This window comes from Euphorbia lathyris, chromosome 8, assembly GCF_963576675.1.
Source record: "Euphorbia lathyris chromosome 8, ddEupLath1.1, whole genome shotgun sequence".
Taxonomy (NCBI): domain Eukaryota; kingdom Viridiplantae; phylum Streptophyta; class Magnoliopsida; order Malpighiales; family Euphorbiaceae; genus Euphorbia; species Euphorbia lathyris.
Genome location: NC_088917.1, coordinates 13,726,955 through 13,799,043, shown reverse-complemented (window position 1 = coordinate 13,799,043; position 72,089 = coordinate 13,726,955). Strand labels below are relative to the sequence as shown.

Here is a 72,089-nt window from a genome sequence, read left to right as displayed (position 1 = left end):
TTTACTGTTGTATTGTTTTTTTTTTACAATTCTTGGTTTAAGCCAATTTGCTGCTTTTTTATTGTTATAGGGCATGGTGTATTATACAGCAAATTAGTGGTTACCAGTTTGCTGCAAACTGGTATGAGCCTGTTTAATGCAAACTGGTTTATACCAGTATAATGCAAACTGGTTTATACCAAAGGATTTTACGCTTGTGAAGAAAGGGAAAAAAATTCTTCAGATTCCAAGAGGTTCACACCCTGGTTTGTGTTTGTGTTTCACGCACAGTCACTATGCCATTTTCCCTTTCACATGACACAAGATATATGACATACATTTATTTTCGTGTTGTCTGAATATTTTTCGTGACAGTATTTCAATTTTATGTCATCTGAAGGCGAAATAAAAAATACGCTCGATTCTCAGATGACGTTACGATTACAGTATGCTGTCATCCCAAAAGAACACAATTTTTATGGAAAAGTCACTTAACCATCAGACGACACTTCGAATAAATGACTGTCATTGTTACACGAAAATAAAAAAGCGACAACCAAATATTAGAAAAGCGGGGGAGCAAAAACTCTAACTTTTATTTTGCGCGCTTAAAAAAGAACGGGTTATATAAGGCCAATTGAGCCTAAACCCAGTCTTTCGAGCTCCTCTTCTCCTTCGATCTCCACCTTTGCAAAAGCCCTAAACACAATTCATCTTCTCCTGCTTGGTTTATCTCTCTCAATCGGGTGAATCGTCTTCTAACTCGTTAATTCTTCATCTCGGCAAGGTTCTTTTTAGGGTTTATTTAAGATATTACGCTATGTTCATGACGATTGTTCTTGAAATTATTATACTATATGCATGTTAGTTTTGACTTAATCTACTACAGATTCTTTCTATAATCCAAAGTTTGTTTGCTTAAAATTAGGTATTTACATTCTGAAATAAGGGTTTTATGTGGTTTTAGTATATCAGTTTATTTTTTATGTTTATCTGGTTTTTTGGCAATGCTGTTCTAATTCGATGATGCTTTCATGTACTTTTGATAATGGGTTTAATTTGGATGATTCTTTCATGTACTTTTGATGTTGGGTTTATAGTCTTGTAGATACATTTAAATATACATATTGGGTTTCTTTGTTGTTTGTTGTTTGTCAATGTATGTGTTTATTGTTATTAGTTAGAATAAAACTGATTATAGATTATGTTTATTCAAGATGGATAAATCATGGATGGTGGCTGATAGGTGACACGCCTCGCGGCGTCGTCTCCGCGAGGCCGACTAAGGGATACGTGTACCCCGTCGTTATCAAGTAATAATATGGACAAGTCCAGGTATCGAATCCACAGGATTTACTGCTGCAAGTACCGATCTACTCGGTCGGGTGATGTTATCTAGGCTTTAGGGGGTTTTGAGTTTGTTTTGTTTAAATTAATCTACTCCTAGTTGAATTACTCTACTCCTAGCTAAGTTATTCTAATTCTAACTAAGTTATTCTACTCCTAATTAAGTTAAACTACTCCTAGGTGATCTTTCACTAATGCAATTACCCGAGGAAACATGGTGTGAAACGATAATAATGATAATAGATTATTAGACCAATTGATTAAGAACCTAATCTAAGTCACTTGTATTCGAGGCGATTAACCCTACTTATCCTTCTGAAGTCCCTAGCGCGTGATTCCCTTGTAAGGCCGAAACTAGGTCTAAGGCTCAGCAATTTGGGCTTAATCAACTAAGAGGTCGTCAATCTTCTAGGTCTGACTAGGTCAGATTCAGCTCACGATATGTGCCAACTAGATTTTTGGACTTTTGAATGAGTTAAACCAATCAAATAAAGCGTAAGACAAAGATTAAACAAATAAACCATTGAACAAAATAAGAGCTAAAATATTATTAAAGGTGAAGAACATTGTTACGCGGATACAATTAGCCTAGGATTCATAGACTGTATCAAGGGATAAAAACAAAGTATATGAAACAGATGAAAAAATCCCTTTTAGGGAACCTTTCTACCCTACAGCCGGCTTCCTAGGACTTAAGGACGGACCTTGAATAATCCTCGGTGGATGGAGCTTCGGAAGTTCTTCAATAGAGGTTGAAGGAGATGGAGGAGGTGGAGAGGATTCTTCAAGGGTGAAAGCTAAAGTAATTTACAATAATGAAAGATGATTTACAATTGAAACTAATAGTCGCGGTCTGGGCCCTTATTCTGACCTAATTCATTTCCTTTTGCAGGTGGGAAGAGTGGGGAAAGATCGTGGCGTCGTGGGGCCGGGAAGAGTGGGGACAGATCGTGGGTCTGGGCCCTTAGGGGCTTGCTCGCCGGGCTGGCAGTGCCAGCTTACCGATCTAGCCCAAAATGGCCAGTTTCAACGAGCGGGAGTGCCCAAAATGCCTCGTGCGACTGTCAGATGTCCTGAAACACAATTTTTGCCCGAACTCGTTTCTGTTTTAACCTGCACACGCACGTAAACTCCAAATAACATTAGTTCCGAGGCTAATTTGACCCGCCAATCGCTTGTTTTAAGTAAATACTCCATTTGGTGCGACTTTTGGCGGACCAATTGGCCATGAAAGATAATTGAAATTTAACGTACATGCTAATTTGGCCACATTTGCCTAAAATAATCAGAAAACGAGCCTAAACAACGAAAAATAAATAGAACATATACAATTTCTAATTAACTCACACAATAGCATATAAATGCGAGAATTGCTCGCTTATTCGCAAAACTACGTGATAGGGGTATTTTACCCCTATCTTTTAGCGTGATTTACGGGACAATTTTGGATGGAATAAGTAAGTTTAATTGTAAAAATAAAAGTATTTTGAATAAATAAAGGAATAAAAATAAATCTCGTACTTTTAGTTAATTTCCCTTGTTTTGATTAGTTTAGGACATAAAATCATCAAGCTAACTCGGCTCTTAAAAGTGTTGTATTTCAGGTACAAGGAATTGGCAAAAATCTACCTCATACGCGGGGCGTAAAATCCCTTACGCGGGGCGTGAAACATGGTGCCAGAAATAATTGCCTTATCCGTAAGCACCATGTGGAACTGACTCAGCATACGTGGGGCGTATGACATTTTACGCGGGGCGTATGACATTTGTCGGCAATAATTGGCCTAATCCTGAAAGTCAGACTGCATTGTCCCCCTTGGTCAACCACCTATACGCGGGGCGTACCACTCTGTACGCGGGGCGTATAAGACAATTCCTTAATGCAAAAAGATCAGGGACACATTTATGCGGGGCGTAACCCATTTACGCACGGCGTAAAATACTCCAATTCCAACAATAAACTTCAGAAACGCAAATACGCGGGGCGTACCTCAGCTACGCAGGGCGTATTTGGGACAAATAGACAATGAATTGGTCCACACGCAGGAGATTTCTGGCGGAATGGGCATCCACGCGGGGCGTACACCTATCCACGCGGGGCGCATGATGGGTTTTTCTGCACTAAATGATGTTGCCCCATGCTTGTACTTTGTGAAATTACCATATTACCCTTGCTTGATGTGTATAAATAGGTAGCTCTCCAACTCTAAAGGACACCAATTACATGCTAGAGAGCTAAACTATACTCTTTTCCATTCTTGTAATTTAGATTCAAGTTTGTTGTAGTTAGACTCTCCCCCTCGAGAGCTTGTTCGGTTGCTCCGACGTTGCACCGAAGTCCCGCTCCATCATTCATCACCAAGCTCGAGAGTTCCACCTCCACGACCTAGGAGACGGCCTTGAGTCCGGTTAGCTAGTTCCAAGGGCGGATTCTCCCTTTTCACTTGCTAATTAGCTTGTACTCTTCCTATGTACTAGGCGTGGTTGTATTTCATCTATACACTTTCCATATTTATAATTTATGATTCATAATCTCTATTTCCCTTTACGTGTTGATGTTTATTGCTTGTTTTGACGTTGATAATTGACTATTGTGTAGGAGCACGCGATTTCCGCCGCCATCCGGGCTATCTTTAGGGAATTATATAGGTGTTGCCTTACCGGAAGTGACACTCCGGAAACCGTAGGAATTGACAAACCACGGAACTTACGGGCCCTAATTTCTAATTCCCCCGTATTAGACACGCCTTGACTAGGAATCACGTAGTCTAAGCACTTCACGGGTCGGTCTTACTATACTTAGTCATCTTTGCAAGAATAAACCAATTTCCGTATACATTTAGAGTCGTTATTTATCGTAGTTATAACTTATCGTACACATCCCACTTCATAGAGTTTTAGCTACACAAACCTGTGTCGCCTATTATAGGAATAGCGTGTAATTGTGTCTTACTTTACCCCAAAGTAATCACCGCTCAAATAACTTACGAAACCGAGTAGTGTAATACTTGTAATTATAAATCCCGTGGATTCGATACCCGGTCTTAACCGGATTATTACTTGATACGACGGAGTACACTTGCCCCTAAGTAGTCGTGACGTCTAGTGAATTTAGAGCACTTATAAAGATAACATCCATAGTCCCGTAGCTCACACATATCACACCAACATCCGTATTCATAAATTACACCACCTAGACTCGCGGGGCATCAAGTTTTTGGCGCCGTTGCCGGGGATTTATAATCTCTTACAATATTAGACAAAAACGTTTCATAGTTAGTTTGAGCATTCTTTTTGTATAAAGTGTTTATATATACATTAGCTAACATTATTCTTTTGATTAATCATTCTTTAATTATTTACTTTATGCACACCCGCTCTAAGAGTGATTCTCTCATACCTATTGATCTTGAAATTGAACGAACTCTTTATAGGTTACGAAGAGAGAAGATGGCAAACCCCAACGTTGAAGTTAACCAGCCTAACGGAAACCCCAGGCCACATGTAAACAATGTCCGGGGGGCTAACGACACAAGTTCGATGATGGAGATCCTTGCACCATATCGACCCTAAAACCGTAATGGCATTGTCGCCCCCACAATTCCGGCCAACACTTATGAGATTAAGACCGGAATGATCCAACTCATTCAACAATGCGGTCAATTTGGAGGGGAACTCCACGAGAACCCCAATGAACATTTAGACAAATTTCTTATGTGTGCTGACACTTCTCGGCAAAATGGTGTTCCTGTTGAGGCCGTAAGACTAAAACTATTTCCCTTTTCATTGACAGGGCAAGCGTTGGAGTGGCTGCACTCTTTGGAGGCAGGATCCATCACATCGTGGGAAGAACTTGAAAAGGAGTTCCTCTCTTACTACTTCCCACCGTCCAAAACAGTCAAGCTGCGGACTGACATCACCTCTTTTAGGCAGCTGGAATGCGAGGCCCTTCACGCGGCTTGGGCTCGGTTTCGGAAGTTGCTCCGAAACTGCCCACACCACGACATCCCAAAGCATGATTTGGTAAGTACTTTCTATCATGGTCTAACACCGACTAATCGTGCAACTGTTGACTCCGCTGCAGGTGGGGATCTGTTTCGAAAGTCGGCTAGTGAGGCCTACGAGCTCATTCATGAGCTCGCTAGGAAGAGCGTGCAATGGCAGGAGGAACAGCTTGTCGGCCCGTCGCGGCACCAGACATTCGCCATAGAGAAAGAGGCTCCAAAAAGCTCTATGGTAGAGATAAATAAAAAGCTTGACTCGTTAATCGCCCAACTTAGCCTCAACAAAAGTGTACAGGTCCTGATGTGCACTCATTGTGGCGGGGATCATGATGCATTTAACTGTCAAATCGGTAGCCCGTTCGCCGGCGATACCGAAAATGTAAGTTTCGTAGGAGGTAACCCAAAGTATAATTCTCACTCAAACTCCTACTCACACCACAACAATAATAACAATGGCGGATGGAGGCCGCGATATCAACACCCGAACTTATCTTATGGCAACAATAATAATGTGTTGAGGCCCCCATCCGGCTTTGAGCAAGAATTTCGGGAACATGGGCTTGGACAACCACAAACCACGCCCGGGAACCAAAACGCCCCATCCTCTAACAATACGCATGACCAATCGGTCACGTCTTTGTTAAAGGATATATTAACCCGTCTTTCCGATAGTGAGGTATTTTGCAGGGACCTTAGCCGCCAGGTGGCCCACCTAAACCGTCAACAACAAGAAAGGCCACTAGGAACCCTCCCGGCAAATACCGAACAAAATCCGCGGGGAAAGAACCGGGAGTCCGGGCACGTGGTGACACTCCTCAACAATAGGAGTTCGGACCCGTCTAGCTCCAGCTCAGAAGTCTTGCACTAAGCCGCCAAAATGAGAGAGTCGAGCTGCGTCGACTTAAAACGTAGCATCGGTTTGAATACTCCGAACCATTTGTATATATGCAACATAAACGTTATTTCTCCTCTTTTACATTATGTTGGTTTTATTTTTACTTTCTTTGTTATTGCCTTCTTTCGTTTTCTTTTATAAAAATCAAAAGAAAAATAAATCCCACGATAATCCAAAATTTTACAAATACGCGGGGCGTGCAAACATTTACGCCCCGCGTAATTGTATCTCTGCTGTTGTTCTTAATAATAAATCATACTACGCGCGGCGTATCTACATCTACGCCCCGCGTACATTTTCTTTTCCGAAATAAATGCCTCATAAGGGGCACGCGGGGCGTACCACATGGTACGCCACGCGTGTCCTCGGGGAGTTGTGAATCACAACTCCCCATGGCAACTCCCTCTTCCCTCAAACTTCCCATCACTCACCTTCCCCATACACCCTTTTCCACTTCCACACTCCACCTCCCTCCCCATCCAATCAACTTCCATCCTTCTAAATTCAAATTCTTAACTTCTCCCCCACAATAAATTCTCATTAACTACACCCTTCATTTTAAACAAAAAAATTAAAAAAGAGTCATAATTAAAAATCATAAAGATCAATTAAAACCACTAAACATCCATAAATTCTCCCCTAAAAAAAAATATATATTTTTTATCTTCCGTCTTATACGCGGGGCGTCCTCACATTTACGCCCCGCGTCCCCACCATTTTCGTCCTCAAAAGGAACAGAAGGGTCATTACGCGTGGCGTAACTACATTTACGCCACGCGTCGTCAATAATTCTAAAAAAAAAAAATAAATAATGTCAGGGAGAGGGATACGCGTGGCGTGGTCCCTTCACGCCCCGCGTACCCCTCTGGGAATCCGAATTCTTCTTGGATTCCCTCCCCCTCTCTCCTATAAATAACCTATCCCTCTCCCTCTTCTTTCCTCACTCTTCTACCCACCCATTCCCAACTCCTTCCTCAAGTCTTCCCATTTCTCCTCTTCACCATGACCCGAAGCAAACGTGCCGCCACTAACACCCCCCCTCGACCAACAAATGCAAGCTCGCCGAGCTCGCTCCTCTCGTTCTTCCCGATCCACACCAGCATAACAACCACCGTCACCCAATCGGGAAGACGCTCCTCCTCTCACCCGCCTTTATCGGGCACCTTTCCACCTTCTCATCGAGGAGGAAGCCCTCCGGTACGAGACCCTTTGTGCCGCCACTGTCATGGAGCTTCCCTACATTCCCCGCAGCGTGCTCGATCAACATGATTTGGGCACGCCTTTTGAAGCCCATCTTCGTGCCCTTGGGTGGTATGACATGTATAGCACCGAATACCATGTCTATCCATCCTTAGTCATTGAGTTCTTCACCACCCTCACTTCCAAAAACGTACCCGGGGCTGCCCTCTTCAACTTTCGCCTCCAAAACTGTCCTTTCACCATCGACACCCAATGGCTCCGCAATCACTTCACCCACCAAGAGGAGCCAAGTGTCGCCCATTGGCCCGACGGTGTCTCCACCGCCGACTTTTGGACCTCAATTACCGGGTCCACCGAATACCACATCTCCAACCTTCACCCGGCTAGTATTCGTGACCCCATTCTCCAATTACTCCACCGCTTCATCTCCTTCTACTTTACGGGGAAGTCGGAGTCCACTAAGGTCAACAAACATGAGTTGTTGGCCCTCTACTGTTGCGCCAATGGGCTCACTTATGACCTTGCCTACCATATCGCCCTTCACCTCCGGGCCACACCTATCCGGAAACGGGCTAAGCTCGGGTTTAGTCACCTCATCACCATCTTCGCCCTCTCCACCCTCGGCTCCGCCAACATTAAGCACCTTCCCCGTCTTGTGCCTCGGCCCATAGACAAAAACGCCTTTAGATCCTTGACTACTCCTGCTTCCGGTCCGGGTGAAACCTCGGGGGCTGCTAACTCCGATGTGGGAGGGGATTTGGACCCCGATTTGGGCCTCAATTTCAGTCCCCCACTACTTCATGATTTCAATGCCATTTACGCACGGTTGTATATCCTCGAGGACAACCAACGTCGTAATCGAGCCCATTTTGACACCCGCCTTGATACCCTTGAGGCACAACAGCGGGACGACCGAGCCCATCTCGACACTCGGTTCGACGCCCTCACCGCCTCCTTCGCTTCTTACTTCAAACTCCATGGCAATCCGCCCCCACCTCAACCGTAGCTCCATTTTCTTTTTGTGTTTTCTTTCTTTTCCTTTGTTTTAAGCTTTTGTTGTTTCTTGTATCCTCTATTTTTAATCTATTAGTACTTTTCGCTTCTGTTTGGTGTTGATTGTTCCTTCTTTTTACTGCTTGCAATAAACATCACGCGGGGCGTACCCCATGACACGCCCCGCGTCTCTTCGTTTTTATTATTAATAAAGGATCCAGAAACTCAAACACGCGGGGCGTCTCTTCCTGCGCCCCGCGTATTTGAGTCTCTGCCCCACAATAACCCCAAATAATTTGGTTATATGGGGCGCCCCTGTGGGCACGCCCCGCGTAACCTATAACCCCTGTGGGTCTTCTTTTTCTTACTTTTTCCCTTTATTTTTGTTTTTGTTTTTGTTTTCATTTCTTTTTGCGACGCCCTTGGAATAGGCGTCATTTCAATCACGCGGAGGGACGTGCAACCCCGCACTAAACGTTTGTTTTGCACTACCAAAAACAAAAATAAAAATAAAATAAACAACAAAATAATTAAACTAATTTATTGTTCCCTTAAATTCTCCCGACACGCTACCCCTCCTTCGGAAATTAATTAAAGTTCCGTTATTTGTCACCCAAAAATAAAAGTGTCGGAACATAAAGGAATGATTCAACTAAGAAATTTTAGTCTTGATTTTGAAATCATGGAATTTGTACAAAGATTAGGATAGTACTAAACTAAGACATTGAATCTTAACCCAATTGACATCTCCATAATGAGCCTTAAAAAGGCAATAAAAACGGCATGTTCGAGACTCTAGCGAAGACTCGATAGTACACAATTTAAAACCCGAATCTTTGTGAGGTATTTTTGAGCCTAAAAGAGTTCGTACGAGAACTCTAATTCTTTCACAATTTTTCGAGAGCTTTGACTTCACTCGACTCATAGAATTTGCATCTAATACCGGGTTAAGTACACTTATTTTTGGTAAAAAGGCAATAGATGATAAATCGAACCCACTTAGGCTAATTTTTCCTAATTCATTTTTTTTCATTTTTCATTAACCATTAGGAAAACCCCTTGAGCCTATTAACCAAGTTTTTTGTTAATACCCTTTTAACATTTGACCCTTTTTCCTCTTGTTCAAATACCGACAAAATCAATTTGCGCCTAAATCACTCGAAAAGTCACGGCCTTAACAAACAAGCATCAAAAGCCTCCAAAATATTGTTTTTGTGCCTCTATCAAAACACAAAGATGCAATAAAAGACAAAAAGGCATTCTCAAGCTCCACTCGAGCAATTTTGAAGTATATTTTGTAAAAATTGCTAAGGCTGAAATAAACAAACACGGTGCAACCACAAAACGGTATTTTCGAACTTGAGTGTCTTTGAACTAACCACTAAAAAGCCACCCACACTACAACCCCCCTCCGGGTTTATTTTTAATATTGCCTAACCACTATGTAGGAGGAAAACCCAGGATGACAATGCAAATTCAACATGGTCTCGAGTAAGTGCAAAGAAGAGCGATAAAATACGAACCCACCAAAAACATTGAGCGTAAGAGTGAAATCCCTTGGTGAGGTACTATCGGGTTCTCAAAAGATAATCAACCCCCGTTAATATTGCCTATTAAGTCTTGATCATGGAGGTTTCGAACGAGTTTTTGTACTCAATTGTCGGCGTGGGCACTTATCGAAACCTTTGTACAAAACCGTAACTTTGAAATCCCGCACTTAGCAAAACCAACCTTCGGTTTGTTTCTTAATTTTCTCAATCCCTTGTCTTTCGATTTCTTTTACTTGAGGACAAGTAAAACTTTAAAGTCCGAGGAGGTTTGATAGGGGTATTTTACCCCTATCTTTTAGCGTGATTTACGGGACAATTTTGGATGGAATAAGTAAGTTTAATTGTAAAAATAAAAGTATTTTGAATAAATAAAGGAATAAAAATAAATCTCGTACTTTTAGTTAATTTCCCTTGTTTTGATTAGTTTAGGAAATAAAATCATCAAGCTAACTCGGCTCTTAAAAGTGTTGTATTTCAGGTACAAGGAATTGGCAAAAATCTACCTCATATGCGGGGCGTAAAAACCCTTACGCGGGGCGTGAAACATGGTGCCAGAAATAATTGCCTTATCCGTAAGCACCATGTGGAACTGACTCAGCATACGCGGGGCGTATGACATTTTACGCGGGGCGTATGACATTTGTCGGCAATAATTGGCCTAATCCTGATAGTCAAACTGCATTGTCCCCCTTGGTCAACCACCTATACGCGGGGCGTACCACTCTGTACGTGGGGCGTATAAGACAATTCCTTAATGCAAAAAGATCAGGGACACATTTACGCGGGGCGTAACCCATTTACACACGGCGTAAAATACTCCAATTCCAACAATAAACTTCAGAAACGCAAATACGCGGGGCGTACCTCAGCTACGCAGGGCGTATTTGGGACAAATAGACAAGGAATTGGTCCACACGCAGGAGATTTCTGGCGGAATGGGCATCCACGCGGGGCGCATGATGGGTTTTTCTGCACTAAATGATGTTGCCCCATGCTTGTACTTTGTGAAATTACCATATTACCCTTGCTTGATGTGTATAAATAGGTAGCTCTCCAACTCCAAAGGACACCAATTACATGCTAGAGAGCTAAACTATACTCTTTTCCATTCTTGTAATTTAGATTCAAGTTTGTTGTAGTTAGACTCTCCCCCTCGAGAGCTTGTTCGGTTGCTCCGACGTTCCACCGAAGTCCCGCTCCATCATTCATCACCAAGCTCGAGAGTTCCACCTCCACGACCTAGGAGACGGCCTTGAGTCCGGTTAGCTAGTTCCAAGGGCGGATTCTCCCTTTTCACTTGCTAATTAGCTTGTACTCTTCCTATGTACTAGGCGTGGTTGTATTTCATCTATACACTTTCCATATTTATAATTTATGATTCATAATCTCTATTTCCCTTTACGTGTTGATGTTTATTGCTTGTTTTGACGTTGATAATTGACTATTGTGTAGGAGCACGCGATTACCGCCGCCATCCGGGCTATCTTTAGGGAATTATATAGGTGTTGCCTTACCGGAAGTGACACTCCGGAAACCGTAGGAATTGACAAACCACGGAACTTACGGGCCCTAATTTCTAATTCCCCCGTATTAGACACGCCTTGACTAGGAATCACGTAGTCTAAGCACTTCACGGGTCGGTCTTACTATACTTAGTCATCTTTGCAAGAATAAACCAATTTCCGTATACATTTAGAGTCGTTATTTATCGTAGTTATAACCTATCGTACACATCCCACTTCATAGAGTTTTAGCTACACAAACCTGTGTCGCCTATTATAGGAATAGCGTGTAATTGTGTCTTACTTTACCCCAAAGTAATCACCGCTCAAATAACTTACGAAACCGAGTAGTGTAATACTTGTAATTATAAATCCCGTGGATTCGATACCCGGTCTTAACCGGATTATTACTTAATACAACGGGGTACACTTGCCCCTAAGTAGTCGTGACGTCTAGTGAATTTAGAGCACTTATAAAGATAACATCCATAGTCCCGTAGCTCACACATATCACACCAACATCCGTATTCATAAATTACACCACCTAGACTCGCGGTGCATCACTATGCTAAAACCGTCCTAAAACCGTACCAAACCTCGCACTTAAAACTTTACTTGTCTCCAAGTAAACTAAAACTAAACCCGCAATCACAAGCAAGCTAGGAAATCTCCTGGTTTTACTAGGTGCTTGACACAATTTCGAGCATCTGTAATCACATGCATTCGGAAGTACAAAGTAGAGACACGATATCCAAAAGCCGCATTTCAATTATCACAGGTCATATGCTTAAGAAAAGGATACATGTTCAATTAAACGAGCTTAAGGGGATAGCTAAGTAAAAAACCTCACCATAGGTAGTTCACTCAATTCACATAATTTTAGTGGCTAAAGTGTTTACTCTCGGCTTATGTTCTTGCTTAGGATTACGTTGATTTTGCACGTTCATCTGAGTTCCTCTGCTATGTTACATGACTCCGATGATATCAAAAATAGCCTCGAATCGGGGTTGTAATGTGGTTAGAGGGTTAAAGGTACAACAAAGGTTAGGAGTTCTAGCACTAGAAAAACAAGGTTTAAAATGGCTTTAGCAAAATATGAAGTGATTTGAGCTTTTTATTTCCTTATGTATATTTTTTCTGAGACGTTCTAATTTTAAGAACTGGGGAATGGAGTTCTCCCTTTTTTGTTCGTCTCTTTTTCTTTCTTTTTTTTCTTTTCTGTTTTTCTTTTTCTTTTGGATAGTGATGCTCATTCACTTCTTAGCCTTTTGGCTTGTTACTATAATGCCATAAACAAAGAGAAATCGCTAGAAGAAAACAAAGACTCGATGTGAGCTTTGCAAAAACTCGGGTTAGGTAACAAACTAAGTGAGAGTTTGCAAAAATCGGGTTAGAACGAAAGAAAAATTACAAGTTACAAAGTACAGGCTCAAAGGGGCTTCCTAGAGTAGATGAATCAGAAAAAATAAGGTAAAGAAAAAGGTTAGTCCTAATGAGGCTGATTCATCGTTTATCATCTCAAATCATTGCATGCAGGTTCAACTCAGTATTAGGTGCAAAATCTATAATATTCCACAAGTCAAAGCATTCACACAAAAATGTCAAGAAAAAGAGCTTTTTGATGTTCACTCTTGGGCTCAAATTTAACTCACAATTCTTGGGTTTCAATTTTGTGTTTATTAGTTCTCCCCAAGCTCAAATTCAATATCACATGCCTTCAATTCTTAAGTTATCTACCTAAGTACTGATTTTAGCATTTCTTCAAAAGTAGGGTCTAAATGCAATCTTTAGCTCATGCTCTTACAGATACAAGGATTGTGTCCTACACCTAAACTAGTTGTCATGCAATTTTAGATTTGGTTCTCAGCCCCCAGAAACAAATAACGAAGTTTAGGTTCGAAGGAAGTTTACGGTTTTAGGTCCTAAACATGCAAAAACATAAATAAAGCATAAACAAAACCCAAAAACGCTAAACTAAACTAGACACGACGCAACAAAAATTAAAAAATTTATACAATTTTTGTAAGTTTGTCTACCCCTCCTCCTCACACTTAAATCATGCAATAAGTTCCAACATTGCATCTAAAACCATAAAACACATGTGCGAAAAGTTAGGGTGGAGAAGACAACTTACTGATCGGCCAGAGGGTATGGCCATTCCATGCCATAGCACTCACAATAGTCCGCTGCCACATGCTCTAATCCAGATAGTCTCCGGTCCATCGTTTGCTCAAAGGCAGTAAAGCGTTGATCCATATGTTGTACAGTAGCATAGGTTTGCATGTTGCGATTGCACATCTCAGCCATCATGGTGTTCATGGCTTGGAGTTGAGCCTGAACCCCCGACTCTTGGTACTCCGCTTGGTACCCTTCTACTGCAGCTGCAGCTCCTTCCTCTTCAGCTCCCACTTGCTCTTCCTCTCTCTGCTGTGGTGGTCTCCATGCTCGTTTCCGCGTCTGACCGCTTGAGCTTGTTCCTTTAGCTGGATCTCTAGTCAAAACTGCCTGAAAAGTAGATCTTCCTAGAAAATCGGAGTTAAGCAGTGTTGGATGGTAACCCTCTTCGTTAAAGACTAAGTCTTTGAACTGGTCTTTGAGGAAGTTGGTCACCAAATAACCAAGCCCAAGGGAGCCACATTTTTTACTTGTTTGGCTACGGAAACCCTAAAAAATGGCCTTAACATTGTCAGCCGGTTTATCATTTGCAACACACCACAGTATAAGCACTTCAGTGCTAGAGACCTTGTTACTCTCGTGCTTGCCTAATAGGTTTTGTGCCACGAATTTGTGGGCAAGATTCAAGAGTGGATCTCGTAGAGATCTCGAGCTAGCAGTGCTGGAACTATATCCTGACTTCCCGGTTAATTCGTAGCAGGCTTCTTCTATAGTCATGGGTTTTTCAAAACCCGAGACTGCATCATTTGGGCTATAAACTCCCATATAAGCCGCTATCTACGCCTCACGGAGGCGATAATATTTCCCGTTTAGTCGGAAGGAGTAATGGTCATTACCCTTAGGTGGTTCTCTATTTAGGGTACTTAGGAACTCTAGTGTATAGCTGTCGTAAGCGATAGTCTTTTTCGTGGCTAGGTGGAGCCAGCCTTGGGACCTTAGGATTTGCTTGAAATCATTGTCCAGCCCTAGAGATGCTAAGTAGTTTTGGTCAATGATAATTCGGGGGGTATGGTTTTGTTTGGCAAAACGTTTATACTTCTCCCCCTCTTCCTCACTAGCTAAACCAAAAGGAGAACCATACTTATCTTGCAAGGCGTCAATGAATTTGACGTCGGATTCAGCTTCGTTTCCTATAACAACCTTGGCTTTTCCCTTTCTGCCCATAGTTCCTGAGAATAAGAAGGGAGACCAAAACAGACTAGTCAGAACATGCTCACATACATAGCTATACAAAACCACCCAAACAATCAGTTCATAAACATGATTAAATCTAAGATTAGAGACTTAGGGACCAAAATGTAGGGTTTTGGTCCCTAAAATAAAGTGATTAACCCGTAACTCTTAATACGTGCAAAATTAGCGAGGCCCGGTGACCAATATATGTTAAGTGTGTAAAAAGGGGTCCTATTGATAAGTTTTCAGCTATAAACTGTATAGTTGAATTTCTGAGCTAAAATGGAGAATTTACCCAATTTGAGCAATTTCTCCAAAAATCACAAATTAGGAACTCAAATCACACCCAAAGCAAGTATTAATCATGAAGTCATAAATTTACAAGAAAACTAAGAGAAACAAGCCAAACAAGTGAAAATTGAAAAAAGAGGTAAAGAATCCTAAAACCTAGGTTTACCTAATAATAAAAAAGCAAGGCTCTAAACTAAAATCTAACCTTAGAATCATGCATGAAATCAAAAATATGTAAGAACTCGTACCTTGTTTGTTGATTTCGGGTTAGAATCGAAGATTTGGGGGTTCGGGATTTGAAAGAGAAAAAAGAGAGAAAAGAAAAAGAGGGAAAGGAAGAAGAAGAAGGGGGATGAATGTTCATCCCCTTATATATATATATATATATATATATATATATATATATATATATATAGTTCGGGATTTTAAAAATCCCGAACTCCGCCTGACTCGGCCGAGCAGCTCGGCGAGCTGGGCATCCCTGGGCGGAAATTCAAAATTTTTTTTTACACAGAGAAAAACGAAAAGCATATACGGGGGATTCAAAATTGACAACCGAAAAGAAAAATGTAATAGAAACCAATCAAAAAAATTTATAAAAAGAATAAAATAAAAACTGAAAGTATAAATGATTATTGAATTTTGAATTAAAACCGAGAAAATCCGATTTTTTCCCCCTTACTCAATCCTTTCTCAGGATCTTTGGATTCTTCTCCGTTGTGCTTGGGAAAGAACCCTGTGGCCTTTCCTGTCTATCCCTGTTGATCTGAGCTACCTGATTGCTCAGATCCTTGCAAAAGGCTTCGTTGTTAGCAAGCCTAGCCGAAATCTCTTGCAAGTGAGTCACCACCTCATCAGGTTCTCTAGAAGATGGCACGTGCCCTTGGTTCTGTTGCTGATATGGGGACATGCCAAGCCCCTGCTCTTTATGCTCCTGGACAAAGCTGTTGGGAGGCCTTAGCACATTCTGGTTCGAGCTCCTGTAAGATAAGTTCGGGTGCTGAGGCCTCCTGTAATTGTTGTTGTTGTTGTTGTTGTAGGAGTTGTAATTGTTGTTGGGGTTGTAGTTATTGTAGTTCTGGTTGTACCTCTGTTGTCCCCCAACATAATTGACCATCTGCATCCCATCTCCAGCGAAAGGGCTTCCTGCTTGACAGTCCTTTCCATGGTGGTCGCCGCCACAATGCACACAGGTGGGAGGTTGGCTGAATTTAGCAAACATGACGTCCATTTTTCTACTCAGCTCCGCAACAACTGGGCTCTGTTCCTGGTCTTCCACAGCAAATACCCACTGCCTTGAGGGGCCAGCGAGTTTCTCCTCTTGCCATTGCACACTCTTCCTTGCCAGCTCATTGATCATATCATACGCTTCTGTTGTAGTCTTCCTAAACAAATCTCCACCCACAACGAAGTCCACAATAGCTCGGTTAGTGGGCGTCAAGCCGTGATAGAAGACGCTCACCAACTGGTGTTTAGTTATGTCATGATGCGGGCATATGCGCAGCATTTTTCTAAATCGGGTCTAGGATGTGTGGAGCGCTTCGTGCTCGGGTTGGTGGAATAAAGTGATTTCACCCCTCAGCATCATTATCTTCGGGGGAGGAAAGTAGTAGGACAAGAACTCCTTCTCCAATCCTGCCCATATGGTGATTGACCCGGGCTCTAGCATTCTCAGCCATTCCAGAGCTTGCCCAGTCAGTGAAAATGGGAATAGCTTCAGTCTGCAGTATCTTGGGGAACACCATTTGTTCTCACAGTGTCTGCGCACATCAGAAAGCAATCCAGATGATCATTCGGGCTTTCATGTGCTTCTCCTCCAAACAATCCTGTTTGTTGAATCAAGTGAATTATGCCAGACTTGATTTCATAGGAATTAGCTGAAATGTTTGGGGCAACGATCCCAGACAGGTGCTGGTGTCGGTGTGGTGCTAAGATTTCGCTCATCGAGCGGGTGTTAGCTCCCGTTTCAGTATTCTCATTGTTCATGTTCCTGTTGTTGTTAGTATTGTCATTCCCAGGTTCAGTCATCTTGATTGGTTCGATGATCTCGTCTGTCTTGATAATCCCGGTTTGCTTACTCCTGTGAAGAGTACGTTCAAGTTCAAGGTTAAAAGGGACACACGGTATTTCCGCTGATCGAGTATGTATATGCTGAAAAGAAAAGATAAAATAAAATAAAAATGTTTTCCTTAAAGAAGGAAAGTATAACTATCTAGTATCATACAATTTACATAGTCCTACATGAATACTTTAAATTCGTTTTTGGCGAAACAAGTAGTACAGATTTTTACAAGACAACATGCTATATTCGTATGACATATACATAGAAATCGAAAAGGTATAACCTAATTTATTCAACATATAAACAAGTATGAACGATTATAAACAAGTATAGATAAACAAGTATAGATGATATTAACAATGATATTCACAAAGGAACGCCTAAACTAGCAATTCGACCTTTGGTTCGATATTGCTGGAAAAGTAAATCCCTGGCAACGGCGCCAAAAACTTGACGCGCCTCGCAGCATCATCTCCGTGAGGCCGACTAAGGGATAAACGTAGCCCGTCGTTATCAAGTAATAATCTGGACAAGTCTAGGTATCGAATCCATAGGATTTACTGCTGCAAGTACCGATCTACTCGGTCGGGTGATGTTATCTAGGCTTTAGGGGGTTTTGAGTTTGTTTTGTTTAAATTAATCTACTCCTAGTTGAATTACTCTACTCCTAGCTAAGTTATTCTAATTCTAACTAAGTTATTCTACTCCTAATTAAGTTATTCTACTCCTAATTAAGTTAAACTACTCCTAGGTGATCTTTCACTAATGCAATTACCTGATGAAACATGGTGTGAAACGATAATAATGATAATAGATTATTAGGTCAATTGATTAAGAACCTAATCTAAGTCGCTTGTATTCGAGGTGATTAACCCTACTTATCCTTCTGAAGTCCCTAGCACGTAATTCCCTTGTAAGGCCGAAACTAGGTCTAAGGCTCAGTAATTTGGGCTTAATTAACTAAGAGGTCGTCAATCTCATAGGCTCTGACTAGGTCAGATTCAGCTCACAATATGTGCCAACTAGATTTTTGGACTTTTGAATGAGTTAAACCAATCAAATAAAGCGTAAGACAAAGATTAAATAAATAAACCATTGAACAAAATAAGAGCTAAAATATTATTAAAGGTGAAGAACATTAAATTTAAATGCTTTGATTTATTTATACTAATGTGTTTGTTCAATGTTGAGTTATTCAATTTAAAAGACATTAAGTTGAAAGGCCCAAAGGCCCACATGAGAAAGTCAAGCCCAAGTCAACGGATGAAAGCCACACGGCCCAAGCAGATCAAAATGCAGCTCAAGCTGAATGAAACGCAGGTCCAGCAACGAGAAGGATCGAGAAGCCTTTGACTAAAAGCTTCAAGACGAAGCTGCTGAGTTGTGCGACAAGAAAGTCAGGTCAGCGGCTGACCTGAACAAACTTGAAGACAAAGTATTTCTACTTTGGGTAAAGTTCAGAAGATGCAGGAAGCTGTGTGGAAGACTTTGCCATAAATGTGGAAACATTCTGTCCAGCCTGACAAAAAGCTGCTGAGCATTGTCGAAGACAGAAGATACAAGAATTTGATTGGCCAAGGACGCTGAGCACGTACTGAGTGAAAGCGATAGGAAGCCGTTTCCCTCCAACGGTTATTTCGAAATTCGAAATCACTGGTGCATTAAGTGTCACTATAAATAGGCCACTCAAACGCTTCATTCGAGGTAGATCTTCAATCAAGTCGAAACGCTGACCAAATTGATATTCGAAGTTCTGTGAGAAAAGCAAAGCAAATCTTACACCAATTCCAATTCTGTGTAAAAGTCCAGAGTGATCTTATTCATCTAAAGTGTCTTAGCAATTATTGTTTAGGACAAACAAACACTTATCATTTCTAGAAGTATAGAAAGGAGAAGCTGAGTACTCGGTCATAGTACTCAGCGGTAGAAATAGGATTGAGCAGAGGAATAGAGAAAGGTACTCTTGTATACTCAGTTGCTATTGTAAAAGGTTTGTGCTCTACCTTTAAAGAGCTCAGTAGAGGATTCTGAAAAGCTCGGAAGGAATTCCGGGGACTGGACGTAGACGGAGAGGCCGAACCAGGATACGTCTGCTGAGTAATATCTTTATAACCCTTAACTCCTTTATATCTTGCTTGCTTAAATACTGCCTAGTAAAACACTAAAACGAACACACGCTGAGTTGAGTGAACTGGGAAGCTGAGTTCAGGAATAGACTTAAGTGCTATTTTCTGACTCAAGGATAGAAACAGACTTAGTCGCTAGTTGACTAAGCTTGTGTCTAAAACTACTCAGCACCACTGTGCTTAAAGACTAAGTTAAAGTCTTTTAAGAAAAGAAGTCAGTCTTAACGGACATAAATTTTAAATAGTTCCTACCCCCCCATTTGGAACTAATATTGTCACGTTACACGGGACCAACATCGGTGATGGGTTGGGGACGGTAATAGCTATCCCTGCCCCATGGGGATCCCCAACCCATTACCGTTAAAGTTACCCAACCATTAAAATGTAATATTGATATAAAAATTATATATATATATTAAATACTAATATAATTTGAAAAAAAAAACTGATCCTAAAATATAATTATATCCCACAATCTATAAAATCCAATTTGAATAGAATTACAACTTTAGTTTGTTTTAATTGAATCTAAACAATTAAAACTTTCTAACTTGCTGTATAATTCAAACTTATAGATTGGAAAGTCCATTTCACAATTTTCACTCAATTCATTGGATTGGATTGGATTTGTTTGCTCATCTCTATTCTTAGTGTAATAAGGCAAGTTTTTTTTAAGTAATAAGATAAGTTGATTTCTTCTTCTCATCTATGTTTTTTTTATTTGCTGTTTGTGTTTAATCATCATGAGGTTACACAAATTTTTGTTTATTTTTTTAAAAAAATTATATTTAATAAATTATATATATTTTGACATTAGTTTAGAAAAAAAATTACAAAATGGGACGGATATATCCGTAGGGAACCGCATTAATCATGGGTATGGAGATAGAGATAAATTTATCTCCATTTTTCTCAACGGGCGGGAATGGAGAAGTTCCATTATGAATGAGGATGGGATAGAATTGCTCGCCCCATTAACAAGCCTATAATTGATAATATCATCTGATCTGGTTGTACGCACCGTTACACTAATATAAAGTTGGAGAAAATCCAATGATTAAAATCCAAAACAATAACACAAAAACAATTAAATAATGATTACAAGAATCAAAACAATGGCACATAAAAAATTAAAGACTTAACTTCAATAAGTAAAGGGTAAATTATATATATAGTCATTTTTACGGTATTATCAATCAATTTTAAAACGTAACGTAAAAATTATTAAATTTTATATTTTCTTAAATTATGGTCACCAAACTTTAATTAATACTTTAAAATGATATTTGATGATTTCAAAATTGAAATGTTCAAAAAATTAAAGTTATTTAAAATCATGTTTACTACGAAATCACATTTTTATTTTTCAATAAATAATTAGTTATTTTGTTGAATAAATAATCTATAAGTAAAAAATCAGTTCAATTAAGACCAATGAAAGTATGGACATGTGGTCCAAAAGTAGGGATAGCAATGGGTAGGGTATCCACGGGTAATATCAATCCCAAACCCTTACCCTTTTATATTTTAACTACTTGTATCCGTCTCATTACCCTAACGGTACACTTTTTGCATCCCATACCCATCCCATTTAATTATCGGGTAGCAGCTGGTACCCTTATCCATTACGAATCAATAAATAAAACAAAAAATATTACAAATTTAACAAAGTATAAATTTAATAAATCATTTATCTAAAAATTGAACCTTAATTAATAAGAATAAAGTAGCTTAGTGGTATCACTCAATAGTTGAAAAACAAAAGGTTGGGGTTCAAATCTCACATCTTACATCTAAAAAACAATCATATTTATTAATATACAAAAAAGTTGCGACGGGTACCGGGTACTATAGGGGGTATTCTCATACCCGTCCCATTACCCTAAAGGGTAATGGATTTGATCTCATATCCGTCTCATACTCTTTTATATAGGGTACGAATAATCTCATTAAAATCGGGTAGTGTTGGGTATCCGTACATACAGTACCCATTGTCATCCCTATCTAAAAACAAAAGAGAAACCATGAAAATAGGGATGTGTGCTCGAAAAGTAACTTGAAAAGTTATACTCTCGGGAGCTTGTTCAACAACCATGGAAGAAGTGATCGAAGAGTTGGAACGTAAGGCATGGTTCGAAAAGAAAGGTAAGCTTAAGGCTTTAGTATGTTTCGAATCAAATTTAGCTGAAGTTCCTTATAATACTTGGTGGATTGATTCTGGTTGTACCACTCATATTTCAAATACGATGCAGGGATTCCTTTCAACCCAGACCATAAGCCTAAATGAAAAGTTCATCTTTATGGGAAATCGGGTCAAAGTTCCAGTTGAAGCCATTGGCACTTACCGTTTGATTTTAGACACTGGACATCATTTAGATCTTTTTCAGACCTTTTATGTTCCTTCTATTTCTCGTAATTTGATTTCTTTGTCCAAACTTGATAATTCTGGGTATACATTTAAATTTGGGAATAGTTGTTTTAGTTTGTTCAATCAAAATCTCTTTATTGGTTCTGGTATTCTTTATGATGGCTTATACAAATTAAATCTTGATTCTAATTTTGTCGAAACTTTGTTAACCTTGCATCAAAACGTTGGAACTAAACGTGGTTTAAGTAATGAATCGTCTGCTAACTTGTGGCATAAACGTTTAGGTCATATATCCAAAGCAAGAATGGAGGCATTAATAAAGAATCAAATCCTACCTGATTTGGATTTTACTGATCTTGGAATACGTGTGGATTGTATTAAGGGAAAACACACAAAACACACAATTAAGAAAGCAGCCACAAGAAGTTCACAGCTCCTTGAAATTATACACACTGATATTTGTGGGCCTTTTGATGTTCCATCTTTTGGTGGGGAACGATATTTCATCACTTTTATTGATGATTTTTCACGTTATGGATATGTCTATTTATTGCATGAAAAATCTCAATCAGTAGATATCCTTGAGGTGTTTATCAATGAGGTTGAAAGGCAACTAGATAAAAAGGTGAAAATTGTCAGATCTGATAGAGGTGGTGAATATTATGGAAGGTATGATGAAAATGGACAACACCCTGGTCCATTTGCTAAATTCCTAGAAATTCGTGGTATTTGTGCTCAATACACAATGCCAGGAACACCGCAACAAAACGGTGTTGCAGAAAGGCGTAATCGTACATTAATGGATATGGTTAGAAGTATGTTAAGCAATTCATCTTTACCCAAATCATTGTGGATGCATGTTTTAAAAACCATTGTGTATTTATTAAATAGGGTTCCTAGTAAGGCAGTTCCAAAGACTCCTTTTGAACTGTGGACAGGAAGGAAACCCAGTTTAAGGCACCTGCATGTTTGGGGTTGCCCAGCGGAAGTAAGAATTTATAATCCACAAGAAAAGAAACTGGATTCAAGAACAATCAGTGGTTTTTTCATTGGTTATCCAGAAAAATCTAAAGGGTATATATTCTATTGTCCTAACCATAGTACAAGAATTGTTGAAACTGGAAATGCTAGGTTCATTGAGAATGATGAAGTCAGTGGGATTTTGGAACCACGAAATGTGGAAATTCAAGAAGTTAGAGTGCAAGTTCCCTTGCCTGTAGCTTCCTCTCAAGTTATTGTTCCTATACATGTTGATCATGTTAATGAATTACAAGAACAACAAATTAATGATCCAACTCCACTAAATGAAGTTTCCATGAATGAACCTATCATAAGTGAAGCACAAGAAACTACATTAAGGAGATCTGTAAGGGAAAAGAGATTTGCTATTTCTGATGATTATGTGGTTTATATGCAAGAGATAGAATTTGATGAAGGAATCGACAATGATCCAGTTTCATTTTCACAAGCTATAAAAAGTAATAATTCTACTAAGTGGTTAGATGCCATGAATGAAGAGATGAAATCAATGGACCACAACAAAGTTTGGGACCTTGTTGAATTGCCAGAAGGTTGTAAACGAGTTGGGTGTAGGTGGGTCTTTAAGACTAAACGTAACTCGAAAGGCAATATCGAATGTTACAAGGCTAGACTTGTTGCCAAGGGTTTTACTCAAAAAGAGGGTATTGATTTTAAAGAAACTTTTTCACCTGTTTCTAGAAAAGACTCTTTTAGAATTATTATGGCATTGGTAGCGCATTATGATTTAGAGCTCCACCAAATGGATGTGAAAACCGCTTTTTTAAATGGGAATTTAGATGAGGATGTTTATATGGTTCAACCAGAAGGATTTGTGGTTGAAGGAAAGAAAAATATGGTGTGTAAACTGAAAAAGTCAATATATGGGCTAAAACAAGCTTCCCGACAATGGTATCTTAAGTTCAATGATACCATCACATCTTTTGGATTTAAGGAAAACATTGTTGATCGATGTGTATATCTAAAGATCAGTGGGAGTAAGCTTATAATTCTAGTTCTGTATGTTGATGATATCTTGCTTGCAACTAATGATCTTGGTTTATTACGTCAAACCAAAGAATTTCTCTCTAAATGCTTTGAAATGAAAGATATGGGTGAGGCATCCTATGTGATTGGAATAGAAATATTTCGTGACAGATCACAAGGATTATTGGGATTGTCTCAAAAAGCATATATTAAAAGGATTCTAGAGAGATTCAAGATGGAAAAATGCTCTGCAAGTGTTGTTCCAATTCAGAAAGGAGATAAATTTAGTCTCGATCAATGTCCAAAGAATGAATTGGAACGTAGTCAAATGGAAAATATTCCTTATGCATCTATTGTTGGGAGTTTGATGTATGCACAGACTTGTACCAGGCCAGACATCAGTTTTGCTGTTGGAATGTTGGGCAGGTATCAAAGTAACCCAGAATTAGATCATTGGAAAGCTGCAAAGAAAGTGTTGCGATATCTTCAAGGAACAAAAGATCATATGCTCACTTATAAAAGATCTGATCATCTTAAAGTGATTGGATATTCAGATTCAGATTATGGAGGATGTGTGGATACTAGAAAATGCACATTTGGTTATTTGTTCCAATTAGCTGGAGGAGCAATTTCATGGAAGAGTGCAAAAGAATCAATAATTGCTACATCCACTATGGAAGCTGAGTTCGTGGCATGTTTTCAGGCCACAATTCAAGGATTATGGTTGCGAAACTTTATTTCAGGACTTGAAATTGTCGACAGTATTACCAAGCCGCTGAAAATTTACTGTGATAATTCTGCAGCAGTCTTCTTTTCTAAAAACGACAAGTATTCGCAAGGTGCTAAACATATGGAAATTAAATGCCTTGTTGTTAAAGAAGAAGCTCAGAAACAAAGAGTGTCAATAGAACACATTAGCACAAATGTTATGGTTGCGGATCCGTTGACAAAAGGATTATCCCCTAAGGTGTTTAGTGAACATGTTGAAAGAATGGGGATTATCAAATATCATTAATGATGATGTTATAATTATATTTTATGATATAATGTATTTGACACTCTGAGCTCATTTACATATTGTTTCTGATATAAATTTTTATATCATGTTTCTTATAAATAGTATATATACATGAATGCATAATGGGCATTAAACAGGATATAGTCTCTAACAAAGACATTATTGTTGGACCATCATGAAAAACTTATTATAATTCATTTTGAGTATAAGATTTATATTGTGATACATGGAAGGGACTATGTCGATGAACTGACATACAACCGCTATGATCCTTATTAGTCTTATTGCTTAACAATGACTTTATGTTTGACCAGTATGGTAATGGGTTTATTTTTTTTTTAAGGTGCGCCTTATGTTTGTTATTAAACTGTATATATATAATTTCACACGGAGCAAGTGGAAGAATGTTGGATTTTCCATAATTTATATCAAGTTAGAATATGGTCCTAGTATATTATATACTTATGTAGTTTGATAAAATAAAACAATAAATGCTATTGGTCAGTTCACGTAAGGGTACGATCAATCATCATGTTTGATTAACCAAAGGGTACGTTGAACCCTATTGGTTCATTAATAAAAAGGTACCTTATGGATGAAGAGATACCTTGATGGAAGGTATATTTATAGAACATAATCAGAATTGGTCATCTTTCTAATTTATCTAAAAGTCGTTTTCTCTCCATCTAGAAAATCTGTAAAGTCTAAAGGGTTAAGTGAGAGAAACACAATTCTCGTGATTCCAGAAGAACTCGATTATAATTATCATGGATCAAGGTACGCTCTTCTGACTGTTATTAAGTGTTTGTGAAAATCATCTTATTCAAACATCTGGGCAATTATATTTGTCTAATATTGTGATGAAATCTAAGATTTCTAACAGGAAAAACTTAAAGGAGAAGAGATATTCATAGCTTTGATTGAACTTATTTTTTATATATTTTATTATGTCTCTTAAATATATTAACTTTAAGATTACACTGTGCTTACTTTGTTTTTGACAAAGTAAACCTTACTTTGTTTTTTCCACCATTGGATGGTAATGAACTTTGATAAAGTAAGCTTATCCAATGGTAGAAAAACAAAGTAAAGCTTTACTTTGTCAAAAACAAAGTAAGCATAAAAGACATCATTAACTAATTATTATCAGAAAATTATATATTAAAAGACATTGTATAAAAAATTAACCGCATCTCAAAAAATCAGAACAATTTTTAAATAAATATTAAATTATATATATATATATATATATAGTTTTTTTTTCAGTTTTTATGTATTTATAAGAGTTATAAGTTGTTTCTTGGCCAAAAGAGAGGATTTAATACATAAATATATTATATATTATATATTTTTACTTATATACTTACATGTCATATATTTAGCTAAGTCTGTTTGTTTCGGTTGTTCCTGTTTGTTGTTTGTTGTTGTTGTTAGCGGTTTGCTGTTGTTGATAGACAATAGATATTAATTGTTTTTTCTTAAAAAACAATTGTTTCGAAATTTTACCAAACACATTTTATCATTGTTTAGTATTGAAAGGTAAAAAACAGTTTCGAAAAATAGAAACAAACGGATACTAAATCTTTAAACTATTCCAAACTGGTCCTGCAAACAAACGGATACTAAATCTTTAAACTATTCCAAACTGGTCCTGCTGTTCGATCTAGGTTTGCTGTCTCTGGCGTGTGAACGGTAAACGCTATCGCCAGCGTATGGAGAAGCGCTAAAGGATAACTATTGAGCCAAGATAGTGGGCTTCGATTGCAAATATTAAAGGGTAAATTACACAATAGTCAAGATTAACAAATTATTTATAAGTGCCTTAAACTCTTAAACAAATTTATTTAAATGTCAAATTTGGTGGTTTTTTAAACTGTTTTTTCCTGCAATTGATTAACTGGAAATTTGACAAAAGTAAAAATAAAGTTATGATATTGTGATATTTTAAAATTTAAAATTATATAATAATAAAATATATAAAAACAATTTTCATAATTATAAATAAAAATAAAAAAAATTTTTTGATGTAATTTCCTCAAATATTAAACCAAATGGATACATTGTTTCAATTTTTATAAATCAAGACAACGATTTAGTATTTCATTCAAACAGATATATTTTATATTTGGTATAAAATTCAAATTGGTCCTTAAATTATGTCCTGAAAATCAATTGGATTTCTATGCTGTAGAATTAATCAATTTAGTCCTCAACCTTTGTCAAAATCAATGGATAATTAGCAATTTGGATAATGTCCCAAAAAAGTCACGAAAATTTAATTTGTCTCAATAAATTCATTTAAGTTTTTTTTTTCCAATAAAGTCACTTTGGACGTTTTCCAATCATTTTTTCACTGGAGTTGATTACTTCACATCTCATCATCACATCATCACCAAACGGTCATACTAAAAAATGTAACTAGATATTTTAATTGACAATCGATATACCACATGAGTTAATTTGTCGTTGAAATTTTAATTGACAATCTTTATTTACTTGAATTAGTTTGTGGTTAGTTTCTTTTAGGCATAAACCATACGCAGCCCCCCTGAACTTGTCACTTTTAGTCATTTTGCCCCCTCAACTTACGGGACGATCTATTTGCCCCTTTAACTATACAAAAGTAGTATTGACAACCCCCTGTTTTCATTATAACGGAAACAATTATGACATTTCTCATTGCAAGCACCAAGGTCATAATAAAAATGGTTGTGCACTACTAAAATAAGCTGCAAATGAGGTTAGTATAGACAGTACATAATTTCTCTTGTAAAAATAGCAAATATGGTTATACATTACTAAAACAAGCTGCAAATAAGGTTACATATATGCATGATGGTTCCAATACTTCCATGAACACTTGTACTAATGTTGGAATTTCATTTTGTTTCCGTTATAATGAAAATAGGGGGTTGCTAATACCACTTTTAAATAGTTGATGGGGAAAATAGGTCGTCCCGTAAGTTGAGGGGGCAAAATGACCAAAATTAACAAATTCAGGGGGCTGTATATGGTTTAGGCCTTTCTTTTATTGTATCATATGATGTTGAAAAATTTGATTAGATGTCACGTAATCAACTCCGATAAAAAAAAATGATTGGAATAGGTATTTTAATGACTAATAGAAAGAAAAAGAAAGAAAAAAACAGATTTTTGGGTCTTGTGAATGTTGTGCCCTGCTCTTCTTTCTTCATTTCTGATTTTGCTTGTTTGATACAAAATTCATATCTGCTTTTGCTTTAAGTATTGGTATTTCATTTGTTTTTACAACGGCTAGAATTTCAAGGGCGATAAAAATCAGTATAAATATCCAAAAGGCCTAATACTTCTCCGGTTCCCTTAATTTGTTCAAATTGGTTATTTTATCCTCTTAATTTATCGAATGTTCTATTTACTCCATTGACTTTATAAAAGTGGTATTTCTCACCCCCTCAACTTGTCCATTTACCCTCTCAAATCATAGAATGTTCTATTTACCACCTTAACTCCATAAAAGTGGTATTTTTCACCCTTTACAATCCGTTATCGAGACCTAAATTGATAATTTTTTTAAACGTTAAACCTATATCTGTGAGATTTTGTACGTGGAACCTAAATTGATACTTCCCCAAAAACCAGACATATTTTGATACATTATCCCAACATATAATGTCTTTAACTTGTTTATATTAATATTCTTGTTATTTGTATTTTTATTCATTCTTTTTCTTTTTAATTTTTTTTCGCTAGTTAAATTTTGATTATCTAATTATGGTAATACAATATTAATATTATTGTAATAAACACATGAATGATCAATATAATTATCAAATTAAAACAAAATAAAAAGTTGATATTAAAAAAAATATTTTCAAACTCATTTGAATAAGTCTTATTAATTTTGCACTATAAAGGAGTAAGAAATACCATTTTTATAGAGTTAATGGGGTAAATAGGATTATAAGGGATGAGAAATACCACTTTTATAGAGCTAAAGAGGTAAATATGACATTTGATTAGTTGGGGAGGGGTAAAATGATAAATTTAGGCAAGTTATGGGGGTGGAAAATACCATTTTTATGGAGTTAATGGGGTAAATAGGATATTCGATGAGTTGAAGGGGTAAAATGACCAATTTAAATAAGTTAAGGTGGTTAGAGAAGCATTAAGCCTATCCAAAAATTACAACGGCAGTTAACATCCCTTGCTATTTCACTATTTTTCTCTTCCGGACGGAGAGACAATTCGGCTGGTAGATATTAATATGAAATGAATTTTTAACTACTAGTTTAAGTTTTTGGTTTAAGCGGTTTATGACATGAGGTAAATTATATTTATAATTGAATTTTGTTTTTTTAATGTTATGATCACTGAATTTCAAAATTTAACATAAAAGTAACTTAATTTTACACTTTTTAATCTAACCACTAAATTTTAACCAATTTTTTAAAATGACTCTTACCGACTTTAAAATAAAATATTCAAGAATTAAAGTTGTTTAGAACAACATATTTATTATGAAACCATATTTTTTATTTTCTAAATCATAATCTTTGGAACTTTCTCCCTAAAAATTCACTTCCTTTCCTAACTAAGCTTTTTATAAATGACCTCAAAATGAAAATTTTTAAGAATTAAAGTTTCTTTAAATATCATTAATTCTTAAAGTTTTTTATTTTAAGTTTTAAAACCGTGTTAGAAAAAGAAAAGTTCAGTAGCCAAAAGTGTAATTTACCGGTAAGAGCATCCACATGTATCACTTTTTTTTTTGCCTCACTTCACTAAAATCCCACATTTTTCAAAAAAAATTTAATACACTCAACCACATCTTCATTACACCCCTTTTGTATCACTTTTCTATGCAGACCCTACTTGTCATAAAACTCTTACACACTTCAAATAAACTATTATTTCTATCCATCAAACAATTAATCAATAAATTAGTTAAAAAATAAATATCAATTATATCTAAAATTATTTTCCACCGAAATATTTAATTAAAAAATATAATTAATTACAAAAATAACATATATCACAAACGATATCATACGCTAAAAGAGAAGTATTAATGTGTTAATTAAAAAAATACAATTAATACTAAAATATAATTTTTTGATTAAAGATTTGTTAGCGAGGAAGGGTAAGTGGACAATTCAAACTAAAAATACAATTAAAAAAATATAATTAATACTAAAATACAATTCAAACTAACACAATTAAGGGAATACATCTGGATATTTCTTCATGATGTAGGTGCACATAATATCATATCTTTTTTTCCGTTCTTCATCCATTCCGGCTGAACCCTCATTGATAAATTCAAAATCTCTTTGCATAATAACATGGTCATTTTGCTGTGCCACTACCCTAGCCACTGCCATTTTTTCATTATGCATTTTTTCAACTAGTGATATATCAATAAGTGTTCCATCAATCTCTTCTTCTGCTTCTTCTTCTTCTTCTTCGTCTTCGTCGTCGTCTTCATCTTCATCTTGAAGATCGACAGCACCCCCATTTGGTAAGTTAAGATTTGGCGATTGTGATTCGGAAAATGAACTTCTTGAACTATTGAATGAAAGATACGGATCATTATAACCCGAATTTTGGAGGTGAGAGTTCATCGGTTGACTATCGTTAAATTGGATCATATTGGCGTAATTGATATCGGGATGGAAGAAGTTGCGAGGGTTTGGCATAAAATGACCGTAATTATGAGGAAATACGGGTTGTGAATAACCCCTCATGGGAGATATTTGCATATTCGACGTATTTCGGTTTGACATTTGGAAAGGATTAGGATGTTGCGAATCAGAATGATTTTCGTGAGAGGATTTTTTGCTACGTTGGCGTTTATCCATACCTCTAAATATGATTGGTAATAAAATTTGCAAGATGTAGTATTTAGGTGTCTTGTTGTATATCTAAAATGAATTGAGTATTTATAAAGAAATTTTTAAAAAAATAGTAGTTACCGTTATATATATATATATATATATATATATATATATATATTTCAAAATTATATGCAACGGTCATTTGGACTTCAAATAAAAAAAAAAATCCCTTTTATTTCTCCATTCAAAATTATATGCAACGGTCATGTGGTCATGTGGACTGTCAAGCTGTTTTTTCTTTTTCTTCCATTTCTGTATTATAGTATTTTATTTCACCGTTGAAAGCTGCAACTTATTAAAGGGTAAATTACACTCATTGCCACTCAACTTTATTCATTTTAATATTATGGCCATTGAGTTTTACACTTATTAATATCGGTGACTATTTAATTTTAACTAACTCCTTAAAGTGGCCGTTAATAATCTCAAAATGAAAATATTCAAGAATTAAAATTTTTCAGAACGATATTTATCATGAAACCACATTTTTTATGTTTCAAAATCACATTTTTTGGAGCTTTCTCTCTAAAAATTCACTATCTCCTAACTAAATAACACCTAAATGGCCTCAAAACAAAATTTTTTAAGAATTAAAGTTCCTTAGAATATCATTAACGCTTTCGATTTTTTATTTTTAGGCCGTCAACAGTCGTTTTGACGCGTTGAGTGGCCACCAATATTAAAAAGTGTAAAGTTCAGTAACCATACTATTAAGAAGTGGAGTTCGATGACTATAATATTAAATGGGTAAAGTTCAGTGGCCAAGGGTGTAATTTACCCACTTATTAAATCGCCATTTTCAGAAAGTGTGCGGAGGATAAAAGCTCTCAGGTTAGGGAACTTTTTTTTCGTTTCTCTCTTTTTATTCTTTTTTCCCTCATGGCAGTTGAAGGGAGAGGAGAGGGGAATTAATTAGATGGAATCAAAACAGTGATGACGATGGTATGTGTTGAAAACTTCATTGAAAGGTCGGTTTCTGCAATAGGAGGATAAAAAAAAAAAAAGAACTTGATAATAACCCAGAGAAAGTGGCGGAACCAGAATCCAAATTAACCCGGGATTTAAATATTTAATAATAAATTTTTATAACGTTAAAAATATTATATCACGTAAAATTCAATAATTTTTAACACAATAATTTGGGAGGATAATTTTCACCGTGCGATTGACGGTAAATTTTCAAAGTCCTGTCCATTAGAGCTGGGCAAAATTTTTTTAACCTTCAACGCGTTAAAACTGTAAAAATGTTATCATTTTTTAGAAACTAGCATTGAACCAATAGAAAATTAAACATGTTTACTTTTTTTTTAATTGTAAAGACATATTAAAAATAAATATTAAATATATTTACTTTTTTTAATGGTAAAAACATATTAAAAATGAATTCAAAAGTGTTATTCAAAATTAAAATGATAACATGTTTTTATAATTATTGGAAAATAAAATTAAAATAAATAAAAGTTTTTTAAAAGAAAATGAGATTGGATGGAATTGAACATAAGACTTCTCAAATAAAAATAAACATCTTTAACCATCTCATCTACCTTTTAAACATTGAAATGATACTACATGAAAGCAATATAATTCTTTCTAAAAATTTATCAACACCCGGGCTCGAGCCCACCCCAACCCAGGGCCGTCTTAAATATTTTTGAGACTCTGTGCTAAATGAAAAGTTGGATCCTATTCATTAAAAAAAAATTAATACTTTCATATAATGTTTCTACAAAATGAAACACCAAAATATTTTTAACTTTATTTTTAACATAATAAATATAATAAAAATAATTAAATTAGATATTATATAATAATAAAAAAAAAATTGTGCCTCTTAAGACTCATACCGCGTTAATTTTCTAAAGAAGTTAACATTCACTTAATTTTTCATATAATAATTAATAATAATAATTTATTTACATTTGTATAATAGAAAACAATTGGCCCTCTTAGCTCGTTGTCGTTGTACTCTCTTCTACTACTCCCGTGTCCCAACCCCTCCCTGGTTCCGCCCCTAAAGTGAAACCCACTTCCATGCTTGATCTGGTGTGCTTCGATGCAAAATGATGGGTTTTGGTTTTGTCTCTTGATTTTTTGCAGGTTTTGTTCCTTGATTTAGCTATTCTTCTTCTTCTGCTGTTGTTTATTACTTCTTTTTATCTGTGGATCTATCTATGAATCATATAATAAACATGGCTATGTCTCAATTTCTTCTTAGTTAGAGCTGCTAGTACTGCTACGACTTTCAGGGCATCCGCCATTAAAGTCTGAAGATTAAAGGTAAGGCTTATCTTTTCTTTTTCTGGTCTTTTGTATATATGTTTGTACTTTTAAGCTGAAAAGAAAGGGGTTGCTTCTGTTTGGGTTTCTTTTCTCTAAGTAATTTGCAATGTAGGCTCAAGTTCCTTCTGTTAGGGTTTGAACTGTGTTTGTTTAGATCTAATTTCAATTTTGGAACCTCATTGGATGAGTTAATTTTGATATGCAGGTCCATTTATAGATGTGATGTTTTTTCTTATGGTGTTGTTCTACTGTCTTTAATAAGCAAAAGAATCTACAAAGACTATGGTGACTACACTGATTTGCCACTTGTTTAGAACCAGATTTTCAATTCAATTTGGCATTGCTGTGTGTTGAATACGACCCTCAGAAACGACCAACAATGAACCAACTTGTTAGATATATGCATATTGTTCAACATAATGCTAGTACTTGGGAGTTTTGTAAGATGCTTGATATTACTTCGTTAATTTCTTCCCAGCCACAGTATGTGGAGAGAGAAATCAGAACTTGACGGAGTAATATGAATGGCGTCTCATCTCCATTATGGGGGTCTAAATTAGTACTCTTTTGTGAACGTTAAACCTACATTGGTGCTACATAATTCCTTCTCTGCTACTAAGAACGGAGCTAAACGTGCAGATAACAATATTCGTGGTACCATAGAAAAAGCATAACTAACTTCCTATATATAACGCATACATAGTCCTTGTACTACCCTCTAACTCGTTTCCCCTAGGACCAGAGAAGACTATGGTTGCCTGCTCAGCAGCCGTCACCTCTATTTCTTCTAATATAAACCTTCCAGGCCTGGGCCTGTTAGAATGTGTTATAGAATAAGTCAATGTAATAAATGTAAGCATGACTAAGTCAACTAAAGCATGCCTAAGTCAACTAAAGCATTGTTAGAGACTGCTGTGGGCTTACTATGTCTCCTTGATTAAAGGAGAACCTTGTATATATATGTGTATTGTTCTCAAGTAAAATATATCAATGTAGTCTCTTAATCTATATGGTATCCCATGTATTCTAGTGTATTACATGGTCTGTTACAGAATGATTTGGAGCTACTTCTCTATCAGTCTTGGATGTTTGTATGTAATTTGTTGTGTAGTAAACACTGTCACACTCATAAGATGTTGGTGGCGGAGATGCGCATGTTGAGATGGATGTGTGGTCATACGAGAAAGGATCGAGTGAGTAATGAAATAATTAGAACAAAAGTAAGGGTTACATCTATTGAGAATAAAATGAGGGAAAACCGACTAAGGTGGTTTGGCCTTGTAAGACGAAGAGCGTTTGATGCGCCGGTTAGGAAGACTGAAGAGTGGCAAAGGGATGTAGTGGTGAGGGGTAGAGGAAGACCTAAGCAAACTTGGAGGAGGGTGATCGAGATTGATATGAGTTTATTGGGATTGAGGAAAATATGGTAGTGGATTGGACAGAGTGATATTTCATGGTTTTATATGATGGTTCATGTTAGCTGACCCCGAATCATTTCGGGACTAAGGCTTTGTTGTTGTTGTTGTTTTGTTTCTAACTTTCTTTTGCTTTCAATGCCTTACTTTTGTGCAAGTTCTTTAGAGGATTTCGCACTACATCATGCATTGAGCTTCTTTTGTGTGTTCTAAAGTTTACATCTTAAATTGATATTTGCCAAAAATGTTAAAAATCATGGATTACAGCAGTTTTTTCTGTGCTCATTGTTTTACTTCTGCCTTTTGTTCTTTTTTTTCCCTTTCAAGACATTGGCATGTTTTCGTTTAGAAAAGGCTGTGGTTAAATATATGTGGCTTTTTTGGACAGTGAAGGAATTTTGGCAACCTTCAAAACTGCGTCGGGGCTTACTAGTCAACCGGTTCAAGCGTTTGATGCACATAAATAAAGGCTGTGGTGAAAGTCTAGCAAGTGAGCATCTGTATTTCATGCAAAAACAAATATTTTCTTTTATCTATTTCTTTTTAGTGTCACAATATGCCTTACATGGAAGCCGAGGTGTATGCCAGGCAATTTCTGAGTGCTATAATGATGTTTCATATTTTCTTATTTTTGTTCTTTTTTTTGTGATTTTTGGTGTGAAAACGTGCGTAGGATGTGAATTTGGTTTCTCATTTTAGTGATGTTATTCAACTATTTTCCTATTTGAATTAGAAATACTCCTAAAAGTTATGATTTTAGTTTAGGAAAAAAGTATTAGAATTAATTAGTATTTTAGGAAGTGTAAATCAGTAAACTATTGTGAGGTTTCTAAATGTCGGAAGGTCTTATTTGCGCCTCAATTTGCTTGGGTCATTGCCTTTTTATCGCGAAGGCCATACAAGACGCTCTACATAATCTTACATCCAAAGGCACTGCTTTTTTTTTCTTTTTTAATTTATGGTTATGGTTTTTGTCCCGTCTGCCTTATTAGTTAGGAATTAAAACATACATCAATTGCATGTTTTTCTAAAATTATAGTGCTGATATCTACCATCACCTTCTGGAACAAGGAAAGCATATAAATAATAAACCGATATCAATTAGATCCTGTTGAAGATGCTGGAATCATCTTCGGGAGAGATCTGCTCTTCAATTTTCAGGTTTATTTGACTTTTTCATTTCATTTTGTTTAGTCTGGATTTATGAATTCTCTATTGTTTCTTACCGATCTATATGGCTTTTCAATTTCTTCTGTTGTTTGTTTTGTTACGGCATCCATATGGCTTAGATTAGGAGTTTAATTTTTTTTCTCTTTTAGATTTGTGAGTTCCTTTTAAAAAACTAACATCCGTTCTTATCAATTGCTTAGATTTCTGCAAAACCAGTTTCATGAAAAAAACATCATTATCTATGAATACTAAAGTCATTACAACCTATGAATGTTAAAGTGAGTATATGACTCTATTATTGTTTATCATTTCTTTAGCTTCTTCCCACTTCCACTTTGACTCTCATTTTTCTTTTTGTTTGATTGACTCCCTTTAAACCTTTTCTAACTCGTTAATTATATTCACCATTATTGTTGGATGAGCTCTAGGATGTTCATTTACACAATTCATTGCTAGTTTTGTTATGTTTGTAGCCTCGAGATCACTACGTATCTCTTACAATTTCTTTTGGATGGTATGTCCTTATCGTCATTGTTCACATTTTGCTCTTACCACAATGTTATCATCGTATCTCTTACAATTTCTTTTGGATGGCATGTCCTTATCGTCATTGTTCACATTTTCCTCTTACCACAATGTTATCGTCTCTATTCAATTTTGCCATTTTCCCTTTTCCTCCTCGAGCCACCGCCTCCTTCCATGAAAAATAAAAAAAATGGTTTCATAGTAAATATGATACAAACAACTTTAATTCTTGAAAATTTTCATTTTGAGGTCGTTATCAGCCAGATTTGGCAAAGTAAAAAAATGCAAAATTTTGCAACCACATAGTTGCGTTTGTAAAGAAAAATACCATAGGTATCCATCTGCAAAACTATGTAACCACATGGTATCTACTTGTAATTAACCCTATAAAAATGTTTATTTGACATTATTGGAATTTTTTTAAAAGAAATTACACTCAAAATCAGCTTTTGAATTTTTTTACAGTTAACTCTCTCATATTATGTCTTTCATCGTTACAATCTGTTTTTAATTAGAAATATCAGAAATTCATTAAATTTATTTTACTTTTATCAAATGGCAATTAATAGACTTTAAATTACTTATTTAATTATTAATTAAAATAGAATAAAAAGATGAAGGAAAGGACTGGAATCTTTGGGCTTGTTTGGTTTACCTACTGTTTTTTGTTGTTGTTTGCTGTTACGATTTTCCGTTGTTGTTTGTTGTTACGGCTTGCTATTTACTATTGGAAAATACTACTTTTCTAAAAGAACAGGAATTCTCCGCCTTTATAAAAGCTAATTTTCAGCTATAAAAGACAAATATGATGTGTCTAATCAAACACCTAAAAAATCTTCATTTCAATGTGAAAAGACAAACAAGAGGATAAAAATGAGTAACCAAATGCCCATTTTTTCTCCTTTTTAGTGTTGACCATTCCAAACAAGAGCATGAACTTGAGTTAATAATTTAATAGAGTTTAAGAAAGGAATTTGAAACTGAACAACAACAAGGAAGGATTTCCGAATTCCATTTCTTAAAAAAATCCATTTAAAAACTCACAAAAATAACTGAATTGCAGTGAATAATTGAATTGCAGTTGTTTAAAAAAACACTGAATTGCAGTGAATAAATATAATTTGACAAATTTGAAATTTTTATGACATGTATGAAACATGTGTAATTAATTCAGTCTTTTCAAACATATACGTAGCTTTCTTTTTTTTTTTTTACAAGCACACAACACTTACAAAAAATGATTTTTTCAGACCCATTTTTTAGAGTCGATGCCATTTTTTAGGCCCATTTAAGAGCCAAGTCCATTTTTTAAGGCCCATGTTTGGGCTCCCATTTTTTGAGGTCAGTTTTTAGGCCCATTTAAGAGCCAAGTCCATTTTTTAAGGCCCATGTTTGGGCTCCCATTTTTTGAGGCCAGTTTTTAGGCCCATTTAACAGCCAAGTCCATTTTTTAAGGCCCATGTTTGGGCTCCCATTTTTTGAGGCCCTAAGAGATGAACTTGGCTTCCTTAAAGGCTAGCATGCTTTGCCGAGCGTGACTACTCTTCCTTCAATGTAGAAGGGTACGTGAAAATCATGTTGTATGTAAATATATACTGTCACATCCGTATCCAAAAATTTTAACCTTTGTATTCTCGATATAGGTTATAATATATTTATTTTAGAGGATTAATTAATTTGGTATTATAATTGTATTATTGTGTTTAAATTAATATTTTTAGATGTAAATTAAAATTTTAGGGTTAATTTTAAAAGAAGTTGGAAACATAAAGGATCATAATTAATATTTTTAATCCAAATACAAAACCATGTATGTTGAAGTATAATTACATTGTATATTATTTGAATTTTTATGATTATAAAAAACAAAATAAGAAAGAGTTATACTTGAATAATAATAATAATAATAATTATTATTATTATTATTATTAAAATTAAATAAGGAAAACGTAGCTTTGATTCCCGATTTAAAGATTAAAAAACGTTCAGGATACGTAGGAAGCTTGATATAATTATCGAGTTCAAGCCAAATAATAAATAAAATTTTAGGTAGTCCGAATAAATTTTTAAAATTGGTTCGCCTTTCAGACTGTTAGAAGTTGGTTATCCTATTTTCCGTTCATACCCGATGTCGTTTAGGGCCGGGTGTGACATATACAAATGACTCACTAGAATAATTGAACTTTTAAAATTATAAAAAATAAATAAAACTATATTGTTTTTGTCAAAATTAATAACGGCCACACATTCCTTGATTTATGTGGATATTATTTAGGGAAAAGTATAAAAATAAACCATGTGGTCTGGGCCATTTTCTAACATACACTACGTGGTTTAAAAGTTGACAAAATTGTACCTTCAGGTTGATTCTATTAGCAAACACAATCCAAATTGACTAGCGGTGTTAAAAAAAGTCAAAATTCAATAGGAAACGAGTTAATTTTATCCTTATATTTATTTATTTTAGAAATTAACCCTCTTATTATCTAATTGTCACAAAGAAACTATAAAACAAAAATAAAAATTCAAACTTACTATCTCTCATCTCTTTCTCTTCAATCTCTCTCCTTCAATTTTTAATTTAAATTTAGATTAAGTAAAAATAAAAACAAAAACTGAGAAAGAGATGAGAGAGATTGAAGGAATGTATATATTGAATACCCCCACAAACAAATTGTGACTAAGCTCATCAATTTACAAGCTCAAACAAAATCAATCAAGTACCAGCACTAGGCAAAGCTGCCATAAACGAACTATCGGAGGATTCCAGATCAAAGTGCAATTTTCATGCTTACTGTTCTGTTAACTCATCTGCCCCCCCCCCCCCCCCCCCCCCCCCTCTTAGATAGCTTAGAAATCCATTCTTTCATCTTCGTCTTCCCCTCGAAGTCTGTGATGCGGACATCCTATCTAGACCCACCGCCCAAACGCAACCTGGCGGATCCTCAGTCACCACATACCACACAAACAGCACGTGCACCCATGATTGTACCCATCAGGGCGGATCCTAGGGGTGTACGAGAGGGGCGGATCTAGGAGTGTACGAGAGGGTGTATCAACATCTATTCCTAGGCGGATCCTCAGGCTTATTTCCTCACGAAGGAAATCACCAACAACCCTGACATTCCGTACATGTACCTTTGTACTAATTGTCTGGGTGTGTTATCTATTTTACCCTTTCATTGATATCTTTATTGTAACCCTAGTAGGGGTAGTCCTTGTCTTTGTTATCATTAGGGGATGTATTTAAACCCCCATTTTTGTAAGGATGCCTAACTTTTATCAATCAAATCTTTCTCTTTGAGAATTCAAGGTTTATACCTTTTATCTTAGGATTCACTCCTTCTAGTTTAGCTAGGGAAGAACATCTTTGTTGGTTTACGATTAAAACCTTCACTTATCGCTTTCAAGCTGTATCAGTTGGTATCAGAACCAATCGTTCCCTGACCCAAAACTTCTTTTGGAAAATGGTTCAACCACAACAAACACGACAACCGCATGACTCCATGGAAGCCGGTGACCAGAGATATGAAGAGCTGATGGAACGCCTCGCCGCACAGATCGACGCCAGCATTGAACGGTAGAGACATACAAACCAACGGTTCTAGGAGTTATCAACCTCCTTGGAAAACTTCAAGCTAGAGGTTCTAGCCCTGATCAGACCAGCCGTTGGGGAGCCAAACTAGAGGAGCGAATGAGTCCCTGAACAACAGCCCCAAAGGCAACCCACACCACTACAGTCCAGACTGCCCTTAGCAAATGTGCCACCTCCACAGATGGGTGATAGGGGCGTTTCGTCCCTATCTTTTAGCGTGATTTACGGTTTAATTTTGGAAAAAATAAATAAGTTTAATTGCAAAAATAGAGTGTTTTAATAAAATAACGAAATAAAAATAAAATCCGTACTTTCGGTTATTTATCTTTATTTTTGATTAATTTAGAAAATAAAACGTCAAGCTAACTCGGCTCTCAAGAATTGTATTTCAGGTACGAGTAAGGAGCAAAAATCCACCGACATACGCGGAGCGTATCAACCTCCACGCGAGGCGTGGGACATCCAGTCAGAAATAATTGCTCAATCCACAGGCACCACGTGGGACTAACCCACCGATACGCGGGGCGTATCAACAACCACGCGGGGCGTGAGACATCTAGTCAGAGATGATAAGATCAATCATGAAAGTCAGACTGCATGGTCTCCCAAGTCAACTGCTACTACGCGGGGCATCCCACCTTACACGCGGGACGTATATGGGAAGTTCTTCAATCTAAAATTTCAGGGACTTATATACGCGGGGCGTGCTTTAGGCTATGCGTGGCATAATAGACCTAATTCAAGCTACTAAATCTCAGGAGCTCAACCACGCGGGGCGTACCTCAGTCTACGCGGGGCGTGGTTGAGACAACAAGATCTGAATTTGGTCCATATGCAGGAATTATTGACGAAATGAGTCAATACGCGGGGCGTCCCCTACCATACGCGGGGCGTGTCATGGGAATTCTGCAAAAATAATGTATCTCCATGCTTGTATCTTGTGAACTTACAATTATACCCTAGCTTGATGTGTATAAATAAGAGTGACTAGCACTCATTTAGACATCGAGAATTTTATGTATTAAGCTCTTGCTATATAGTTTTAGATTTTAGATTCAGATTTTACATAGCAAAACTCTATCACCTTGAGAGCTTGTTCGTTTATTCCGGCATTCCGTCAAAGTTCCGTTCCACCTTCGTTCACCAAGCTCGAGAGTTCCACCTCTAAGTCCTAAGAGACGGCTTTGAGTCTGGTTAGCTAGTTCCGAGGGTGGATTCTTCCCTTTTCACTTGCTAATTAGCTTGTACTCTTCTTATGTACTAGGCTTGGTTGTATTCCATATTTACATTTTCCATATTTATAACTTATGATTAACAATTTCTACTTCTTTATATGTGTTGGTGTTTGCTACTTGTTTTGATATTCGTAATTGATTATTGTGTAGGGGAACGCGATTTCCGACGCCATTCGGGCTATCTTTAGGGATTCATATAGGTGTTGCCTTACCGGAAGTGACACATCGGAAACCGTAGGAATTAACAAGCCATGGAACTTACGGGCCCTAGTTTATAATCCCAAGCATTAGACACGCCTTGACTAGGAACCACGTAGTCTAAGTACTTCACGGGTCGGTCACACTACACGTAGTCGTCATTGCAAGAGTAAATCATCAACCGTATATATTCGAAGTCATTGTTTATCATATTTATAACTTATCCCTATCTGTATCACTTCGTAGAGTCTTTGTTATATAAATCTGTCTCACCTGTAGTTAGGAGTAGTTTGTAGTTGTTTCCCAAATCAACTCAAAGTATTCACCTCTTAGATAACGTATAAAACCGAGTCGTTTAATACTTGTAGTTATAAATCCCGTGGATTCGAAACCCGGTCTTAACCGGATTATTACTTGATACGACGGGGTACACTTGCCCCTAAGTAGTAGCGTCTAGTAGAGATAGAGCATTTAGGAAGATCACATCCGTAGTCATAACGAACTTATCATAATATACATTTCATAAGCTCTACCTAGGCGCCGTACGCATCAATGGGTCCTAAGGACCCTAAGGTAAGAAGACTCAACTATATCCTTGTGCATAACACAGATAGTGAAAGTGATGATTTTGAGGGTATTTGGGATGATGGCAGCTCTAGAAATATGAGGGATGTTGGTCCCATTGGCAACCAACGTGTGGATGTTACTAAAGCGGACCCGGGTCTAGGGAACTTTGATAGAGATGATGCTTTTAAACTAAAAATAGACTTACCAACCTTTCGAGGTTAGTTAGATATAGAAGGGTTCCTAGACTGGTTATCTGAAGTGGAGAGTTTCTTTGAGTATACTGGGATTCCTGATGAAAGGAAGGTGAAGCTAGTAGCATATCGTTTAAAGGGTGGCACATCAGTTTGGTGGGATCAGGTGAGGGAAGAAAGAAGGAGAGGGGGGGAGATCCGTTTAGATCTTGGCTACGGATGAAGGTGATGCCGAGGGAGCGGTTCCTACCGCCAGATTATGAGCGGTACATTTACAGTTCCTATAGGGGATGCTCTTAAGGAAACTGAAGTGTCCATGAGTATACTTCAGACTTCTTGAGACTTTTGGTAAGGGCTAACTTGTCGGAAACCGAAAGTCGAAAGACTTCTAGGTATCTAGAAGGGTTGAGATACAACATCCATGATCATATTGGCACTCAGATGGTGGTCGAGTGCAGGATGCCAGGAATTTAGCTCTTAAGCCCGAATCACAACTGACTGTGAGATCCAGGAGATCCGCCACTGTCGATCATACGCCTAGGGGAAAAGATAGTGTGAAGTACCATGATAGAGGCAAACAATTGGCGAGTGCCAGTGGGGCAAAGGCTAGCAATGTGGGAAGTGGATCTGGGGGAGATACCAGACCTTACAAAGAGGGGCCTGTACCTAAGAGCAATAATCCATATGCCAAGCCAGCACCTTTTAAATGTTTTAGGTGCAATGAACCAAGTTATAGGTCCAACGAGTGCCCTAGGAGGAAGAGTGCCAACGTGGTGGAGAGATATGAGGATGACTATGAAGAAGGGGATGAAGTGTTTTGTGAGCCCCTAGATGGTAAGGATGATGAGGCAGATGAAGAGAGACACTCCATTCACGTGGTAAGGTGTATGTTAGTCTCTAGCAGGATAGAGGAAGATCAGAGGCACCAACTATTCAGGACTCGATGCCTTGTGAAAGGAGGGTGACGTAATGTTATAATAGATAGTGGCAGCCAAGAGAATATTGTGAGCAGCAACGCTGTTCGGAAATTCAGACTGTTGGCGGAGGCACATCCTAACCCCTATAGGGTTGGATGGATCAAGAACGTGGGTGAACTTAGAGTGAACCAGAGGTGTAAAGTGCCCGTTGAGATTAGTGATTATAGAGATGAAGTCTATTGTGATGTGGTTGATATAGACGTTTTCCACCTCTTATTGGGAAGACCATGGCAGTTTGATAGAGACGCCATCCATGCAGGAAGAAGGAATACTTATAGATTTATAAAGGATGGGGTAAAGTTTGTACTTACGCCCATGATAAAAGAGCCAAAGATCAATGAGAAATCCACTTTGATAGTCTGTCCCACACATAAATCTTTTTTATAAGCGAATGTGATGAGAGTCAGCTAGTGTATGTTGTGATGGTTAAGGCGAATCACGTAGCATCCCAAGAGGGCGGAGATGAAATGTCGGATGCCTGCTTGGCGAATATCGAGACATGTTCCCTGAAGAGTTGCCAAGTGGCTTGCCACCTTTGAGGGACATTCAAAATCATATTGATCTTGTACCTGGGGCTAGTTTACCAAGTCTCCCATATTATCGAATGAGTCCAAAGGAGAATGGCATCATGAGACAGAAGGTGGAGGAGCTCATCGAGGTGGGATATGTCAGGGAGAGCATGAGTCCATGCGCTGTTCCAACTTTACTTACGCCCAAGGAGGATGGGTCTTGGCGGATGTGTGTAGACAGCAGGACTATTAACAAGATCACTATCAAGTACAAGTTTTCTATCCCAAGGCTGGATGATATGCTGGATCAACTTGGCGGATCCAAAGTCTTCTCCAAGATTGATCTTAGGAGTGGTTATCATCAGATACAAATTCGAGCTGGGGATGAGTGGAAGACTGCCTTCAAGACCAGAGATGGATTGTATGAGTGGCTAGTGATGCCATTTGGGATGGCTAACACCCCCAGTACATTTATGAGACTGATGAATCAGGTGCTTCGCCCGGTAATTGGAAAATTTGTAGTGGTGTATTTTGATGATATTCTGATTCAGAGCCAAACCTTAGCAGAACATGTGGAGCACTTGTAGATAATGTTTGACTTGTTGAGGAACAACCAGTTATACGCCAACACTAAGAAGTGTGATTTTTCCATGGAAAGCCTAGTTTTCCTTGGGTTCGTAGTTAGCAGCAATGGGATCCAAGTGGATGGGGAAAAGGTGAGAGATATCAAAGAGTGGCCTACTCCTAAGAACGTGGGGGATATCATGAGTTTTCATGGGCTAGCAACATTTTATCGATGATTCATTAAAAACTTCAGTTCCATAATAGCCCCGTTAACGGAATGCTTGAAGAAGGGAAGAGGGTTCGAATAGGCGGATGCTCAAGAGGACAGCTTCGCCTTGATCAAGGAAAAGTTGAGCACAACACCCGTACTAGCCTATCCCGATTTTGATAAACTGTTTGAAGTTGAATGTGATGCCAGTGGAATTGGGATTGGTGGTGTCTTGATGCAGGAAAAGAAGCCCATTGCATATTTCAGTGAGAAGCTCTGTGAAGCAAGGTAAAAGTGGGCGACATATGATCAAGAATTTTATGCTATAGTTAGAGCGTTGAAGATATGGGAGCATTACTTGGTGGGGAAAGAATTCATCCTCTACACTGATCAAGAATTTTATGCTAAGTCATTTCTGGCGTACATTGTGTGCCTTTTTTTATACGTCTCTGAAGTTTAGTACCACCGCCCATCCTCAGACAGACGGTCAGACAGAGGTGGTCAACCGAACTTTGGAAAACTTACTGCGCATCAAGTGTAAGGATAAGCCCAGGATGTGGGTGTTGAAACACCTTTCCACATAATTTTGATTTGACAAAATTGTTTAAGTATAAATTAGAATACATATTCTAAACACACTAAGTTTAAATGCGTTGATTTATTCTACTAATGTGTTTGTTCAATGTTGAGTATAAATGTTATAAGTCATAAGGATTGGAAGGCCCAAGCCCAATACGGAAGCCAAGGCCCAAGTCAAACAACTCAGTACACTCGGCCCGCGTATGTCAAGACGTTGTCGTTTTGGACAAAAACGCAACTCAGCAAACGGAAGGATCTAGAAGACCTTCAGGAACAACTTCACAATGAAGCTGCTGAGTAAGTCTCGACAAAGCGTACAAGACAGCAGACCGGCAGAGGAAAACTTCCAGACAAAGTGTTTCTTCTTTTAGCAAAGTTCAGACGACACAGTATGTTGTCCAGTTGACTTTGACCATCTGCTGTGCTGACCGAGGACAGAAGATACACGATTGTGATTGGCCAAGAGCTCTGTGCAAGTCAGGATGACAACGACACATAGCCGTTTCCCTCCAACGGTTATTTCGAAATTCGAAATGACCGAATGACCAGACGTCTCTATAAATAGTGCCATCACAAGCTTCACAAGTGACAGAACTTGATCAAGCCATTACGCTGTCCAAATCTCTACAAGTTCTGCAAGCAAGAAGCAAAGCAAAGTTCTTACACTACAAAGTCTATTCATTTGTGTAAAAGTCTAGAGTGATTGTTTTTCAATCATCTAAGGTGTTCTAGCAATTGTTGTTTAGGACAAAATCTTTATCATTTCTAGAAGTAGAAAGGAGAGGCTGAGTACTCGGTTTTAAGTACTCAGCGGAGAGATTAGGATTGAGTAGAAGTATAGAGGAAGGTACTCTTGTCATACTCAATTGCTGATATTGTAAAAGGAGAGATTAGGATTGAGTAGAAGTATAGAGGAAGGTACTCTTGTCATACTCAATTGCTGATATTGTAAAAGGAGAGATTAGGATTGAGTAGAAGTATAGAGGAAAGTACTCTTGTCATACTCAATTGTTGATATTGTAAAAGGTTTGAGGCTCTACCTTTAAAGAGCTCAGTAGAGGATTTGAAATCTCGGAGGTGTTCCGGGGACAAGACGTAGGCTTAGAAGAAGCCGAACCTGGATAAATCTGCTGAGTGAAGTATTTCTAAACCTTAACTCCTTATTCATATTGCTTGCTTAAAACAAACTAAAACTGGCCAAGTAAAAGAGGTCAAGCTGAGTTGTGCGCTACAAACGAGCAGGTTCAGGAATAGACTCTAAGTGCTATTTCCTGACCTAAGCAACGAAGCTGTCCTAGTCACTAGTTGACTAAGCCAGTGTCTTGCTGAGTGTTAAGTGCCGCTGTCTTATAATCTTTTCTTAAAGAAAAGAAATCTGCCCAAATTATTTTAAAAAGGTAAAATAGTTCCTAACCCCCCCTTGGAACTATATTTGCAACCTTCCAAGGGACCAACAAGTGGTATCAGAGCCTAAAAGCTCATTACTAAAGGTCTAACAACCTTGAGTTGATCCATACCATGGGCGAAAACAGCACTCGGTTTCTCCCTGGAAACCAGACAACTCAGATATTACCTGAGGGACTGTCCATTACCAGGCCTCCCCTATTCTTCGGGTCAAACTATACCTTTTGGAAGAATAGGATGAAAAACTTCATTCAAGCTACAAACATGAGTGCCTGGCTATCTATAGTCCAAGGCCCGTTTGTACCTGTGAAAGTTGTTGATGACCAGTCAGTTGTTAAAGCTGAGGTTGAATGGACAGAGGATGATCTGAAGAAGCTTCAAAACCATGCTTCGGCTATCAATATGCTTCACTGTGCGCTCGATGCTGCAGAATATAACAAAATCTCAGGTTGTGAGTCGGCACAAGAGATCTGAAAAAAGCTGGAAGTCACCTACGAGGGAACAAACAAAGTAAAAGAATCCAAGGTGAATCAGCAGGTGAGACTGTACGAGCTGTTCGAGATGAACAATGATGAGGGCATTTCAGACATGAACGCAAGGTTCACCAACATCATTAATGAGCTCAAGAGACTTGGGAAAATCTTCACTGAGGAAGAACAAGTCAAAAAGGTACTCAGGAGTCTTCCAAAAGACTGGCAAGCAAAGAAAACAGCAGTTGAGGAAGCTCAGGATTTAACCACCTACAAATATGATGAACTCATCGGTTCATTGCTGACCCATGAGATATCAATGAAGAACTTTGAGGTGAAGGAAAAATCTGATGACAAGAAGCAGAAGTCACTTGTCATGAAGGCTGACTCCACTGACGGGAGTTCAACTGATGATGAGGAGATGGCTATGTTTACAAGAAAGATGAAGAGGCTGTTCAGGAAGAACGACAAATATTCCAAAAAGCCTTACAAAAAGTTTGATAAGTATAAGGCTGACTCAAGCGACAGTAAATACAGAAAGGACAGCTCAAAGCCCATTACATGCTTTGAGTGCCATCAAGATGGCCATATTAAGTCAAACTGCCCCACGCTGAGGAAAGACAAGAAAAGCGGGAAGAAGGCAATGGTGGCTACTTGGAGTGACAGTGATGAATCTTCATCAACAGAAACTGAGGCCACCGAGTCAGCGAAGATATGCTTTATGGCTGACGAACTTGCTGAGCCATGCATTTCTGAGCATGCTGACCAATCTGATGAGTCAGATAATGAAGAGCAATCTAATGAGGTAATCTCACTCTCTCAACTCAGAAATGAAATGGGTAACACCCTGAGTGATCTTTATACACTTGTTAAAAAGTGTAATAGGAAGATTAAAGCACTCAGCCGGCGCTGTGATGAAGTAGAAGAGGTCAAACTGAGTGACCTCAGATACCTTCTTCAAGACAACTCAGTTTTGCATGAAAATATGAAAATCATTCATGAGTCTGTCTCTGAAGTCCAGTCAGTTTCAAAGAAACTGAGGAAGGATGTCACAACCATTCAGAACCAATTAAAGGTTCCAAACAAAAACAATTTTCCGCTGAGAACTCAGTATCAAGGTACACAGTACCAAGGTACTCAGCAGAGAAGAAATCCCCAGCGAAAAGTCCAATGTGATTTTTGTGGGAAGTTAGGACACACTACTAAAGTGTGCTGGCACGCTCAGCACTGGGGTGCTGACAAGTCAGTAAAAAATCCTAAACTGAAAGTCAGTTGTGACTTCTGTGGAAAAAGTGGCCACACTATTAATGTATGTCGCCACAAAATAAAATATGATGCTTTACCTGTTGAACCTAACAAGTCAGGACCCAAAAAGAATTGGGTACCTAAAGGAAACTGGTTACAATGCAGGTAAGCCTGAGATGTGCCGAGAAGTCAAAAATGTGGTATATTGACAGCGCATGCTCAAGGCATATGACGGGTGATGAAACTCAATTCATCACGTTCGAACGTAAACGAGGAGGAAGTGTAAGTTTTGGAGACAACAAGAAGGGTAAGATAGTAGGCTCAGGAACCGTCGGAGGTAACCCTACTATTGATCTGTCTCCCTAGTCAGCGGACTCAAATATAACTTACTCAGCGTAGCTCAGCTATGTGATAATGGAAGAAAAGTTATATTTGATGCTACTGGATGTAAAATATACGAGGGTAAAACTAATGAGTTAATTTTAACTGCCCCTCGGATAGATAATGTCTTTATGCTAGACTTAGAGAAAAAGTTTTCAAAAACTGTGTGCTTAGTAACGAAGGAAGAAAATTCCTGGCTATGGCATAGGAGACTTGGTCATGTAAGCATGGACCTCCTGGCCAAACTAGCAAGAAAGCAATTGGTTGAGGGACTGCCTGAACTTAAATTCCAAAAAGATCAATTATGCCACGCTTGCCAAGCTGGAAAACAAACCAAACAATCTTTTCACAGTAAAAACATTGTCTCAACTAAACGTCCGTTAGAATTACTACACTTGGATCTCTTTGGTCCAGTCCAGCCGCTGAGTCTGGGTGGAAGAAGATTTTCCTTGGTCATTGTAGATGATTTCTCTCGGTATACGTGGGTTATCTTGCTGACCAGCAAGGATGAGACCTTTGAGACATTTTCAAATTTGGTTAGAAAAATTGAAAATGAAAAAGACCTAAAATTAGCTCATATCCGTAGTGATAACGGTGGAGAATTCAAAAACCAAAAGTTTGTTGAATTCTGTGAAGCCAGCGGCATTGACCACAATTTTTCTGCTCCTAGAACACCTCAGCAAAATGGGGTTGTAGAAAGGAAGAACAGAACTCTGGTTGAAATAGCCAGGACAATGCTGGATGAGCATAGGCTTCCAAAGTATTTTTGGGGTGAGGCTGTTAACACAGCATGCTACATTCTTAATAGGGCTCTAGTTAGACCTATACTCAAGAAAACCCCCTATGAACTTTGGAAAGGACGAAAGCCCAATATTGGATACTTTCATGCCTTTGGCTGTAGATGTTTTATTTTAAATACCAAAGATAGCTTAGCAAAGTTTGATTCAAAAGCTGATGAAGCTATCTTTCTGGGCTACTCAACAAACAGCAAAGCATACAGAGTTTTTAATAAGCGAACTCAAGTTTTAGAAGAGTCAATACATGTAGAGTTCGATGAAACTGACCCTGCAGGTAGATACTAGCCGCTGACCGAAGATGATCCAAACTCAGTAACCATCGCTGACTCAGAACCAGCTACTGAGTCATTCACGAAAAGGCTGACCAAGAGTAAGAGTGAACCTAAGATTACTTTTACTGACCCATCTACTTCTGCAGAGATTGTTGAAACAGGAACAACACAAGACATGAATCTACCCAAAGAAATAAGGATTCCTAAAGGGCACTCCGAAAGTGCAATCCTTGATTCTGCTGGGAATACCCTGATGATGAGGAATCAACTCAGGAAATACCTCAGCAATGTTGCTTTCGTCTCAGTATAAGAACCGAAGAATTTCGCTGAAGCTGAGTACGATGAATTCTGGATGAACGCAATGCAAGAGGAGCTCGATCAATTTCGAAGAAATGATGTATGGGAGTTAGTGCCTCATCCAAAGAGTCAAAAGACCATCGGAACAAGATGGGTCTTCAGGAACAAGATGGACGAACAAGGAAACGTAGTCAGAAACAAAGCAAGGCTTGTAGCTCAGGGCTACAGTCAGCAAGAAGCTAGGGGATATCTTCACGAAGCCACTGGCTCGTGAGCAGTTCAGCATACTGAGAGAAGCAATTGGTATGTTTAATCCTCTTAAGTAAATTCCTGTGCTAAATGAATATTGAATGCTGAGTGAATTACATGCTGAATGATTTATTGTTTGCTGAGTATCTTTTGAAACTGACTGAATATACAATACTGAGTAAACTTGCACATTGAGTAAATTAGTTTAGAACTTGAACTTAAAATCATCCTTAAATAATGCACTGACCTCTCAGAATTTCAAACGCTTGACATTCTAAATACTGAGTGATTAATCCGTTAGCATAAATGCAATAGCACGCGTATAGCCCTAGGATGACGTATTCGCCGTATGTGTCATAAATGCCAGGATCTTTGTCGATACATAATCCCGAGGCAAAACTGACACATGGATTTGATTAAATCCACACCGCTCATTTCTTCTATAAATAATGGGTAATTCCCCATTTTTTATTCTTTACGCTTAATCAAATTCTAAGGCAAAGAAACTCTTTCTCTCTCAAAATCCTTCTAAACCTTCCCCATCCTTGAAAATGACTAAGATTTCCTATAACGTCTCCAGTGCCGGCCACCAAAAGACTAGCTCCGATGAACCTACTGGAAATCCTCCTACGTCGAGCAAAGGACAAGCTGGCCAAACCTCTAGTCAGGGAAAACCCGTAAAGGTCAGGACCTACTCCAAGGTCTTTGACAATGTCCGCGAATGGAAAGTTGAGCCCTCAAGATGGGTCTCTGAAAACTTCGTGCAAAATGAACAACCGTTCTGCGAGTGGATTTCACAGAATGGATGGACTGGGCTGTTTTCGGTTAGGGATGAAACCTATCCTGACCTGGTGAGGGAGGTTTACCACAACCTCAAAGTTGCAAATGACAACACTGACTACCTGTGCACTGAGGTGAAAAACAAAACCATCTTCATCAACCCTCTCTACATAGGAAATCTTCTCAAGCTAAAAACTGAAGGAGCAAGGCTGAGAAGATCGGGAGATCAGGATAAAACTGACTATAAACACAACTTTTGCAAACCTGAGGGTCACTCAGGAGAAGTCTCAGCTTCATCAATGGGTCAGCACCAGAAGATGGCTCATTACTTGCTGACCTATTTCATCTACCCGAAGATCAACTGCACTACATCAGCAACCAATTTCGAGCATAGCTTTATCTGGCATATGCTGACATACACCCCCATCAACATGCCAGTCTTTCTTGTTGCTGGTTTCCTTTGAAGCACTGGCACGATGCGGCTTGGATCACTCATCACTAGAATCCTCATTGACCATAAGGTTGATCTCGAAGGTGAGGAGAAGACTCGAGGAACTGAGATCACAGCTTCCTCGCTGAGAGCCTTAAAGTTTGGACAGCCCTTGAAGAAAGGTAAAGCTGCTGCTGCTGGCCAAGCTGATGAAACTGCTGAGCCAAAGAAAGGGCGAAGGACTAAGGCCCCAGCTTCCCGCAAGAGGAAAACTGCTGAGACTCCTTCCAAAAACGTTGAGTCTCCAGAAAAGAGGCAGAAGTCAGCTGGTAAGTCAACTAAGAAAAGAAGCAGGCAAGGTGAGCCTGGAACTGAGGAAGCTATGGAGCAACCTCAGAAGAAGCAGAAGTCTTCAACACTGACTCCACTGAACGCCATACCTACAGACTTCGTTGTACCGGGTGACTCTCACTTCACCCAGTGTCAAAGTACAGAAGCTGAGCATGATGAACATGAGGTACAACTAGATGATCACTTCATCTCTCAAGTTGAGGAAGAACTTGACGGTGACAGTACCGAAGAAGAAAAAGAAGAAGCCAGCGGTCAGGATGACGCTGAGGACTCTGAGGAAACGACCAGTGAGATTGAGGTTGAGCATGCCGATACTGAGTTGGCCGCTGGAGTTGAGCAAGTACTCGACCAACACACTGTTGATCCAGCTGAAGAGCAAGCTGACCAGCCTCATACTGAGCAACAAGAATCTTCCCCTTCTCACTCAGGAGAACCTGATCATACTGTCACTCCACCTCGTAGAAGGCGAAAGTTGGTCAAGGCCAGTGAGAAGCTAGTCAGTGAACCTCCTGTGCACCTACCAACTCTTCCTGACTTTGTCGTCTCAAAGACAACTAAGGACCCTTCTACCGTCAAACTTAAGTTTTTCAAACGCCAATCCACTTCCACTACATCGGCGCCATTAGAAAAACAAGCCTCTGTTTCTTCTCAATAGGAACATGCCGACCCTAATGCTTCTGCAACATCAACCAGTCAGGTTGAGCCATCTACTGTTCATGCTATTTCCTCAAGCATGGTGCTGACTCCACACACCTCTGCCGTCAGCACAGACAGTATTCACATTACAACTTCTCCAACTCAACTCTCTGCCGATCAATCAACTATTCCTACAACTCAAGTGCAGATTAAGCATACTATTCCAATCACTGACCAGGTTACTCCTTTCACTCCTCCTCCTTCCGGTCATACTAATGTCCCTGAAGGTTCACAAAGCCATCTGAATGCCACTGAGTCCGGCAAAAAGATCATTGACTCAGTGCAAGCATTAATCAGAGACCTTCAACATTCCACTTCTCCTGCTGCTGGATCTTCAATTCTTGAGACCACCCAGCTCTCCCAAGTCACTCAGCTTCTCACTGAAGTTAAGGGACTCAAGGATCTGCTGAATGTCGTCATATCCTTCCAAGCACAGCAAGCTAAGCAGGATTCAATTGCCAAGTTGGCTGAGATCCAGCTGACAACCGTGCAACACCTGAACTCTCTCCATCAACAAGTCCAGAAATTGTCAGCTGTGAACACTGACTATGCCACTTCATCTGAAATCAAAATGCTCTTTGCTCAGCTTCATACTGAGCAACTTAAGACCAACGAGCAAATAGTGTCGTACAGTCAGTGCTCAGTAGAGCAAATTGGTGAGGCTATAAGGTTGCTTAATCTGAATAAGCAAGAGATGGATACTGACGCAATGAAGCAGAACGAGATGATGACTCTCGCACAACAAACTTTCAACCACATTCGTCATAACAACATTCAACGTCAATATTACGACACAGCTCTCTTAAAAACCTTCCACCAAATCTTTGCTGGCCTTACTGAAGCTCTTATCTGGCAAGGCAAAGCTCAAGCGTTCAGTGTAAATATGCTCAGTGCTGCTGATCTCAAAGTACCCGATGAGGTATCAGTTGATGGAGTTGCCATTTTTGATGGCGTAAATGAAAGCGCTGAGAAGCTTAAGGAGCTATCCCAAGAACTGACTCGCGCCGTATTAACTGATGCTTTCAGACTCCCTGAAGTTGACAAAATGGGGGAGAAAGAACATGCAGCTAGAGCTCAGCATGAGCGAAGTCAGTCATCGCAACACAAGAAAAAGAAATAGATAGGCTAGCCCAGTTTTAGACTGAGTCACTTGTAATCTAATTCTATTTGCCTTATCTATAAAAATTTTGCTGTGTAATTACTGACTTCTATTTATATATCATATTTGCATCTCTTATTCAAATCCTGAGTTATGATATATGTTATTAAGTACTGAGTCATTATGTATCTTCAATTAAATCAGCTATGTTTAATACTTGTAACATTTATTGACTAAATGATAGGCTGATAACATGTTTGACATCATACTATGATCTTATGAAACATTCTGATAAAGAACTCATTGAACAATAATTTGCTCAGCGCGCTCTGTATATCTAAAACTTCCGCTTAACACTGAGTAAATAGAATATGTAACATAGCTGACCTACACCTAAAAACTGACCTTAGACTCACTCATTTAAATTCTTAAATGATGCAATTAAAACTAAGTCAGTAGTGCAACCCTTACGGGGGAGTTTGCTGAATAATTAAAAAGGTCAACTATCATGGGGGAGCTCATACTGAGTTCCTTGCTGAACAGTTTTGCCAACATCAAAATGGGGGAGTTTGTTGAAACACCTTTCCACATAATTTTGATTTGACAAAATTGTTTAAGTATAAATTAGAATACATATTCTAAACACACTAAGTTTAAATGCGTTGATTTATTCTACTAATGTGTTTGTTCAATGTTGAGTATAAATGTTATAAGTCATAAGGATTGGAAGGCCCAAGCCCAATACGGAAGCCAAGGCCCAAGTCAAACAACTCAGTACACTCGGCCCGCGTATGTCAAGACGTTGTCGTTTTGGACAAAAACGCAACTCAGCAAACGGAAGGATCTAGAAGACCTTCAGGAACAACTTCACAATGAAGCTGCTGAGTAAGTCTCGGCAAAGCGTACAAGACAGCAGACCGGCAGAGGAAAACTTCCAGACAAAGTGTTTCTTCTTTTAGCAAAGTTCAGACGACACAGTATGTTGTCCAGTTGACTTTACCTTAAAAGGAGAGACCATCTGCTGTGCTGATCGAGGAAAGAAGATACACGATTGTGATTGGCCAAGAGCTCTGTGCAAGTCAGGATGACAACGACACATAGCCGTTTCCCTCCAACGGTTATTTCGAAATTCGAAATGACCGAATGACCAGACGTCTCTATAAATAGTGCCATCACAAGCTTCACAAGTGACAGAACTTGATCAAGCCATTACGCTGTCCAAATCTCTACAAGTTCTGCAAGCAAGAAGCAAAGCAAAGTTCTTACACTTACAAAGTCTATTCATTTGTGTAAAAGTCTAGAGTGATTGTTTTTCAATCATCTAAGGTGTTCTAGCAATTGTTGTTTAGGACAAAATCTTTATCATTTCTAGAAGTAGAAAGGAGAGGCTGAGTACTCAGTTTTAAGTACTCAGCGGAGAGATTAGGATTGAGTAGAAGTATAGAGGAAGGTACTCTTGTCATACTCAATTGCTGATATTGTAAAAGGAGAGATTAGGATTGAGTAGAAGTATAGAGGAAGGTACTCTTGTCATACTCAATTGCTGATATTGTAAAAGGAGAGATTAGGATTGAGTAGAAGTATAGAGGAAGGTACTCTTGTCATACTCAATTGCTGATATTGTAAAAGGTTTGAGGCTCTACCTTTAAAGAGCTCAGTAGAGGATTTGAAATCTCGGAGGTGTTCCGGGGACAGGACGTAGGCTTAGAAGAAGCCGAACCTGGATAAATCTGCTGAGTGAAGTATTTCTAAACCTTAACTCCTTATTCATATTGCTTGCTTAAAACAAACTAAAACTGACCAAGTAAAAGAGGTCAAGCTGAGTTGTGCGCTACAAATGAGCAGGTTCAGGAATAGACTCTAAGTGCTATTTCCTGACCTAAGCAATGAAGCTGTCCTAGTCACTAGTTGACTAAGCCAGTGTCTTGCTGAGTGTTAAGTGCCGCTGTCTTATAAACTTTTCTTAAAGAAAAGAAATCTGCCCAAATTATTTTAAAAAGGTAAAATAGTTCCTAACCCCCCCTTGGAACTATATTTGCAACCTTACAAGGGACCAACAGTGGGATGTGGTTTTAGCCGAAGCTGAGTTTGCCTACAACGTATTTGTACATTCGGGAACTGGGAAGTCACCATTTGAGGTAGTATATACAAAGACCCCGAATTATACTCTTGATGTAGCACATCTTCCTAAAGGGAATGTGACCACCAACCAGCTAGCCAAAGATTATGTACAGATGCACCAAGAGGTGAAGGATACTCTTCAGGAGAGAAACCAGAAATTGAAGGCTAAAGCGGATAAACACCGCAGGGACCTACAGTTTGAAGTTGGGGATGAGGTTATAGTCTATTTGGGCAAACAGAGACTCGCCAATACCCCAAGCAGTAAGCTTCGACCCAGGAAATACGGGCCATATAAAGTCACCAAGAAGGGCAATGCCAATGTCTATCATATAGCTTTGCCAAATTGGCTTGGTAAAATGTCACCAGCTTTTAACGTCCATAACCTTAGCCCATGGAAACTAGATGGTCCTTTGAAGCTTGACAAGAATAAATCAGCGTCCAGCTCTTTCAAAGAATGAGAGAATGATACGGACATCCTATCTAGAGCCACCGCCCAAATGCAACCTGGCGGATCCTCAGACACCACATACCATACAAACAGCATGTGCACCCAGGATTGTACCCATCAGGGCGGATCCTAGGGTGACGAGAGGGCGTATCAACATCTATTCCTAGGCGGATCCTCAGGCTTATTTCCTCACGAAGAAAATCACCAACAACCCTAGCATTCCGTACCTGTACCTTTGTACTAATTGTCTGGGCGTGTTATCTATTTTACCCTTTCATTGAAATCTTTATTGTAACCCTAGTAGGGGTAGTCCTTGTCTTTGTTGTCATTAGGGGATGTATTTAAACCCCTATTTTTGTAAGGATACCTAACTTTTATCAATCAATTCTTTCTCTTTGAGAATTCAAGGTTTATACCTTTTATCTTGGGATTCACTCTTTCTAGTTTAGCTAGAGAAGAACATTTTTATTAGTTTATGATTAATATCTTCACTTATCACTGTCAATCTGTATCAGTCCGGTGGCAAAATGCTCAACTTATTAAGAGAACCCGAGAGGTCTGAGAGCAAAAGGTGGGCCTGATCAACTGCCACCATATTCAGCTTTAAGGAATCCATTGTTGTAATGAAGTTCTGAACACACTCTGCTACTATTGCAGCTGAGGTAGTAGTTGATGCAGCTGTCGCGGCTCGATGTTCAATTGTCACAGGCACACTAGAGGTCACCAAACAGTTTATAGCGGCTGGAGAATCCACCTTGTATGTGTCTGTGAATTGCTCGATGCTTGGAACAATTTCTTCAAGCGCGGAATTTAAGGTTTTGAAATAAGCAATTAGTTTTCGGCATTCAGTTTCGAATTCAGATGAGAGGATAATATCATGAACATAAGCCTTCTCAAGGTTCTCGATAGCTTTTATTATGGCATAGAGCTCAAAAAAGTTATCATATATTTCTCAAGCTTCATAATATCCCCTTAAAACAGGATATGATCTCAGTTTTTGTTTTTATTTTCACTTAATCTAAATTTGAACTGAAGATTAAAGGAGAGAGATTGAAGAGAAATAGATGAGGGAGATGGTAAGTTTGAATTTTTATTTTTGTTTTGTGGTTAATTTTAGTCAATTTGGACTGTGTTTGCTAACGAAATCAACCTCAACGTACCTTTTTGCCAACTTTTAAACCATATAGTGTATGTTTGAAAATGGCCCAAATCGTGTTGCTGATCGCTTGGCGGCGGCGGGCCATGAAGGGACGTTAGGCGTTACTACCCTTCCTGTTTCCCCTAGTTTCATCTCTCATCTTCTCTTAGAAGATAGGATTGGGGTTAGCTTCCCTAGGCTAATTCCTGGGTAGTTTGTTGTTATTCGTTTTTCTTTTCCTTTTCTACCAAAAAAAAAAAAAAAAAAAAAAAGAAAATGGCCCAAATCACATGGTTTATTTTTGTACTTTTTCCTATTATTTATCAATATATGTTGGTCAAAAAATATTCATTTTTTAATAAATATTCACTTATATAATAACTGTCATAGGATTTATTTTTTTAAGAAAAATTGCCATAGATTTTTTATTGCTTTCTTTTTGCTGTTTTTTTCTTTTTGTTGTTATTCAACCTTTTAATTGTTCAATTTTACATTCGGTAATCAAGATAATGAGATATTGTAATATATATGTTGTTTCTTGAGACTTGACAAGGAAAATATTGAGAAAAAAAAAGAACTACATATGAAAAGTAATTTTTTATTGAATACGAAAAGTAATTGAAGCAAAGAAGAACTAGTGCATTTTTCCAAATAAAATATTAAAGAAAAAATGTCATATATTGTCTATGTTTCGGGTTCTATTCATATTGATTTACTGCCACTAGTTATCCATTAATATGCCATTTGAAAGACCATAGAAAAGCTTCCGGATCCGATCAGCTCTTCTAAGTTATTTGTGAACGCCAAAATTTGTTCAAGTGTATGTTCCATTTTGTATTTTGCTACAATCGAAGACAATAAATAATACAAAATAAAGCATTTCTATGTGAGTCATTTCCTCTTAACAATATGTGAATATTATTTTCTCATTCTCATGTAAATGAATCTACTAAGTATAGAACTAACTAGAGAGAGATGAGATCTTAAAAAGACTAAAAGAGGTATTTTAGCTTTGTAATTGACATGCCAAAAGAGTAAATGACCTTACAAATAGTTTTGTAATGGTATTGTAAAATACATAGAGAGATTCAGGAAGAAGCATCAACCTAATAAAGATGGTGACCCCTTAACTTTTTCTTGATATGGCATTCTAGTCTCTGTTGGGCTTGACCCAATTATAATTTATGAAATAAGCCCATGTCTTTAAGTTTTTCAAGTGAAAAGAATCCCACATTGCTTTCAAAGCACTTGGTGGAGATATTGATAAAGGAGGTCCTCACATGCTTGGGGTGTGCCCCAAGGGGTACCCACTTTTGTGAAAGGGTGAGGACCTACCTCTTGGTTGACCACCACACGCGCGCGCCGCCGCTGCCGACCGAACCGGTCTGGGCCGGGTTGGGTTGGTGTAAATACTATAATTTTTTATTGAAAAAAATTAATAATATTTTTATTATTATTTTATTCGATTTAATTTTTTATTTAATTAATTACTACTCTGAATTAGTCTTTCTGAACGTTATTCTCTTAACGTCTATTTTCTGGACGTGGCTTTCTCAAAACTCAGTCTCACCACCTTCCCATGTTTTCTCTCCCACTTTCTCTCCTGTAAATCAGAGCTTCAACAACTCTATTTTTCTGTATAAATAGGTGGTGTGAGACTGCCATTAGACACAATTAATTTTCATTCTGTATTTCGAAACTGAGCAAATTGAGAGTGTAGACAGAAACGATTTTTGTACGGTGCAATACAAAATTGTATTTATAGAGGGCTGTTTTATCCTGGAGGCGACCGGAGTTCATACTGTTTGCTAATTTCCGGCAGTTCCGCGAACGTCTTAAAGAAAGCGACATTGTCCGCGACTCTGCCCATTTATTTTTGTTCGGTCTGTTCCTGTTTTCTGAGTTCGAGTTTCAACACTTTTAAGACGGTTCAATTACTACTGATGGCTATCGAACAATCAAATGGGATTGCTGAGATCAACAAACCATTCCGGTTTGAAGGAGCTCACTTCCGAAGATGGAGACAGAAGATGTTGTTCTACCTCACAACAAAGAAGGTAGCTTCTGTTCTGACTTCTGAAAAGCCAATTGTTACTGAAGATGGTGATGAGGCAGATGTTCGTGTTGGTGTTCGTGCTGCTGAAAGATGGACATAAAATGATTTTCTCTGCAAAAACTATATTCTCAATGGGTTGACATATGACCTATATGATTATTACACTGCTGAAGAAAAAACTGCCAAAGAAATTTGGGAAGCTCTGCAGAGGAAGTATGACACTGAGGAGGCTGGATCGAAAAAATATGCTGTCAGCCGCTACCTCAAATTTCAAATGACGGATGGCAAATCAGTGGAAATTCAATCTCATGAATTGCAAAAGATAGCACATGAAATCATTTCAAAAGGTATGCCTCTAAATGATCAATTTCAAGTTGCTGTCATTATTGACAAATTGCCTCCTTCATGGAAAGATTTTAAAAATGTTTTGAGGCACAAAACAAAAGAATTTTCGATGGAAAGTCTGATTACACGCCTCCGAATTGAGGAGGAAGCTCGAAAACAAGATTTAAAAGAAGAAGTGCTTTCTAATAGCACTAAAAGGTCCACTGCGGTTCTGAAACCCACTCAAAAGAATTTTAAGAATCAGAACCGCAAACCAATCCAAAACCGCAACACCCGAGTTAATTTGAATTGGAACCTTCAAAGGAACCAAAATAGGCCACAGCAACAACCACCTAGAAATGATGCTGCTTTCCTATGCTTTAATTGTGGGAAACCAGGTCATATGGCACGTAAGTGCAGGAACAGGCCAAACATTACCCCTAGTGTTAACCTGATTGAAGAGCAACATAATTTTGTTGCTATGATTTCTGAGATCAACCTCATAGGTGGATCAGATGGGTGGTGGGTAGACACTGGTGCTTCCCGCCATGTTTACTATGATAAAAGTATGTTCAAAACATACACTGTTGTGACCGAAGATAAGAAAGTGTTATTGGGTGATTCCCATACCACTATTGTTGCTAGGATTGGTAATGTGGAATTGAACTTCACATCTAGAAAAAACCTTAACTTTGAAGGATGTGATGCATACTCCAGAAATGAGGAAAAATTTGGTTTCGGGCTATCTTCTCAACAAGGCTGGTTTCACTCAGACTATATGAGCAGATTTATTTAGGCCCTGTTCTTTATTACTTAATTTCAGTAACAATCAGTTCAGTTCAGTTCAGTTCAGTTCAGTTCAGTTTAGTTCAGTTCAGTTCAGTTCAGTTCAGTTCAGTATTCAGTTTCAGTATTCAATAATTTATCATTATTTATTATAATTATTATATATTATTATTATTTATATATAATTTAGGGAAAAGTACAAAAATAAACCTTGTGGTTTGGCCCATTTTCGAAGTGCACCCCTGTGGTTTAAAAGTTTGCAAGTCGGTGCCTTGAACTTCATTCCATTAGCAAAGAGGGGTAAAATTGACTAACGGTGTTAAAAGTCAAAGGAAAAATAGTTAATTTGGTCCTTATATTTAATAAATTTATAAATTAAGCATCCTTATTATCTAACTATCACAAACAAACTTCAAAATAAAAAATAAAAATTCAATTATACCATCTTCTCCGTTACTCTTTAATTTTTTTCTTTCTCTCTCATCTTTTTTAATTTTTTTCTTTCTAAAATCAAGTTTCTCTCTCTAAAATTGAAGGACTTAATTTTGTAATTCAAACAGGCTATAAAATGGCGTCTGCTTCCATCATACAACACTACTCTGGCTGGACTAAAATGCATTAATACTCACAAATCAGACCACGCTGAATTAATTAATCTAAGCTATCCTAATCTATTGATCAACACTAATCAATTACAATTCTATCAAAACCAGATTGTTTAATTTCCCCCAATTTTCTCTACCAGCACTGATCGGTTTCCCATCCCCTCCTTGGAGATCGGAAAAATCCAGAAGCTGCTGCATAACTCGCTACTGTGGCTACACTCGCTGATTTCATATACGGAGAACTACTCATCGGCCGTGCTTCCCGGAACAGTGAGCGATCATACTCAGATCGTTTCTCCGGATCGGAAAGAGTTTCATAAGCTTCCTGTATTTTCATGAACTCGTAAGCTCTGTTCTCCTTTTGATCTTCAGCTGCGACGTCGGGATGTAAAACTCTCGCCAGTTTCCGATATGCAGATTTGATCTCTCCAAAAGAGGCGCCATTCTCAATCCCTAAAACTTCATACAACGATCCAGGCGATGCAATGCGGGAGGAGGAGGATGTTCTCTCGGCGGTGCTATTGGCGGAACCGGCAGAGACACGGATTGGACGGAAATTGACACGAGAGCGGAGATAATGGAGTTCGTCGGAGGGAAATTTTAAGCCGGAGAAACTAGCGGCGGAGGAAGTGAGAGAGGGAATAGAAGAAATGGAAGCCATGGTGATATTTTCTGTTGGATGAAGGATGAATTGGAATATATAGGAAGATTGGGGATTTATTTAACCATGGACTTATCTTCAATATCAATTTGAACTTATTGAACTGTGATTCCAGAGATTATTGAACTCTTAATGTTAGTTGATTTATTATGATTGTTTAATGGGAAGAAATTATTGAACTTTGATTGTAGAGAGAGAAATTTGATTTTAGAGAGAGAAAAATTAAAAAAGATGAGAGAGAAAGAAAAAAATTAAAGAGTAATAGAGAAGATGGTATAATTGAATTTTTATTTTTTATTTTGGGGTTTGTTTGTGATAGTTAGATAATAAGGATGCTTAATTTATAAAATTATTAAATATAAGGACCAAATTAACTATTTTCCCTTTGACTTTTAACACCGTTAGTCAATTTTACCCCTCTTTGCTAACGGAATGAAGTTCAAGACACCGACTTGCAAACTTTTAAACCACAGGGGTACACTTCGAAAATGGGCCAAACCACAAGGTTTATTTTTGTACTTTTCCCTATAATTTATTATTATTATCATTATTTATTTATAATTTCAGCAATTTATTATAATTATTATAATTTATTATATATTAATTTATCTATTTTCATTATAATTATATTTATATATAATTTATGCTTTGTCATTATATATATTATCACTATTTATTATAATTATTTGGTGCAATTTATTTGCAAATTTTGCGAAAAGTAAATAAATATTATATTAATACGTTTACATTACAATGCTCTAAAAAATTAACTGGCTCAACTACCTTAATATCTCAAATAGTGCAATTTTATCCCTAATATTAAAGCCAATAGCAATTTTACCCTTAACATTGATAAATTGAGTCAAGATTTTGCATTCATATGAAAATTCATATTTAGACGTTAGGAGTAAAATAACCCCGGACCCAAAACGTTAAAGGTATTTTTGTACCTTAATACTTAATTGTAATAAAAAGTTAAGAGTGTGTATTCATATAAAAATTTATATTTAATTTCATAGGCTTTAAATTATATATAAATTTGTGTTTGTATGTAATTTATATTTTTAATTTAAATTAGACTCATTTTTATTTAATGTCATAGGATTTTATCGAGCCTAGATTTTATTTGATATTTAATTTAGTTTAATCTTTAATAATATGTTTATTTATTATTGATATTATTTTTTTTTGGTAGAAATATTATTATTATTATTATTATAAGCTTATTAATGTCCAATATTATCATTAAATTATTTTAAAGTCTAATATCATCATTATTGTTACGTTCGATTAAATTCGGTTAAGTTCGGTATCATTCAGTTAAGTTCAGTAGCATTCAGTTAAATTCAGTTCAGTTCAGTATTCAGTATCATTCAGTTCAGTTCAGTTCAGTTCAGTTCAGTTCAGTAGCATTCAGTTCAGTTCAGTTCAGTTCAGTTTTTTTCAGTAATAAAGAACAGAGCCTTACTTTGACTAAGAACAATGTGTTTGTAGGAAAAGGTTATGCTACTGAAGGCATGTTTAAGTTGAATGTTGAGATTAATAAAGTGAATGCTTCTGTTTACTCCTTGTGTACTTTTAATGTTTGGCATGCTCATTTTTCTCATGTTAATAAGCGTATCATTAAGAACATGAGTAACTTAGGTTTAATTCCAAAATTGAATTTAAATGAGTTTCTTAAATGTGAATATTGTAGTCAGGCAAAAATCACAAAAACACCTCATAAATCTGTTGTTAGGGATTTTGAACCTCTAGATTTAATTCATTCAGATATATGTGAATTAGATGGAAAGTTGACTAGAAATGACAAACGGTATTTTATAACCTTTATTGATGAATGTTCTGACTTTGCTTTTGTTTATTTGATGAAAAATAAAAGTCAAGCGTTTGACATGTTTAAGTTTGATAACAACCCAAATTATTCTTGAATAAAGAATAATGGAAAATTAATAGAAATAATGGCAAACCATTATTCCTTCTAAAAGAGATATTTATGAATGATTAATATGGAATTAATGACAATTATTGCAGGATTAATGCAGGGGTGAATATGCAAATAATGGAGAAAATGAAGGAGTTTCTAGCATTATGCCACACCACATGGACCATGGCGAGATACGCCATAACGAGATACGCCCGATGAGAGCGAGTAGTGGAGACCCGCCATAGCTCTCAAGGAGAGCGTACATACGCCTTGACGGATCTAAGAATACCAAAAGGCGCCTTTATTACCATCCATGAATGGGAATAAATACAATTAAATGGCAATTAATATCCATTAAAGGGGAATAAAAACTTGACTGTTCGAATACCTCAACTCTGAGGGTTTCAATGCTAAATGCTGGGATTAATGGAGAATTGATAGCAATTAAAGACGAGTAATGAAACAACTCTTCACCTGCTTCCCCATTAATGCTGAAGGTTACAAAAACCTATATAAATACCATAGCTTCCTAGGATCAAAGGTACACTTACTGATTCTCTACTTTTGTGCTTACACTTTATTCTCAGAAATATTACTGACTTTGGCATCGGAGTGTCCCCGGCCGATCCCAACGGCGCCTCACAGGGAAGTGCTCCGATCAAGGATTTTCCACAAGTTATCAATTGGTGCGGTGATCGTGGATCTCTAGCAAACAGAAGATCACAAAATCTTGATTGTATAGAGTTTCACAAAAAAAAAAAAACAAAACAATGGAGTCAACGGAATAGAAATCACAATCTGAAACCTTGGCTCAATCAGTACAACAAATCTATCCAAAGATACAGTTCTCCATATATTGGTGGGAAAGAGTTTTCTACATTAAATCTGGAACTTTATGATGAAAAAGATAAGTTTCCTCCCCTTTCTTATTCCATTTTTAATTAAAGAAAATTGAGATCCCTCACTCTTATAAAGTGCTATGAATATCATTACATGTTATTATGATAAATCTAATAAATTGTGAAAGATAAAGTAATAGACACAAATCTTTCATTAAATCTTGCATGCTCAATATGCCTTATATTTTTATGCATGACAAGTATAATATGATATTATTATTGAATTAGTACAAACGTAGGTATAAGACCCGTAATCTTGGGATTTACAAAAAAAATCATCCATTCAATGTGATTTTGTCATTTGATATTAAAATATCATAAAAGGGCTCATGTAATTACAAATGATTTAGATCTGGTCGGTCTTTTGGATGAACATGCATATAACTATTGGAAGAAATTACAAAAAATCATATTTGGTTTTTCTTGTACAATTCACCATCTATGTATGGCTTTTCTCATATATAGTACTTTTAATATCAGAAATTCATATTTTTTTAATATTGTTTTGTCAAACAGTTATTTCATTCCTTTTTTTACAAGGATGTGTTTATTCATAATAAAAATTGTTTATCTGACATTGTTAGAATTTCTTTTACCAACGTAAGAGACTTGAAAATATTGAGTCTATTTGTAATTATCCTGTAATTGTCCCTAACTATTAAGGCCATTATGGGCTGATGAATTACCAAATGGGATAAACAAAACTTTCATGTCCTGAGCTAACTACAAAATAGTGCAAGTGTCGGTTTCGGATCAGAACATTAATTTATGCAAAATTCTTAGGATATACATGAGAATTCCTTAAAGATTGGAGGATTGTATGTGAAGGTAGGTGAGGGTGGATTTTGAGTAATTTTCCTTACACTCCAAATTGGAGGAGAATCATGGTACATGTATTTTTCTTCCAAAATTACCCTTTCTCTTTTATTTTATTCGTACAAATGAAATTATATAAGAGTAATTTTATATATAACTATATTATTAAATCATCACTTACCTTTCTTTAATTACACCTCATTCAAATGAGGCTTTAATGATCTCTGAATGCCATTAATGTATGGATGCACAATATTAATTGCAAGTAAATAGCAACTATGTAAGATATCTTACCCAATATAGAATGTTATTACTTTTATGACGTTTAAAATAAATATGCTATCTTGGATATTAATGCGCATTGAAATACAAAAGGACATTATTCTTAAACCATTCTCATTATGGTTATTTATTAAGAACTCATTATGATATTCATGTGCAGTAGCAATCTTTATGGTTATGACCTTTATACGTGATATTATTATTAAAACAAGCACGATTAAAATTCTATTATGAATTTGTTTGACATATAATATTTACTCGGTTTTATCCTTTGACTAAGTTCATTCTAGAGTCAGGGACCAACGTGAAGGAATTATTAAGTTGATTCCAAGATGAACTAAAAATTCCATAAAGAGACATTGCATTATACATGATATTTTCCAACAAGGCCAATGCAAACAGTCTTTTGCTATGAAGTATGTTCCGTGGATCAAGCCACTGATCCCCAAGGTAAGTGAATATAGCTTTTATGCCTTACCACAATCTTTTAATAATGGACAGGGTATGCCCCACTTCTGGAGTTCTTTCAGTGCTAACCCACAGGTACAAGGGAATTGCTAATAATGCAACCAGTGCCAAACACTAGCATGAAAAATAAAGCTCAATCCAGAGAAGTGTATATTCAGAGTCACTTCAGAAAAATTCCTTGACTATGTCATTAGCAAAAAAGGAGTTAGAGCAAATCCAGATAAAATAAAAGCCATACGAGGAAAAAGGTGAAAAGCGCGCCTAAATGAAAGCCCCACTATGGGTGAGAAAGATCCAGAGGTTGAACGGGCGGATCATCATACTAGAAAGATTGTCAACAAACATATCAAGGTATAAAACAATTCCTAGCAGAACCACCCTTGATGAGCAGACCAATCTGAAGGGGAGACCTGCATTTGTATCAATCTGTCATGGATAAAGCTATGTGCACCGTGGTTATTCAAGAAGAAGAAGGTCAGCAGTTCTCCATCTATTATGTTAGCAAAATGTTGAAGGATGCGGAGACAAGATATTCGAAGCTAGATAAAATGGCTCCCTTGGTTATGACAACATCCATCCGCGTTAAACCATAGCTCCAAGCATAACCTCAACATGATCGAGATCAAGATCAAGAGCCGGCTTCACCATCATGATTCAACATTGAACACACGAATGATGAGATTGAAAGGCGAGTGCATGCCACTCTAGATAGACAAGAGAATAATGCAGAAAGATACGCCATCCAGTTAACAGGAATTCGCCATTCACAGCGCGAATCATGGGGTACGAGGCGGAAAAAATGATTAAAGCTTCCAACTTGCCACAATATAAAAGAAAAGAATCAATATAAGCGGGACATTATATATCCCGAACCCAAAGGAGGGGAGCATGTAACCGTTGGAAGAAACGCCAAAGCGTACTATAGGTTGGCCACCACACCGAAGCTTGTTGGGAGCTGGCAAACTAGATAGCTTTGTCCAGAATAACAAATAACAAGACAACAAGCAGAAGACAGATCCCAAAAAGAAATTCAAAAGTGTCATTAATGTCATAGCAGATGGACCAATGTATCAGCCACCCGTGGAAAAAGCAAAAATATCCGTTATGGATAAAACATCCCTCAATTGCCCCTTTTGCAGAAACAGGTCCAGTAATCTCTCCACATATAGATGCGTTGACAATTGAAGGATGGGAGAGGAAATGAAGCGAGTAATGGTAGACACGGGCAGTTCTTGCAATGTCATCACCATAGGTGCATTCGCCAAACTAAAGGTTGATCCGATCCAAATAGAAACAACCATTGTTGACATCATGGGAGTGACAGGTCACACTATCCGGACCAAGGACCAGGTAACTTTGGAATGCAAACTGGCGGATGATGATCAAGCGTGGATTGGTGATCTGGAGTTCTCTATTATGAATGGACAATCAGCTTATAACATCATTCTTGGGCGGCCGTTCATCTCAGAGGTTGCAGCCCTAATTTCCATCCGTCGTATGGCAATGTACATTCCCACCAGCAAAGGAGGAATAATGAGTAGCGGGAACCAAAAGGCGGTTCAAGAGACCTACTCGGCGTCGCTATCGATCCGCCCACAATTCAAAGATGACGAAGGTGAGGAAGATGAACTTGTCACTACAGCTTTGGGCGACATAGAAACACTCCTTATTGCTGATGGAAAGCGGGTGCGGATCGCCAAAGGATTAAAACCTGAGATCAAGGAGGATGTTACGAAAGTTCTCATTGAGTCTGAAGCCTATTTGCATAGGAGAATGAGATCCCCACAAGAGTAAGCCCAGATGTGATTACTCATAAGTTAAACATCATTGAGGATGCGGTTCTAGTTGCTCAGAAAAGACGGAACCATAGGCCTAAAAATCAGTATTTTTACGTATTCTTATATGTGCATTAAACTGTTATAGTATCCTATATTTTATAATTTATTCTTTCTCGCCATACTTCTTATATTCATTTGCCTAGCTTTTATTCCTAATATATGCCCAGTGGCTGGCGAATGAAAAGTTCCACAGATGGATCAATTACCTCAAAGATAGGACAATTGATCCCCATCATGGGCGGATCCCCTTTCCACAAAGATAAGAAGCACAGACCCTCAGGAGCTTTCAAATGAGCTCAACTCTCTCCTCAAAGACAGGAAAAATATTGGTCACCATCAAAAGCGGGTTAAAATTATCTCAAACATGAGAAAATTACACCCTAAGCTTTCTCCTCAAAGATAGGAGAATAATAATCTCAGCGGTGGATCGATCTACCTCAAAGATAGGAAACGATTGATCGTCGTCAGAGACAGAGTTAAAACATTTCTCAGACGTGAGAACTTTACACTCTCAAATACTCTTCCCAAAGAAGAGTCTCAAGACCTGGCGGCGGATCGATTCACCTCAAAGATAGGAAGCAAAATCGATCGCCTAAGGCAGCTTAACTTCCTCACCAGGAATAAAAGCTTCTAACCTTCACAAAGGTTCACACATTGGGGTACGGCTGGCCACCTACCCTAAACAATCGGAGAAATCCTAAACCAGATTCTAAAAAGTTACTTGCTAAAAGATATAATGCATTAGTAAAAATAGTTCTGGAAAGAAAAGGGTTCATCCAATAATGAAGCCTCGTCTTCATCTCCAAAATAATGAAGCCTCGTCTTCATCCAAACAATGAAGCCTCGTCTTCATCCAAATAATGAAGCCTCGTCTTCATCCAAATAATGAAGCCTCGTCTTCATCTCCAATAATGAAGCCTCGTCTTCATCCAAATAATGAAGCCTCGTCTTCATCCAAATAATGAAGCCTCATCTTCATCCAAATAATGAAGCCTAGTCTTCATCTCCAAATAATGAAGCCTCGTCTTCATCCAAATAATGAAGCCTCGTCTTCATCCAAATAATGAAGCCTCGTCTTCATCTCCAAATAATGAAGCCTCGTCTCCATCCAAATAATGAAGCCTCGTCTTCATCTCCAAATAATGAAGCCTCGTCTTCATCCAAATAATGAAGCCTCGTCTTCATCGAAGTAATGAATCCTCATCTTCATCATAGAAATAACGAAGTCTCGTCTTCACAAATGCAAAGTAAAACACTTTGGAAAATGAGTAAAGGCTAAAAAACAAAAATGCCTAGAGTGTCAAAAACCCCCCACAAAATGCACAAAAGTCCCTAAATGGCTGATCATTCTTACTGATCCCTAAGGGCGGGTCATTCTCCTCAATATGGCAGAACTGAAGAAAAGAAGTCCCTAAGGCGAATCATAATCCTATGCGGTAGGAACAAATGGTCCCATAAAGGGCAGGTTATTCCTTTCTAAGGGAAATATATCTCTCAAGAAGCCCCTAGAGGCTAACAATGGATACGGTTGGCCACCTATCCACGAAGAAGCAAAATCCCCTAAAAGCGTATCATATCCATATGTGATCCCCCATCTAGGGCGGATCCACTTTCCTCCAAGATAGAAAAATGAAACACCATTTAAACAGCCCTAAAGAGCTTTTTATACCTTTAGGGGGGGGCTTCTGATAACAACCCAAATTATTCTTGAATAAAGAATAATGGAAAATTAATAGAAATAATGGCAAACCATTATTCCTTCTAAAAGAGATATTTATGAATGATTAATATAGAATTAATGACAATTATTGCAGGATTAATGCAGGGGTGAATATGCAAATAATGGAGAAAATGAAGGAGTTTCTAGCATTATGCCACACCACATGGACCATGGCGAGATACGCCATAACGAGATACGCCCGATGAGAGCGAGTAGTGGAGACCCGCCATAGCTCTCAAGGAGAGCGTACATACGCCTTGACGGATCTAAGAATACCAAAAGGCGCCTTTATTACCATCCATGAATGGGAATAAATACAATTAAATGGCAATTAATATCCATTAAAGGGGAATAAAAACTTGACTGTTCGAATACCTCAACTCTGAGGGTTTCAATGCTAAATGCTGGGATTAATGGAGAATTGATAGCAATTAAAGACGAGTAATGAAACAACTCTTCACCTGCTTCCCCATTAATGCTGAAGGTTACAAAAACCTATATAAATACCATAGCTTTCTAGGATCAAAGGTACACTTACTGATTCTCTACTTTTATGCTTACACTTTATTCTCAGAAATATTACTGACTTTGGCATCGGAGTGTCCCCGGCCGATCCCAACGGCGCCTCACAGGGAAGTGCTCCGATCAAGGATTTTTCCACAAGTTATCAAAGTTGTTCATAGTTGAAATAGAAAATCAATACAATAGGAAAGTCAAGAGACTTCGTAGCGATAGAGGCACAGAATATGGTTCTAGCCTGTTTATTGATTTCTATAAAACACATGGCATTATACATGAAACCACTGCACCTTATTCACCAGAAATGAACGGAAAGGCTGAAAGGAAAAATAGGACACTTACTGAATCTGTAGTAGCTATTATGCTTAGATCAGGTGCCGCCTCACATTGGTGGGGAGAAATCCTTTTGACTGTTTGCTATGTGCTAAATAGGGTCCCTAAATCAAGAAGCAAAATCTCTCCTTATGAGATCTTGAAAAATAAAACACCCAGCCTATCATATTTTAGAACTTGGGGTTGTTTGGCTTATGTTAGGATTCCTGACCCAAAGAGAGTCAAACTTGCTAGTAGGGCTTATGAATGTGTGTTTATTGGATATATTGTGAATAGCAAAGCATATAGGTTCTATGATTTGAATGCAAAAGTCATCTTGGAGTCAAATAATGCTGACTTTTATGAAGATAAATTTCCTTTTATATTGAGAAATAGTGAGGGTGCATCATCTAGTAGCATACCTGCTGTTAGACCTACAGTGCAAAAAGAGATTGAGGAATCTGAACCTAGGAGAAGTAAGAGACCTAGAGTATCTAAAGACTTTGGTTCTGACTTTTATGCTTTCACAGTAGAAGAGGATCCACTTAATGTACAAGAAGCCTTAACCTCATTAGATGCTGATTTATGGCAAGAAGCCATTAATGATGAAATGGACTCACTTGAGTCAAACCAAACTTGGCACTTAGTAGACTTACCACCAGGTTGTAAACCAATAGGTTGTAAATGGATCCTTAAGAAGAAACTGAAACCTGATGGTTCAGTAGACAAGTTTAAGGCTCGCCTTGTAGCTAAAGGCTTTAGACAAAGAGAAAATGTTGATTTCTTTGATACTTATTCACCTGTCACTAGGATTACGTCTATACGTGTTTTGATTGCTATTACTTCTGTGCACAATCTAGTGGTGCACCAAATGGATGTTAAAACTGCATTTTTGAATGGTGAACTAGAAGAAGAGGTTTATATGGATCAACCTGAGGGCTTTGTAGTCTTTGATCAAGCCCATAAGGTATGTAAGTTAGATAAGTCTTTATATGGGCTAAAACAAGCTCCTAAGCAATGGCATGCAAAATTTGATAACTTGATTATTTCAAATGGCTTTAAGGTGAATGAAAGTGATAAGTGTATCTACTACAAATATGAAAATGGTCTCTGCACCATTATATGCCTATATGTTGATGACTTGCTTATTTTTGGATCTAATATTCATGTTGTGAATGTTGTTAAGTCTATGTTGTGTGAACACTTTGATATGAAAGATCTAGGAGAGGCGAACGTCATTCTTGGCATAAAGATAACTAGGTCTGAAACTGAAATTTCTTTAGATCAATCTCACTACATTGAGAAGATTCTAAAGAAATATAACTACTTTGATTGTAAACCTGCATGTACACCTTACGACCCGAGTATAAAACTTTTTAAGAACACTAGATACAGTGTAAGACAATCATAGTATGCTAGCATAATTGGCAGTCTTCGCTATGCCACTGATTGTACTAGACCCGACATCGCGTATGTCGTAGGATTGCTATGCAGATTTACTAGTAGACCTAGTGTGGAGCATTGGAATGCTATAGAAAGGGTCATGAGATACCTTAAAAGAACCATGAAACTTGGTTACATTATCAAAGGTTTCCAGCAGTCCTTGAAGGATATAGTGATGGTGACTGGAATACCTTATCAGATGATTCCAAGGCTACTAGTGGCTATATTTTCAATATAGCTGGTGGTGTTTGATGCTCGTAAAGTATATAGCATTTAATAGGACAAGTGTATCCTATCGCAACAAGTAATATTGTGCTAAGCACGAGATCGAACCACAAAGACTATTCGTTATAACTAGTAAATCTACCTAGAATGATCTAATTGTTTAGAGGGTTGGATAAAGATTTGGGTTTTTAATAACTAACTAATTGAATTAAAGGAAATAAACATAACAAAATAAAGTGAACAATTGACAGGGTAGAAGGTGAATTGACGGATGGCACAATATAGGTTGAGGATTCCTTTGATTAAATCCTAGGTATGGGTTTAGGGAGTTTAGATTTGTGTTTTACCAATGATTGAAGGTAATTGTCCTAAGTGAAAGACAAATTTGTACGGGATTTGTCTAACCTATTCACATGCATTCGGGTGACGGCTTGATTAGGCATATGCCCTAGGTCATGCA

At 37.6% G+C, this 72,089-nt stretch overlaps 1 protein-coding gene and 1 pseudogene across 1 annotated transcript; both read right to left on the bottom strand.

The window, feature by feature from the left end:
- Nucleotides 1-38,666: 38,666 nt before the first annotated feature.
- Nucleotides 38,667-58,602, bottom strand: LOC136203855 (vacuolar protein sorting-associated protein 28 homolog 1-like; annotated as a pseudogene).
- Nucleotides 58,603-60,452: 1,850 nt separating this feature from the next.
- On the bottom strand, nt 60,453-61,345 carry LOC136203586 (chaperone protein dnaJ 11, chloroplastic-like). The gene has a single exon (XM_065994780.1). It carries the CDS (start codon nt 61,181-61,183, stop codon nt 60,656-60,658), a length of 528 nt encoding a protein of 175 aa, XP_065850852.1. The 5' UTR covers nt 61,184-61,345; the 3' UTR covers nt 60,453-60,655.
- Nucleotides 61,346-72,089: the final 10,744 nt, after the last annotated feature.

Excerpts from the sequence above, each read along its gene's own strand:
- LOC136203586 (XM_065994780.1), bottom strand. The coding sequence starts at position 61,183 with ATGGCTTCCATTTCTTCTATTCCCTCTCTCACTTCCTCCGCCGCTAGT.